This window comes from Cydia fagiglandana, chromosome 26, assembly GCF_963556715.1.
Source record: "Cydia fagiglandana chromosome 26, ilCydFagi1.1, whole genome shotgun sequence".
NCBI lineage: Eukaryota > Metazoa > Arthropoda > Insecta > Lepidoptera > Tortricidae > Cydia > Cydia fagiglandana.
This window is the reverse complement of record NC_085957.1, coordinates 5,206,781-5,278,869: the sequence shown is the minus strand read 5'-3', so window position 1 is coordinate 5,278,869 and position 72,089 is coordinate 5,206,781. Positions and strand designations below refer to the sequence as shown.

The window sequence follows — 72,089 nt, the reverse complement described above, 5'->3', positions numbered from 1 at the left end:
ACTCCGCTGTCCGTCCGTCCATCCGTCCGTCCGTCTGTCACCGGGCTGTATCTCACGAAGCGTGATAGCTAGACAGTTGAAATTTTCACAGATGATGTATTTCTGTTGCCGCTATAATAACAAATACTAAAAACAGAATAAAATAAATATTTAAGTGGGGCTCCCATACAACAAACGTGATTTTTGACCGAAGTTAAGCAACGTCGGGCGGGGTCAGTACTTGGATGGGTGACCGTTTTTTTTTGCATTATGGTACGGAACCCTTCGTGCGCGAGTCTGACTCGCACTTGCCCGGTTTTTTGAAGTTTGATGACATGCCTACACTCTGTCAGTGCAGTCTGTGCTGACTAAACTTATTCCGACTCTCAGTTGAAACTTCTTATGGTGTTGTTTTGATTGCCTCGACGCTCTATTTTGTTTTTTTACTACAATAAATCAGAAACTCATTAATGTTAATGCATATACTTGCGTGTTGTTACTTTTTACACCATCCAAAAGAAAGTGACAGCGTGTGTTATATAGGCTAGTTAATATTGAAGCTTTGTTTCCGAGAAAAAAGCTTATTTTCTAGGTCATTAAAACCATCAGACCATGGATAGATTTATAGGGCAGAATAATATTAGATGCGCATGAAGTTATGAACGTAAACTCAACAACACTTGTAATAGGGTACGGTGTTTTAATTACAAAACCATTTCTACTTGCATTAACAACAAAACAACACTTTTTACAGAGTGGCACAAAAAATCTTTGACGAAGTTACTTTGGGCTTCGGATTTTGAAATAGACATCTATTAGATATCTTTTAGACATCACCAAGATACGATAACGATATGTTTAAGATCTAACCTGTCAAATTTGACATTTGGGCGATTCTAGAGATACTCTTGAACGATTTCCTCAGGATATGACTTAGAGATCCAATTCACATCTAATAGATATCTTACTCTATCTAACGTAAAAGTGACATTGGTTGCCCGTATTGCGCTTCAAAAGAGAACTAGCTGATATCTAAACTATGACGTATCTAGTACGTGTCGTCTCTTGTGAATATCTTGAAGTTCGAATACGGCAGTTTGGCATATTGTTGATAATTATCAAACGTTTTAACGAAGCGCTGGTGGTCTAGCGGTAAGAGCGTGTGACTTTCGGCTCTATTCGGGAAATGAATTAGAAATTTACTAGATATGAAGTCAGGATAGTCAAGATATGTGACGTTCCACGGCAAAAGGTACCTTGTGGCGGCTGGGTATCGTCTTGGGTCGTCCCATTCGTTTTTCGTCAAGTTCTTAAATTGGTCCTATTCTGCTTTCGTCACTCATTCTACATGGAAAGCCACCGACGATTGTGACGAATGTAGAATGGGTGACGAAAGCAGAATAGGACTAATTTAAGAACTTGACAAAAAACGAATGGGACGACCCAAGACGATACCGGCGGCTGGTGCCGCGATTCGGGAAATGAATTAGAGATTCACTAGATATGAAATAGTAAAGATATGTGACGTTCCCCGGAAAAAGGTACCTTATGGCAGCTGGCGCTTACGTCGCATTAGTCGCATAGAGGCGCAATAAAATTGAAGCGTCGTTAATAACAGCGTAAGCGCCAACCGCCATAAGGTACATATCTTTACTAAGTATATCGTATCTAGTTAATCTCTAATTCATTTCCCGAATCGCGCCGTTTCAATCCAGAGGTTCATACCTCGCCCCGTCCCGGCATAATACCAATAAGTTTTTTCAAAAAACTTTTTTGGAACTTGTTTATGAAATATCATTTGATATTATGTTATTCAAAGTCTGCACAGAGTCAAAATGGGGCAACCTTCTATTTAATGGATCATGGATCTAAAAATAAGGTTTCTCAGGTTCAATTTAAATTGTGCAGAACCTCTATTCGACGTCTTGAAGATGCTTAACCTATTTCAGAGCGCATACCCATTGTAATGCGCATGGCATTACGCGCGGCTTTAATAGGTTAGCCACTCTATAAATACATGTGGAAAAGAAAAAGTGTTTTCTAGATACGAGTGTAAATTGGTCGTTTTTAACTCGGTCAGTCAGATTTACACTTGAATGGTCGCGTAAAAATAATCCATAAATATACCGCAAAATGGGGTGAGTAGGGTCAAAACTGAAATTCAAACCTCGATTACATTTTATTTTTACATATGAAAACTGAATGGTGCATATAATAAGTGTTCCGGACGTTTGTATTTTAGTTTTATTTTTATATTGGGTAGTTCCATTTCATAACTTTGACGATAAATAGGAAAACCCACCTCACCCCGTATTGCCTCGTATTTGGGGTGAGAGGGGTTTCCATACAAAGGTGATTTTGGAAGATTGTTGGATCGATTTTTTTTATTATGCGTATTACTATAGCTCCATTTTAAATTGGAATACATAATTTTTGTAGCAGTAGCCTTAAAATCACTGCTCATCCCCTCTCAAACCTTCTCTCCCCATTCATAACCCACCTCTCCCGCGAAACCTACTCACCCCGTTTTACGGTAGTCTGTATTTTCAGGTATTTCAATAAAAGAAATAAAAAATAAAGATTATATTTTCGGGTAGTTAACATTTATCGGTTAACCAACCAAATACAAAACCGCCTGGATCAGTCACTGAACGGCCTGACTTTAACCTACATTATTTGATCGTGTAATGTTTCCATCTACCCTCAACTGGCTCAAGGAGGCATTTTATTTAAATACATAAAGATACATATACATACTATAGTTAGTAGATACCTCTACAAAATACATAGCCCGTGCGACATATGCATACCCCGAATTTTTTGGTGAAGGAATGCTTTACACTATAATAGTCAAAAAATAGGTAAAAACTGTACTAAAAACCGGTCAAGTGCGAGTCGGACTCGCCCACCGAGGATTCCGTATATTTTTTTTATAAATTGATAGCTTTCGGATATTTTCCTGTACTTGTAGTTTAACCTCCTTATTCATAAACGCGCTACAAATCTCAATTAAATAATCGTTTGTCTTTATCTCTAATTTTGATGTATGTATTTGTAAAACATAATTTAACTAAATCAGGCCCGTAAAGTTCTAAAGTTAGTTTTTTTAGCATTAGGAAAGAACTTGCAAGAAGGTAAGCGATCTTGACACGTCTTTTAATTGAAAAACGCTTTTTAAAAATCAAAAACTATTACTTATGAAAACAGAAGAATATAAATGATCGTATTAGATTCATAATTGTTACATATTTGCCGTAACTTATTTTTAAAATGTGTTTTTCAATTAAAAGACACATCAAGATTGTTTACCTTATTTCTAATGCTAAAAAAACGAACTACCAACCAACGGGAAGTACCTATCCTATAAATTTTGATTTGCGGCCGTAACTTTTTTTACATTAACTTCGAATTTACATTTTTGTCACAGCTTTGGTTTTAATTTCAAATCGATACCACCTCCACGCGTTCCTGAGATAAAGAGTTTTGACAGACAGATAGACGGACGGACAGACAGACAACATCAACAAAGTGATCCTATAAGGGTTCGGTTTTTTTCCTTTTGAGGTACGGAACCCTAAAAAGAAATTATTTGAACATTTCTAAGCCTGTTTGGAGTTTCCACACAGTTCTTGTATCAATATTTGGGGTTAAAAATTGCGACATGCCTCACTGATTCTCATCACATAGCGTGCTACATGCTTAATAGACCAGTCACGCTCTGATACTTTAATGGTAGCGTTTTTACTTTTACAGTACCTACAGTCGCCATCATATATATCGGAGCGGCCAAGCTGCTCACAAATATCTGAGCACGCCTCTATTGTCAGGGCGTTAGAGTGCGTGTTCAGATATTGTGAACACCTTGGCCGCTCCGATATATCTGATGGCGACTGTACAGTGGTTCTAGTGGTTCTAAGACTAACACTTTATATCTTTGATTTTTTTTTTATCTTTTTATCTTTGATTGATATTATTTATGCACGTAATGTGTTTATATTGTTAGGTTCTTTATAGAGATGCACTGGATATCCGGTTACTATCCAGTATCCGGCCTATCCGGCCATGGTTTTAATATGCGGCATGATACCGGATAGTGACCTACTATCCGGCCGGATACCGGATTGTAAAATAGTTTGATTTCGGAGTAGACTAATTGGAATTAGTTAAGAAACAGTCTTTAAACATAATCGTACTTGTTTATTATTTTAATACAATTTAAACATTCCACTGACTTGCACGCGCACTCACGCGAACCTAGAAAATCTAGAAATGTGTCCGCGCGAACGTTCACTAGGAAACAGGTCAAACGTCAAACCTGCAGAATGCGCACCTGTAAAACCGAAATGTAGGTATAGTTCCGCTGGCCGAATATTCGGCGGCCGGATGCCGGATATTTGGCAGATGGTCAGGCCGAATATCCGGTATCCGGTATCCGGCCAAACAACTATCCGTTGCATCTCTAGTTCTTTATTCAACTAGGGTCTTAGGTTAGGATTTTACAATGTGAGTATAAAAGTAAAATATTAAACACTTACAAAACATTACAAAAAATATATAAACACATTATGAAAAACCTTCGTTAGGTTTATTTTAAACAATAGCTACAGTGGCCGATTACTATCTGTCGAAACGGGATACGATTCCGGATATATAATTATTAAAGTAGTCAACCTTATTTGAGTACAACTGGGTACTTTCCTCTACTTAGAATAAATTATTTAACACTGTGCACGAAATAAAACACCAGATAATTATTAGAAAAGCATAGATAGCAGTTATTTTTAACCACAATTTCAATTTAATAAATTGAGAGAGTTGACCGTGACGTCACTTTAAACATATTCATGTGTTGTATATTTTAATATCGAGACAAACCATTATGATCATAATATTATGTAATAGTGATTTATCTTTAAGAATAAATAAATAAATATAAAGTCCATATTAGCAAATCGTTTTGACAGTTCTAAAAAAGAAGCTGATTTGACTAGTAGAAAGCCAATGGACCTTACTCAAGCAGTTCTTTTTTTGTCTCCAGCCCTGGCGCTCTGCGACTGGTCGAATTTGCAACTACGCCGTCGTAACCTGGCGCGCCGACACTGCGGCCCCAAGCAGCACACGGACAACTTCGCCCGCATCGGCAGCGTCGCCACATTCGAAGCTATCGAGCTCGTCCAGACCTTGAAACACGTCACCAGGACCACAGAATCCGCCATCAACCTCAAACCACTCCTCATGTCCACAGCCATGAACATGTTCAGCCATTACATGTGCAATGTCAGATTTGATGAAGACGACGTCGAATTCCGCAAAATCGTCGACCATTTCGATGAGATCTTCTGGGAAATCAATCAAGGGTACGCTGTTGATTTCCTCCCTTGGCTATCACCGTTTTACAAGAAGCACATGGATAAGTTGTCCAACTGGTCGAAAGAGATCCGCAGCTTTATCCTATCGAGAATCGTAGAGCAGAGAGAAATGAATTTGGAAACTGATGGTCCGGAAAAGGATTTCCTCGATGGGCTCCTAAGGGTTTTACATGATGATCCGACTGTTGATAGAGACACGATTATTTTCATGCTTGAAGACTTCTTGGGCGGTCATTCGTCTGTTGGAAACCTGGTTATGCTTTGCTTAGCTGCTGTGGCGCGCGACCCTGAAGTAGGGAAGAAGATTCGTTCAGAAATCGAAGGTCTGACAAAGGGAAAGCGCGCTATCAGCCTAGTCGATAGAAGCAGCCTGCCGTATACGGAATCAACTATCTTGGAAGTTTTGAGATACGCGTCTTCTCCGATCGTTCCTCACGTAGCTACGGAGAACGCTGAAGTAGCTGGGTTTGGAGTTGAGAAAGGGACCACGATCTTTATAAACAACTACGAGTTGAACACATCGGAGAAATACTGGAATGAGCCGGAAAAATTCGATCCCTCTCGATTCTTAGAGCGCAGTAAGGTGCGCGTCAGGAGGAAGTCTCAATGTGACTCAGGTATGGAATCTGACAGCGAACGAACAGGGCCTTTGGATAAAACGACAGAGATGGAGAAGGAAGTAGTATCAGTTAAAAAGAACATACCCCACTTCTTGCCGTTTAGCATCGGTAAAAGGACATGCATCGGGCAGACGCTTGTGACGACAATGAGTTTCGTTATGTTTGCGAATATTATGCAAGAGTTTGACATCGGTGCTGAACATCTAGAAGACTTGAGACAGAAACCAGCGTGCGTAGCTCTTCCTAAAGACACATTTAATCTGTACGTAGTACCCAGAAAGCACTGAATAATTTATTATTGTAGATAATCAATCTCCTCAGCCAATATTAAGGTTTTTTCATAAATTACAGAAACAGTTCAATAGAGTAGGTTATTAGTACATGGATAGGTACTGTAGGATTCTTATAGAGAATTATCTCAAATAGAGTCTGTGCGGAAATAGAAAGTATGGGTTCTCCTTCATTCCACGATTCTGCTATTTTCGTTTGTGTTGGTTGTAAATTGTTTGAGATTTTTTTTCTGTAGTTGTTTTAGTATTGCTAGCTTCGAGTAAAGCAAAAACATAGACAATTATACCCAGACACACACACTCTATCAGTAAAAAAGGAGCGAAATTCATATTTTCCATGGGAACTCTCGCACCGATTTTTTTTAATTAGTCCCCTTTTTTACTGACAAAGTGGGTGTACAGTCAATTGTAAAAATATGGGCGTAGACAACTTACTCATAAATATGTCCCATAGTTCTTAATTCACTGATATAAGAGTTATGGGACATTTTTGAGATGATTTGTACACCCATATTTTTACAGTTGACTGTGCCAGAGTATAGTTTATTGAATTTTAAATCTTCATATTTAATATTGAAGGTGGCAATACTGTAGTTTTTTACATAACTTATAACCAAATATGGCTGTGGGGAAACGCTCAAAACATTATTTATTTCTTGAAATAATCTTTTTAGGTTACATTTGGCTTTTCTGTCATAAACTGTATGTACTCGTCCCAAATTTAGAAAATGTGTGAATGTATGCGTGCGGTAGGATTTTTATTTTAGTTAGCTTACTGGTATAGATCTAGTATTTCTAGTAAACACTAGGTCTTAACGAAACTTAGTTCTTGATCCTTGCTTAGTGATTAACCCGACGACTTTCTTCTGTTTTGTGGATTTGATATTTTAGAGTTGTTAGCATTTTTTTTTCTTGTTGCCTGAATTAAATATCTAAATAAAATAAATAAAATAAATTTTTTTTGTAGTTTCGTAGCGCGGCAATATATTTTTTATTGAAATTTAGACGCATTTATTATGTAGAAGTAGTTTTAGGTAGTTTACCTATATCAGTCATTGAGCGTTCTGTGAATCTCTCTTGTAGTAGATATTAGGACCGTAAACTTAGTGTAGTGACAAAAAATGGAACCCTGAGCCACTGTAGACACATGACTCGCTGTTTAACAGTTACAATAATCTCAAAGATAATATTAAAAATAGCTGACATGGTGTCTCAGGGTTCCAATTGGTTGACCGTTGGAACATTTCACTAAAAATGTCGCTTACATAACGCATTTCTTTACTTTAGCACATACACCTTAGGTTTACAATCACGCGTTATATATAGACAACACAATTATTTTTTTAAAGCATCAGATTAAAAATCAGCTTAGCATAAAAAATATCGATAGGTACCCTACCGTTAAGTAAGTGATACTATGGTGAAATGCTCCATACCATAGAGAAATATGATATTTTTTCTCTATGTCCATACTTAGTAATGTATCCAGGTAGACTTTGGTCAAACTCTAGTGTTTTTTTATACTTTTTGTACGTAGTTTTATATAGTTAGCACCGACATAGGTTTTTGTTCATTGAAATTAGTCAGAAATGTTGTATTAGATGTTTTTTTATTCGATTCCTTGAAAAGAATGTAGTCAAGATGATTTAAATTTTATTTTTCTATATATGAAGATATATCTTCAGATGGGTAGATACAGTCAGCACCAATAGTAGTGGATGTAACAACGCGCCAAAAGTATCTGGAATAATTTTCCAAATATGTATGTTTAAAAGTATCTGTCACACACGTCACAGTCTAATTGTTCTTCATATACCGGGTGTGGCCTGTAACACGAGCAAATAATTTAAACATAGATTGTACTCCTCAAACGGTGACACCTTTGTTCAACAACTTTTAAAAATTATAAAGTATTTAGACTCCCTATTTTTCATACAAAGTAAATATTATCTTCAATGGACGCCATCGCCATGCCATATCATTGTGTTTGACGTTACTTGTCACGCCTTAAACTTCGCCTTAAATTCGCAATATATTGCGTCTTATACTTAACTAACTTAACTTAACTTTCAAGTGTATTAAAAATCATACCACATGTTATTTTTAAAAGTCGCTGAACAAATGTTGATCAGTATGAGGAGTATAGAATTAAAATGTCGGAATCCACTTGAGAGATTACCCGGAAGGTGTAAAAATGTCGGGATCCACTTGAAAGACTAGACTATCTGACGACCCTTATCAAGTATAGTCACAGAAAAAATAATCGTACTACGTACAGAAGACTCACTCTCTAACAAAACGCGTCTGTCACGATCAGCACAGATATGGCCGCTAGGTGGCGACAGCCCCACGCGCGGCTTATGGCAAACCCCAAAATTGGAGTCGAACGGCTGTACTTTTAGCTACATGTAGCAAAGCGACGAAATCGCGGAATGAGCCTCGCCTGGTATAGTCTGATACACAACTTTTGATGCTGACACCCTTGTCCCATTAACTTTAGTGGTAACAGTAGCACAGAATATGTTTTTAAATGAACTAACTCAATAGATTTTTCTTAATTCTTTTACATGTGACAAGCAATTTTTACTTAAAGAAAAAATTATCTAGTATGACGAATGAGTAGTGTTAGTTGCCTGTAAACCAGTCTTAGTTTGTAGTGTGGTCCAAATTCACTTCAATAAGAACGATTATTGTATGATAGAAAAATTGTGATTTAGTAGAGTTTATGGTAGAATTTGAAATTATAGTACTTGCAAATTTACGCTTTGTGTTTTACTTCATACGTATGATTTCCCCTTTTAGAAAAAAAAATAATTAATATATTTATTTACATACAATATATGTACAGTGGTACAACTAAACGAAATTAATCTATATATATAAATGCAAGTGTCCTGACTGACTGACTGACTGACTGACTGATTCATCAACGCAGAGCCGAAACTACAAAAGCCAGAAAGTTGAAATTTGCACACTAGATTGCATTTATAAAGTGTACAAGAGATAAGAAGCGATTTTGAGAAATTCTACCCCTAAGGGGGTTAAAAAGGGGATGAAAGTTTGTATGGGGTTAAATTTTTCTTTTAAGCTAGGAATTTGAAAATTCGTAAAAAGATATATTATTAAAATACAAGAAAACTAATTTCAGCGTTTTTAAAAATTCATCCCCTAAGGTGGTGAAAAAGGGGTTGAAAGTTTGTATGGATATCAAAAAAATTTTCAAGTGGTGGACTTGAATCTTTGTATTTAGGGATATTATTAGAAGACAGGAAAAGTAATTTCAGCGTTTTGTAAAATTCATCCCCTAACAGGGTTAAAAAGGGGTTGAAAATTTTAATCCATTACAAATGCTTTGAAACTTCGTAGAAAGGCATAATAGCCGATTACAAAAAAGCGATTGCAACGTTTTTGGAAATTCAACCCCTAAGGGGGTTAAAAAGGGGATGAAAGTTCGTCTTCGGGTGCAAATTTTATTTTAAGTTAGGAACTTGAAACTTTGTAAAAAAGTATCAAATTCAAATACAGGAAAACCCATTTCAGCGTTTTTGAAAATTCATCCCCTAAGGTGGTGAAAAAGGGGTTGAAAGTTTGTATGGATATCAAAAAATTTTTCGAGCGCGGGACTTGAATCTTTGTATTTGGGGATGTTATTAGAAGACAATAAAAGTAATTTCAGCGTTTTGTAAAATTCATCCCCCACCAGGGTTAAAAAGGGAATGAAAGTTTGTATGGGGTTAAAGTTTTCTTTTGAGCTACGAATTTGAAACTTCGTTAAAAGATATATTATTCAAATACAAGATAACTAATTTCAGCGTTTTTGAAAATTCAACCCCTAAGGTGGTGAAAAAGGGGTTGAAAATTTGTATGGATATCAAACATTTCTTCGAGTGTGGGACTTGAATCTTTGTATTTAGGGATATTATTAGAAGACAGGAAAAGTAATTTCAGCGTTTTGTAAAATTCATCCCCTAACAGGGTTAAAAAGGGGTTGAAAATTTGAATCCATTACAAATGGTTTTGAAACTTCTTAGAAAGGCATAATAGCCGATTACAAAAAAAAGTGATTGCAACGTTTTTGGAATTTCAACCCCTAAGGGGGTTAAAAAGGGGATGGAAGTTCGTCTGCGGGTGCAAATTTTATTTTAAACAAGGAACTTGAAACTTTGTAAAAACGTTTTAAATTAAAATACAAGAAAACTCATTTCAGCGTTTTTGAAAATTCATCCCCTAAGGTGGTGAAAAAGGGGTTGAAAGTTTGTATGGATATCAAACATTTTTTCGAGCGCGGGACTTGAATCTTTGTATTTGGGTATATTATTTGAATCCATTACAAATGCTTTGAAACTTCTTAGAAAGACATAATAGCCGATTACAAAAAAAAGTAATTGCAACGTTTTTGGAAATTCAATCCCTAAGGGGGCTAAAAAGGGGATGAAAATTCGTCTTGGGGTGTAAATTTAATTTTAAGCTAGGAACTTTAACTTTTTGGAAAAAAGGTAATAAATTAAAAAACATGAAAACTAATTCAAGCATTTTTGAAAATCATCCCCCAAGGTGGTGAGAAAGGGGTTGAAAGTTTGTATGGAGATCAGATATTTTGTGAGTGCGGAATGCGGAACTTGAATCTTTGTATAAGGGCATAGGTACCTATTATGAGAATACAAGAAAAGTAATTTCAGTAATCAACATCAAAATCCACTTGACTTAAAACTTCATACAACTTGCTAAAAAAGAAAAGTACTTAATTTCAACATTGCTTGGATATGAAAAATATCGGTACTAAAGATGTAAAATGTTGAAGATAAGATTCCACGCGGACGAAGTCGCGGGCAACAGCTAGTATATATATATATTTATTTCAGAGACCGAATCCATATGCTTGTTTACAAGATTATGTTAGTAAACAAGATCTACCCTCAAATGGCTCCTTAAGCCAGATGAGGGTAGATGAGGACATTATATGATCAAATAATATAGGTTGAAGCAAAGAGAACAGAGTGTATAGAGACGGATTGTCAATGTAAATTATGTACTCCGACTTACTCCGTTGGCTCAGCGACCCAAAATGAGACTTGGCTTGGAAATTATGTAGCCACTTTAAATTTATTGCCATCTTTCGACAGATGATAAAACTGTTAGAACGCCATTTAACTTTGATCCTTATTCTTTCATAGATATGTGTTAACCTGTCAACTTATTAAATTTTAATATTAACGCCATCTGTGTAGCAACGTCATCATGTAGCTACATAATTTAGCAAGACAGTAAGTCTCCATTTCAAAATCTCTTTGGTTAAAGTCAGGCCCCAATTTGACATCGGTGACAGGTGCGACGAATTGTAAAATCACTATTGCTGACGTTACAGGCATCCATGGGCTACGATTACCACTTACCATCGGGCGGGCCGTATTCCTGCTTGCCACCATCATTGTATTATTTAAAAAAACTTTATTATATCGGAAAAAAACATATTTCTCCTGCGAAGTTTCTGACAATTGTCAAAGATTTAGAAGAATTGTAGGTAATTCTTGACAGGTAATGAGTTATATGTCGGAATTTCGTGACAATTGTAGTGTTTCTTGTGACAATTGTCATAAACTTAGCAAGAGAAATATCTGTTTTTTTCCGATATCATAAAGTTTTTTTTAATAATACAATGATGGTGGCAAACAGGAATACGGCCCGCCCGATGGTAAGCGGTAACCGTAGTTCATGAATGCCTGTGACGTCAGCAACAGTGATTTTACAATTCGTCGCACCTGTCACGTTGGTGAAACAGGGGCGTCGTTCCGTGACAGAACCAGGCGGTTTTGTATATGGTTCTTTAATCGATAAATGTCATAAGTAACTACCCGAAAATGTACATAATGATTACTTACTTACTGCTGTGACGCAACGACCCGAAGTGGATCTTGGCCTCCGACACCAAAGACCGCCATGCTACTCTGTCCAAAGCCGTTTCTGTCCAGTCGACGGCGCCGAGTCTAAGGTCTTTCTGCACTTCGTCTTTCCAGCGGAACCTAGGGTACAAAATGATTGTATACTTTTATTTAAATCATCATCATTCATCATCATTTCAGCCTATATACGTCCCACTGCTGAGCACAGGCCTCCTCTCATGCGCGAGAGGGTTTTGGGCTATAGTCCCCACGCTAGCCCAATGCGGATTGGGGACTTCACATACACCTTTGAATTTCTTCGCAGATGTATGCAGGTTTCCTCACGATGTTTTCCTTCACCGAAAAGCTAGTGGTAAATATCAAATGATATTTCGTACATAAGTTCCGAAAAACTCATTGGTACGAGCCAGGATTTGAACCCGCGACCTCCGGATTGAAAGTCGGGCGTCATATCCACTCGGCCACCACCGCTTCTTTTTATTATTTATTTAAATACCTAAAAATACCCAACATCCTCTCTGGCTAAAGATAGAGTATATAGGCACTTACTAAAATATTTTTAAATAAAACCGGGCAAGTGCGAGTCGGACTCGCGCACGAAGGGTTCCGTACTATAAAAGAAAACGGTCACCCATCCAAGTACTGACCACGCCCGACGTTGCTTAACTTTGGTCAAAAATCACGTTTGCTGTATGGGAGCCCCACTTAAATCTTTATTTTATTCTGTTTTTAGTATTTGTTGTTATAGCGGCAACAGAAATACATCATCTGTGAAAATTACAACTGTCTAGCTCTCACGGTTCGTGAGATACAGCCTGGTGACAGACGGACGGACGGACGGACGGACGGACGGACGGACGGACGGACGGACGGACGGACAGCGAAGTCTTAGTAATAGGGTCCCGTTTTACCCTTTGGGTACGGAACCCTAAAAACGCTGGAATCGTATTTTAGTTCGCCTACTACAATTCGGTACGCAAATGTTGGACATAACTGCAATTGCTCAGAAAAAAACAATAGGCGTCTTTACTTAAGTCCGTTTAATAAGCTAAAATGACCGCGATTAGAATAGAAGTAGTGTGTTTGTGCCGCTTTTGGATCAGAACTTTTCCGCCAGAGGGCGACAGTATGTATGGCGCAAGGTAGTGACAATTTAGTTCACCCTACTCCCCGCTAGATGGCGCCACTGTCTATGCGCAACGTTAGTTCCAAAGGTCTCCGCTAGATGGCGCCACTGGTTAGTTCCCCCTACTCCCCGCTAGAGGCGCCACTGTCTATGCGCAACGTTAGTTCCGAAAATATCCGCCAGCCCCGCCGGAGGGCGACAGTATGTATGCGCGGCTGGTTAGTTCACTCTACTCCCCGCTAGAGGCGCCACTGTGTATGCGTAACGTTAGTTCTAAAAATCCCCACCAGCCCTGCCTGGGGGCGACAGTATGTATGCGCAAGGTTAGTTCTAAAAATCCCCACCAGCCCTGCCTGGGGGCGACAGTATGTATGCGCAACGTTAGTTCCAAAAATCCCCGCCAGCCCTGCCTGAGGGCGACAGTATGTATGCGCAACGTTAGTTCTAAAAATCCCCACCAGCCCTGCGTGGGGGCGACAGTATGTATGCGCAACGTTAGTTCCAAAAATATCCGCCAGCCCTGCCTGGGGGCGACAGTATGTATGCGCAAGGTTAGTTCTAAAAATCCCCACCAGCCCTGCCTGGGGGCGACAGTATGTATGCGCAACGTTAGTTCCAAAAATCGCCGCCAGCCCTGCCTGGGGGCGACAGTATGTATGCGCAAGGTTAGTTCTAAAAATCCCCCGCCAGAGGGCGACAGTAAGTATGCGCAACGTTAGTTCCAAAAATCCCCACCAGCCCTGCCTGGGGGCGACAGTATGTATGCGCAACGTTAGTTCCAAAAATCCCCACCAGCCCTGCCTGGGGGCGACAGTATGTATGCGCAACGTTAGTTCTAAAATTCTCCCGCCAGAGGGCGACAGTATGTATGCGCAACGTTAGTTCTAAAAATCTCCACCAGCCCTGCCTGGGGGCGACAGTATGTATGCACAACGTTAGTTCCAAAAATCCCCGCCAGCCCTGCCTGAGGGCGACAGTATGTATGCGTAACGTTAGTTCCAAAATTATCCGCCAGCCCTGCCTGGGGGCGACAGTATGTATGCGCAACGTTAGTTCAAAAAATCCCCACCAGCCCCGCCTGGGGGCGACAGTATGTATGCGCAACGTTAGTTCCTAAAATCCCCACCAGCCCTGCCTGGGGGCGACAGTATGTATGCGCAACGTTAGTTCCTAAAATTTCCGCCAGCCCCGCTGGAGGGCGACAGTATGTATGCGCAAGTTTAGTTCTAAAAAGCCCCCGCCAGAGGGCGACAGTATGTATGCGCAACGTTAGTTCCAAAAATCCCCACCAGCCCTGCCTGAGGGCGACAGTATGTATGCGCAACGTTACTTCTAAAATTCTCCTGCCAGAGGGCGACAGTATGTATGCGCAACGTTAGTTTCAAAACCATCCGCTATGAAATGAATAGATGTCTCCACTTTGTATGTGAGTTGTTGAATCGCTTAAATGAATAGATATCCCTAGTGGCGCCTTCGTCGGTGGACACCGCTAGTTAGTTCCAAAAATCCCCGCCAGGCCCGCCAGAGGGCGACAGTATGTATGCGCAACGTTAGTTCCAAAAATCCCCGCTAGCCCCGCCTGAGGGCGACAGTATGTATGCGCAACGTTAGTTCTAAACTTTCCCCGCCAGAGGGCGACTGTATGTATGCACAACGTTAGTTCTAAAACCATCCGCTATGATATGTATAGATGAGCAGCCGTCTGAGTATTTCTAAAAAAGTCCGCAGAGTCAGAGGGGGTTCATGGTAAGTTAATTAATCTTGGTCAAGCAAATCTAGTCAGTAGAAAAAGGCGGCAAATTTGAAAAATCGTGGGCTACCAACACTACGTTTGAATAGTTCGAAAATCGTGTGGAACTGTTTTGTTTACATTTCATCGCTGTTCGATGTACATTCCTGCCTTTTGTTCGTTTCCTAGGGTTACCATACTTTAGTTTGCTTTACATTGCTTCTGACATATCCGGCTTGACAGACTATCGATTCGCTTAACAATATAGATGTCGCTAGTGGCGCCTCGTCAGTGGACACCGCTAGTTAGTTCCAAAAACATCCGCTATGAAATTGCAAAAAGGCCCATCATGTTTGTTTTAAAATATGAGACATATATCGGCGTTTTTTGTTAATACCACGTCAGTGGCAAACAAGCAGACGACCCCGCCTGGCAGTAAGCAGTCACCGTAGCCTATGAACGCCTGCGAATTCTATAGTTTACACGGATGCACTTTTATTTGCGGTTGGTTTCGTCGCTTGTGCTTATCAAATGTATGGAGTTTGTAGTTTACGAACCGTAAAGGGGTTTTTCTTTTATTATACCACATTGGTGGCAAATAAGCATACAGTCCGTCTGATGGTAAGTTGTTACCGTAGCCTTTGGACGCCTGCAACTCCAGGGTGGATACAAGCGCGCTGCCGACTGCCCAAAGATTCAATAACTTTGTTTTAAAATATGAGGCTTATATCGGCGTTTTTTTTAATACCACGTCAGTGGCAAACAAGCAGACGACCCCACCTGACAGTAAGCAGTCACCGTAGCCCATGGACGCCTGCGAATTCAATAGTTTACACGGATGCACTTTTATTTGCGGTTGGTTTTGTCGCTTGTGCTTATCAAATGTATGGAGTTTGTAGTTTACCAACCGTAAAGGGGTTTTTCTTTTATTATACCACATTGGTGGCAAATAAGCATACAGTCCGTCTGATGGTAAGTTGTTACCGTAGCCTTTGGACGCCTGCAACTCCAGGGTGGATACAAGCGCGCTGCCGACTGCCCAAAGATTCAATAACTTTGTTTTAAAATATGAGGCTTATATCGGCGTTTTTTTTAATACCACGTCAGTGGCAAACAAGCAGACGACCCCACCTGACAGTAAGCAGTCACCGTAGCCCATGGACGCCTGCGAATTCAATAGTTTACACGGATGCACTTTTATTTGCGGTTGGTTTTGTCGCTTGTGCTTATCAAATGTATGGAGTTTGTAGTTTACCAACCGTAAAGGGGTTTTTCTTTTATTATACCACATTGGTGGCAAATAAGCATAAAGTCCGTCTGATGGTAAGTTGTTACCGTAGCCTTTGGACGCCTGCAACTCCAGGGTGGATACAAGCGCGCTGCCGACTGCCCAAAGATTCAATAACTTTGTTTTAAAATATGAGGCTTATATCGGCGTTTTTTTTAATACCACGTCAGTGGCAAACAAGCAGACGACCTCGCCTGACAGTAAGCAGTCACCGTAGCCCATGGACGCCTGCGAATTCTATTGTTACCACGGATGCATTTTTATTTGCGGTTGGTTTTGTCGCTTGTGCTTATCAAATGTATGGAGTTTGTAGTTTACCGACCGCAAAAAGATCCAGATTTTTTTTTTTATATACTACGTCGGTGGCAAACAAGCATCCGGCTCACCTGATGGTAAGCAGCCACCGTAGCCTTTGGACGCTTGCAAGTTCAGACTTTTGAAACCTATACATCATCATCATCATCATTATTATCATTAGACCCTCAGGAAAACCTCGACAGGGGACACCTCCGGCCCCCCTGCTCATGTAGTATTTAGGGTTTCTAGCACACTTATTTACGGTTGATTTTGTCTCTTTTGGTTATCAAATGTAGTTTGTAGTTTGCAGACTGCAAAAAGGCCCAGACTTTTTTTTTTTTAATAATACGTCGGTGGCAAACAAGCATCCGGCTCACATGATGGTAAGCAGTCAACGTAGCCTATGGATGCCTGCAACTTTAGAGTTGTTACATGCGCGTTGCCGACTGCAAAAAGGTTCAATAAGTTTTTTTCTTTTTTTATATACCACGTCGGTGGCAAACAAGCACACGGCCCGTCTGGTAGTGAGCAGTCACCGTAGCCTATGGACGCCTGCAATTTCGAGATGTTACATGCGCGTTGCCGATCGTTGAGATGTAGACCGTGACGTTCGAAAACAAAAAGTCGTATGTGACTGTAAACTTCCATTCACCGTAGAATTTGACAGATAGAGAGAGTTTGAATTAAGTATTGTAACCTTAGTCAGATAATGAAGCTTATTTGAAAGATTATTAACTCTAAGTACTAGAAATAAAGTAGATTTTACTAATGCTGTAATTCTGTAATGCGACATGGTCATGAAACTCATGCGATGTTGGGGGTATACTCTTCAATCTTTTCAATCGGAATGGTCAGAGGTCAGAGTTCAGAGGTCAGAAAGTCCGTGAGGGACAGAACATACGCAAAGTGAAGAAATTGAAAACACGTTTTAATATACCTGACAACATATCAAGCATAACCTACGTAACTTGGTCGGGTTATTTGTTACCTAACATAAACCATACTAAATTCACTGCGGGGAATTAAAAAAAAATGTGAGTGTGTGACAAGGACAAACAATAATAACGCTTTCTCTGCTACTCCTACTGAAAGATTACATAAGACTATCTCGTTTGGTCATTTCCCCCTCCCAGTCCCTCCCCCCACCAGTTCCAATTATAATATCATAAATGAGATCACAATACCTGCAACCTGTAACTGACGCATACGCTTTCTAAAATTAATTAAAAAATCAGAAAATAACAATGGAGTACGTCATTGAACTCGTTGCGAGGCTGTGGTTTAGTAACAAGGGGTTAGGGTACAATTATAAATGTGGAGATAGCGACGAAACAAATATTGCATTCATCTCATCAATCGAGGCGCTGGCACCTGACGTGGACATTTACAAGTGGGAGGCGGCCCGGATCGATCTCAAGAAGCTGATCAAAGAACTTCTGGAGGAGAGGAGCATCCTTCAGTTACACTCGGGATACCATGCGGAGGGGCTTTTGCTGGAGGTGCTAAGAAAACACAACATTAGATCATTCCTCTCCGTGCCTCTTAAACAGAAAACTTTAATCTGGAAAGACGCGGGGGTGTGGTTCGTAGAGGTGACCAACCCGAAAATCATCAAGAGAACTTATGTGTTTTTTGACTTTGAATAAGTGTACGTCTGTGTATGTCTGAAATAAAAAAAGTTTAAAAGTGAATGACTATTTATTTATTTACCAATCATTTAGGTATTTTATAATGTTCCCAATGCGAGTACAAAAAAAATGCAAAAGCTGGTTTTTCAAAATTCGTTGTTAAGGGGCTCCTTGGCGCTAATGACATTCGATCTGAATCCTTTAGTTTTCTAATGTTTTTAAAGTGAGAACTTCTTTAGCGGCGTTGGGCACTTTCTGAGACAGCGATCACGTGATCGTAACGTTTAGATGGCCACTCAAATAGATGGCAATTAAATCAATAAAGAAAAACTCAATGACATTACATGAAAAAGGTTCTAATCTTGTACGGGTTGAAATACGAGGATCTCACAGTTACATTCAAACTTTATATCACTCAAATATAATTCAATAAAGCTACATCTTGATGAAATCGCTAATAAAAGTGAACTCTAGTAATGGTGAATAAAACTCAAAATATCATGATCAAATATATTTAGATGCGAGATCTGCAAGGTAACTTTACAATTTCTATTCGAATTTTAAACAAGCTCACTGACCAGCAATTTCGGACTAAAGTTTTTCAATAGAAAGGAGGATACATAGTGCTGCAGACATTTTAGCCTAGTCATTGAGTTTTCACTTCTGTCGGCACTCCCGGAGTGCAATCCGTTGTTTTTTTGTAGCTATAATAGCAACGACTTTTAGCAATATAGTATGCCATATTTACTTCAAAGTTCATTGTCTTCGAGATATTCGACATCAAGTTGAACAATTTTAGGCCAACAACCTGGTTTTCAGGCCATAGCTTTTGTGTTAATTATTTTAAAATTTACATCTCTGACCAGTTTTTAGAGACGTCAAAGACAAACCCAAATATGCAGATTTCGTACATGTAAGATCCTTCACAGCAATCCAGCTACGAAAAAAGTGTTATTTTTAGACAATGTTTAAAAAAATCATAAAAAAATAAGTATTCATTAGTTTCAAAATCCGGTAGACAAGAATGGAGATTAAAGATTGAAGAATCGGTAGCCATTTGTCTTATAATTCTATCTGAAGTGTAAATGTAGAAGTAACGGCTCAAACCTTGTCAAATATCGATGAAAACCGCGGGGAGCCCCTTAAGGTGAGGTTGTGTAGAGCAATGTTTCAGAGTTACTAAGCGTGTGTCATCATCGTCGTTAAAAATATATCAAGTTCGATTTCAAACAAAAACAAGACCTAACCTAATCAAAGCAAGTGCTATACCATCTACATATTATGCATAGTAGGTTCTGCCATCTTGTGGGTCCCATTGGAAGTATAAACGTCACATTTACGTCTCGCGCCAAAAATCAGATGGCTCCTATGCTGTATAGTTCATGCATGCTCCCTATTGTCAGTTCAGTACGGTGGCGCTTAAGCAATGTCAATGTGAAAACAAATCCGTTTAAAATTACAAGGAGGGATTTCATATCATCGCTAAGTAGGCGAAAGTGTGTCTGTCTGTCTGTTTGTCTGTTACCTCTTCACGCTTAAGCCGCTGAACCGATTTAGTTGAAATTTGGTATAGAGATAGTTCGAGTCCTGGGGGAAAATCAGGGATATCATTCCTGAAGAGAGTGCAAAGGCGGGTGGAATTGAAAGGGTTAATGGCATTGCCTAATAATTGAAGTAAGCAATGAGCATATTGAATGATTGCTATTAGCATTATCCAGGCGCTATACCTACTTTAGCTGCTGTCACTAATTCCACGCAGACGAAGTCGCGGGCAAAAGCTAGTATTTCAATATTTTCGCTAGGATTTTTTGATTGTTTAGTACAAAAATCAACTTTACTTAAATGTAATAAGGTTGACATCTGTTGCGGGGTAGCAGAACTTCTGTGATTGTAGCTCAACTATGCGACGCTACATTGGGCTACTCGTATCTTCAAAAATGAAAATCGTAGATGCAATTTCGACATAATTTCCTTTACTGTAAAGTTCAAATTATTGTAATGGGCTAGGGCTCATAGGATAATCTCTTTCGAAATAAGAAAATATGGTCAATCATCCTTTAGATAGCGTTGCGTTTGTAGTAGTGTGCATGTTGACGACATAGGTTTCCAGACCGCAGGGAAGCATCATATATTTGTTAATGCCTGGAAGATTGAGGCCTGTCTGCCCATGCTGATGCTAGCTCTGAGCTTATTGAATTGCCTTTCTTGGAACTCTTCAACGTACTTTCGGTCATTGGTTCATTTGTCTTAGAGTTTGGTAAAATGACATTCGGTGTATATGTTCAGTGGGCATGCTAAGGGTTATATTTGCAAAAACCCAGGTGTTGAGTTTGGTTAATGCTTGAGAGCTCCATGTGCATTTGGCCTGTTTAGTGTCCATATTATGCAGACGCACTGCTTGCCACCATTTGAATATTGTCTTTAGAGCTCTTTGCATTAGGTTGGATATCGTGTGGAAGAAGAAGTTTTGGGTAGAAACGATGTTAGACTAATAATGGACTGACGGATATAGGCTGTCAGTAGTCCTTTTTCCCTGCTTTTGCTATGAAGTTTACCTTGACCCGAGTCCAATTATCTGGTACGATTCACCACGCGAAACTTGCTCTGAATATTATGGCCAGATGCAGATTGCTGTAAAAGCGCCGCTGATTTAAATCAAAAAGTTTGGTCTAAAGATGTTTCTTGCTATATTCCAGTCGATATTGCGTGCCACTGTGGATTCGAGGATTCCTATGGGCGCAAAGCTGTGTTTATTACTGGTTGAGTATGAACCGGGGAAGTGGGTGTCTCTGAGCAAGTTCCTCTTCCGTGTTCATAAATGTGCCATCTAGTGTTTAAGGAGACCGAGATAGTTGGTTGGTGTCTTGGAGAGTATTATGTAAGTTCATGCTCCTTTATGAGTTTGGGCAATATCAGGAGGCACCCCGTACGATTGCCCTGTCTAGACGGAACCTTCTCCATTATCTTATTTTTGCCTCCCATATTTGTTTATTATATTCAGTCAATGCTCTATGATACGCGTAGTACCATACCCATTCTGTTAACAATTAAAACAGATCAATTCCAAAACCTGTTCTGTTGTGATCTGTTCTGTTCTATCTTGTTCTGTTCTGTTCTATCTTGTTCTGTTCTGTTCTATCTTTTTCTGTTCTAACCTGTTCTGTTGAGAGCTGTTCTGTTGTGATCTGTTCTGTTCTAACCTGATCTGTTATGATCTGTTCTGTTGTGACCTGTTCTGTTGTGACTTGTTCTGTTGCCGCGCGCACCCGAGTTGCATACATTGCCATTGTTAGTAGCTCGGTACCACTTACAGGGCTAGCGGGTCTTATTTGAAATGTTCTTTGTCTTATGGGCAGTTGTGTTAAAGTCTGTCACAACCCTACTGTGTTCTTATGCGGTGTCTGCATTAACGCATATATCAAAGGCGTCGGTTCACTGTTACTTTTTATACTGTGGTTCCGTCTAGACAGGGCAATCGTACGGGGTGCCTCCTGATATTGCCCAAACTCATAAAGGAGCATGAACTTACATAATACTCTCCAAGACACCAACCAACTATCTCGGTCTCCTTAAACACTAGATGGCACATTTATGAACACGGAAGAGGAACTTGCTCAGAGACACCCACTTCCCCGGTTCATACTCAACCAGTAATAAACACAGCTTTGCGCCCATAGGAATCCTCGAATCCACAGTGGCACGCAATATCGACTGGAATATAGCAAGAAACATCTTTAGACCAAACTTTTTGATTTAAATCAGCGGCGCTTTTACAGCAATCTGCATCTGGCCATAATATTCAGAGCAAGTTTCGCGTGGTGAATCGTACCAGATAATTGGACTCGGGTCAAGGTAAACTTCATAGCAAAAGCAGGGAAAAAGGACTACTGACAGCCTATATCCGTCAGTCCATTATTAGTCTAACATCGTTTCTACCCAAAACTTCTTCTTCCACACGATATCCAACCTAATGCAAAGAGCTCTAAAGACAATATTCAAATGGTGGCAAGCAGTGCGTCTGCATAATATGGACACTAAACAGGCCAAATGCACATGGAGCTCTCAAGCATTAACCAAACTCAACACCTGGGTTTTTGCAAATATAACCCTTAGCATGCCCACTGAACATATACACCGAATGTCATTTTACCAAACTCTAAGACAAATGAACCAATGACCGAAAGTACGTTGAAGAGTTCCAAGAAAGGCAATTCAATAAGCTCAGAGCTAGCATCAGCATGGGCAGACAGGCCTCAATCTTCCAGGCATTAACAAATATATGATGCTTCCCTGCGGTCTGGAAACCTATGTCGTCAACATGCACACTACTACAAACGCAACGCTATCTAAAGGATGATTGACCATATTTTCTTATTTCGAAAGAGATTATCCTATGAGCCCTAGCCCATTACAATAATTTGAACTTTACAGTAAAGGAAATTATGTCGAAATTGCATCTACGATTTTCATTTTTGAAGATACGAGTAGCCCAATGTAGCGTCGCATAGTTGAGCTACAATCACAGAAGTTCTGCTACCCCGCAACAGATGTCAACCTTATTACATTTAAGTAAAGTTGATTTTTGTACTAAACAATCAAAAAATCCTAGCGAAAATATTGAAATACTAGCTTTTGCCCGCGACTTCGTCTGCGTGGAATTAGTGACAGCAGCTAAAGTAGGTATAGCGCCTGGATAATGCTAATAGCAATCATTCAATATGCTCATTGCTTACTTCAATTATTAGGCAATGCCATTAACCCTTTCAATTCCACCCGCCTTTGCACTCTCTTCAGGAATGATATCCCTGATTTTCCCCCAGGACTCGAACTATCTCTACCAAATTTCAACTAAATCGGTTCAGCGGCTTAAGCGTGAAGAGGTAACAGACAAACAGACAGACAGACACACTTTCGCCTACTTAGCGATGATATGAAATCCCTCCTTGTAATTTTAAACGGATTTGTTTTCACATTGACATTGCTTAAGCGCCACCGTACTGAACTGACAATAGGGAGCATGCATGAACTATACAGCATAGGAGCCATCTGATTTTTGGCGCGAGACGTAAATGTGACGTTTATACTTCCAATGGGACCCACAAGATGGCAGAACCTACTATGCATAATATGTAGATGGTATAGCACTTGCTTTGATTAGGTTAGGTCTTGTTTTTGTTTGAAATCGAACTTGATATATTTTTAACGACGATGATGACACACGCTTAGTAACTCTGAAACATTGCTCTACACAACCTCACCTTAAGGGGCTCCCCGCGGTTTTCATCGATATTTGACAAGGTTTGAGCCGTTACTTCTACATTTACACTTCAGATAGAATTATAAGACAAATGGCTACCGATTCTTCAATCTTTAATCTCCATTCTTGTCTACCGGATTTTGAAACTAATGAATACTTATTTTTTTATGATTTTTTTAAACATTGTCTAAAAATAACACTTTTTTCGTAGCTGGATTGCTGTGAAGGATCTTACATGTACGAAATCTGCATATTTGGGTTTGTCTTTGACGTCTCTAAAAACTGGTCAGAGATGTAAATTTTAAAATAATTAACACAAAAGCTATGGCCTGAAAACCAGGTTGTTGGCCTGAAATTGTTCAACTTGATGTCGAATATCTCGAAGACAATGAACTTTGAAGTAAATATGGCATACTATATTGCTAAAAGTCGTTGCTATTATAGCTACAAAAAAACAACGGATTGCACTCCGGGAGTGCCGACAGAAGTGAAAACTCAATGACTAGGCTAAAATGTCTGCAGCACTATGTATCCTCCTTTCTATTGAAAAACTTTAGTCCGAAATTGCTGGTCAGTGAGCTTGTTTAAAATTCGAATAGAAATTGTAAAGTTACCTTGCAGATCTCGCATCTAAATATATTTGATCATGATATTTTGAGTTTTATTCACCATTACTAGAGTTCACTTTTATTAGCGATTTCATCAAGATGTAGCTTTATTGAATTATATTTGAGTGATATAAAGTTTGAATGTAACTGTGAGATCCTCGTATTTCAACCCGTACAAGATTAGAACTTTTTTCATGTAATGTCATTGAGTTTTTCTTTATTGATTTAATTGCCATCTATTTGAGTGGCCATCTAAACGTTACGATCACGTGATCGCTGTCTCAGAAAGTGCCCAACGCCGCTAAAGAAGTTCTCACTTTAAAAACATTAGAAAACTAAAGGATTCAGATCGAATGTCATTAGCGCCAAGGAGCCCCTTAACAACGAATTTTGAAAAACCAGCTTTTGCATTTTTTTTGTACTCGCATTGGGAACATTATAAAATACCTAAATGATTGGTAAATAAATAAATATTATCAAACTGCACAACGGGACTTAATCGCGTATTTAAGTTTTAAGATTTAAGTTTTAAGATACGCGATTAAGTCCCGTTGTGCAATTTGATAATGTTTAATAATCGTGAAAGTTTAAATCAGAATAAATAAATAGTCATTCACTTTTAAACTTTTTTTATTTCAGACATACACAGACGTACACTTATTCAAAGTCAAAAAACACATAAGTTCTCTTGATGATTTTCGGGTTGGTCACCTCTACGAACCACACCCCCGCGTCTTTCCAGATTAAAGTTTTCTGTTTAAGAGGCACGGAGAGGAATGATCTAATGTTGTGTTTTCTTAGCACCTCCAGCAAAAGCCCCTCCGCATGGTATCCCGAGTGTAACTGAAGGATGCTCCTCTCCTCCAGAAGTTCTTTGATCAGCTTCTTGAGATCGATCCGGGCCGCCTCCCACTTGTAAATGTCCACGTCAGGTGCCAGCGCCTCGATTGATGAGATGAATGCAATATTTGTTTCGTCGCTATCTCCACATTTATAATTGTACCCTAACCCCTTGTTACTAAACCACAGCCTCGCAACGAGTTCAATGACGTACTCCATTGTTATTTTCTGATTTTTTAATTAATTTTAGAAAGCGTATGCGTCAGTTACAGGTTGCAGGTATTGTGATCTCATTTATGATATTATAATTGGAACTGGTGGGGGGAGGGACTGGGAGGGGGAAATGACCAAACGAGATAGTCTTATGTAATCTTTCAGTAGGAGTAGCAGAGAAAGCGTTATTATTGTTTGTCCTTGTCACACACTCACATTTTTTTTTAATTCCCCGCAGTGAATTTAGTATGGTTTATGTTAGGTAACAAATAACCCGACCAAGTTACGTAGGTTATGCTTGATATGTTGTCAGGTATATTAAAACGTGTTTTCAATTTCTTCACTTTGCGTATGTTCTGTCCCTCACGGACTTTCTGACCTCTGAACTCTGACCTCTGACCATTCCGATTGAAAAGATTGAAGAGTATACCCCCAACATCGCATGAGTTTCATGACCATGTCGCATTACAGAATTACAGCATTAGTAAAATCTACTTTATTTCTAGTACTTAGAGTTAATAATCTTTCAAATAAGCTTCATTATCTGACTAAGGTTACAATACTTAATTCAAACTCTCTCTATCTGTCAAATTCTACGGTGAATGGAAGTTTACAGTCACATACGACTTTTTGTTTTCGAACGTCACGGTCTACATCTCAACGATCGGCAACGCGCATGTAACATCTCGAAATTGCAGGCGTCCATAGGCTACGGTGACTGCTCACTACCAGACGGGCCGTGTGCTTGTTTGCCACCGACGTGGTATATAAAAAAAGAAAAAAACTTATTGAACCTTTTTGCAGTCGGCAACGCGCATGTAACAACTCTAAAGTTGCAGGCATCCATAGGCTACGTTGACTGCTTACCATCATGTGAGCCGGATGCTTGTTTGCCACCGACGTATTATTAAAAAAAAAAAAGTCTGGGCCTTTTTGCAGTCTGCAAACTACAAACTACATTTGATAACCAAAAGAGACAAAATCAACCGTAAATAAGTGTGCTAGAAACCCTAAATACTACATGAGCAGGGGGGCCGGAGGTGTCCCCTGTCGAGGTTTTCCTGAGGGTCTAATGATAATAATGATGATGATGATGATGTATAGGTTTCAAAAGTCTGAACTTGCAAGCGTCCAAAGGCTACGGTGGCTGCTTACCATCAGGTGAGCCGGATGCTTGTTTGCCACCGACGTAGTACATAAAAAAAAAAAATCTGGATCTTTTTGCGGTCGGTAAACTACAAACTCCATACATTTGATAAGCACAAGCGACAAAACCAACCGCAAATAAAAATGCATCCGTGGTAACAATAGAATTCGCAGGCGTCCATGGGCTACGGTGACTGCTTACTGTCAGGCGAGGTCGTCTGCTTGTTTGCCACTGACGTGGTATTAAAAAAAACGCCGATATAAGCCTCATATTTTAAAACAAAGTTATTGAATCTTTGGGCAGTCGGCAGCGCGCTTGTATCCACCCTGGAGTTGCAGGCGTCCAAAGGCTACGGTAACAACTTACCATCAGACGGACTGTATGCTTATTTGCCACCAATGTGGTATAATAAAAGAAAAACCCCTTTACGGTTGGTAAACTACAAACTCCATACATTTGATAAGCACAAGCGACAAAACCAACCGCAAATAAAAGTGCATCCGTGTAAACTATTGAATTCGCAGGCGTCCATGGGCTACGGTGACTGCTTACTGTCAGGTGGGGTCGTCTGCTTGTTTGCCACTGACGTGGTATTAAAAAAAACGCCGATATAAGCCTCATATTTTAAAACAAAGTTATTGAATCTTTGGGCAGTCGGCAGCGCGCTTGTATCCACCCTGGAGTTGCAGGCGTCCAAAGGCTACGGTAACAACTTACCATCAGACGGACTGTATGCTTATTTGCCACCAATGTGGTATAATAAAAGAAAAACCCCTTTACGGTTGGTAAACTACAAACTCCATACATTTGATAAGCACAAGCGACGAAACCAACCGCAAATAAAAGTGCATCCGTGTAAACTATAGAATTCGCAGGCGTTCATAGGCTACGGTGACTGCTTACTGCCAGGCGGGGTCGTCTGCTTGTTTGCCACTGACGTGGTATTAACAAAAAACGCCGATATATGTCTCATATTTTAAAACAAACATGATGGGCCTTTTTGCAATTTCATAGCGGATGTTTTTGGAACTAACTAGCGGTGTCCACTGACGAGGCGCCACTAGCGACATCTATATTGTTAAGCGAATCGATAGTCTGTCAAGCCGGATATGTCAGAAGCAATGTAAAGCAAACTAAAGTATGGTAACCCTAGGAAACGAACAAAAGGCAGGAATGTACATCGAACAGCGATGAAATGTAAACAAAACAGTTCCACAGATAAGATATAAATGACACACGATTTTCGAACTATTCAAACGTAGTGTTGGTAGCCCACGATTTTTCAAATTTGCCGCCTTTTTCTACTGACTAGATTTGCTTGACCAAGATTAATTAACTTACCATGAACCCCCTCTGACTCTGCGGACTTTTTTAGAAATACTCAGACGGCTGCTCATCTATACATATCATAGCGGATGGTTTTAGAACTAACGTTGTGCATACATACAGTCGCCCTCTGGCGGGGAAAGTTTAGAACTAACGTTGCGCATACATACTGTCGCCCTTGGGCGGGGCTGGCGGGGATTTTTGGAACTAACGTTGCGCATACATACTGTCGCCCTCTGGCGGGGCTGGCGGGGATTTTTGGAATTAACTAGCGGTGTCCACCGACGAAGGCGCCACTAGCGATATCTATTCATTTAAGCGATTCAACAACTCACATACAAAGTGGAGACATCTATTCATTTCATAGCGGATGGTTTTGAAACTAACGTTGCGCATACATACTGTCGCCCTCTGGCGGGGGATTTTTAGAACTAACGTTGCGCATACATACTGTCGCCCCCAGGCAGGGCTGGCGGATAATTTTGGAACTAACGTTACGCATACATACTGTCGCCCTCTGGCCGGGCTGGCGGAAATTTTAGGAACTAACGTTGCGCATACATACTGTCGCCCCCAGGCAGGGCTGGTGGGGATTTTTAGAACTAACGTTGCGCATACATACTGTCGCCCCCAGGCAGGGCTGGCGGATAATTTTGGAACTAACGTTGCGCATACATACTGTCGCCCCCAGGCAGGGCTGGCGGGGATTTTTGGAACTAACGTTGCGCATACATACTGTCGCCCCCAGGCAGGGCTGGCGGGGATTTTTGGAACTAACCTTGCGCATACATACTGTCGCCCCCAGGCAGGGCTGGTGAGGATTTTCGGAACTAACGTTGCGCATACATACTGTCGCCCTCTGGCGGGAGAATTTTAGAACTAACGTTGCGCATACATACTGTCGCCCCCAGGCAGGGCTGGTGGGGATTTTTAGAACTAACGTTACGCATACACAGTGGCGCCTCTAGCGGGGAGTAGAGTGAACTAACCAGCCGCGCATACATACTGTCGCCCTCCGGCGGGGCTGGCGGATATTTTCGGAACTAACGTTGCGCATAGACAGTGGCGCCTCTAGCGGGGAGTAGGGTGAACTAACCAGTGGCGCCATCTAGCGGAGACCTTTGGAACTAACGTTGCGCATAGACAGTGGCGCCATCTAGCGGGGAGTAGGGTGAACTAAATTGTCACTACCTTGCGCATACATACTGTCGCCCTCTGGCGGAAAAGTTCTGATCCAAAAGCGGCACAAGCCGCGCATACATACTGTCGCCCTCCGGCGGGGCTGGCGGATATTTTCGGAACTAACGTTGCGCATAGACAGTGGCGCCTCTAGCGGGGAGTAGGGTGAACTAACCAGTGGCGCCATCTAGCGGAGACCTTTGGAACTAACGTTGCGCATAGACAGTGGCGCCATCTAGCGGGGAGTAGGGTGAACTAAATTGTCACTACCTTGCGCATACATACTGTCGCCCTCTGGCGGAAAAGTTCTGATCCAAAAGCGGCACAAACACACTACTAATAGAAGCAAATCAGGTAGTGTCAATATAAGCGTCATATTTTCATAGAAATTTGGCATGGCCACACTTTGCTATTGAAAAAAAAAATTGCGTACAGGAGTATGTTGGTCCGACATCATCTATTAGGTAACAGACCTGCGAAATCAACGCGCCGCAACGCGCGCCTATTCGCGCCGCGATTCGCGCACCATTGTGGAAGGGCCTTTAGGTACTGCTGTGAGTCACTGTAAGCAGGGGGGTGTCACTACGCAGTTTAGGTACATTTGGCCGGCGCGCCGCGTTGCGCGGCGTATGGCAGTGGGCTGCCGCGTGCCGCTCGGCTCGCACGATAGTCGTGTTACGTGGCGCTCGCGCAAATTTGAAAATACACAATGGCTTCGAAACCTATATCTCGATATAATCCCTATAAAAGATATTGTTCTGTTTACGGATGTCTAAAGAACAAGGTTGCAGAAATAACATTTTATTAAATTCCGGACGATATTGAAAGGTGAATTTAAACTTTAAAACATAACATAAATACTAAGTAATCAAATTCGACAACTAATTCGTTTTGTTTGCATAAATGATTATTGGTGGCCCAGAAACAATATTAGGAACTGACCGACATATTTTCAAAGGAATACGGATGTGGCATATCTACCTACTTCCGTAAGAATCAGACATACTATGTCCGGATAAAAAAAATATGTTTACAGAATCAACGTTAGTAATTCCTACATATTAATCTTAAAAATAATAAATCGGTAGGTATAGGTACAAAAATTTGTCAAGTTTCAACCCTGTGCCGACGCTCACAGCTCGGTCATAAAACTGCGGCGCGCAAGGAAGATTCACGGTTCGTGCGCGGTTACGTAGGTATATAAGTTTCAATTTTGCGTGCAGGTGGCGAGTATAGGTATAATTTTATACCTAAATGTGACTTTTGTGAACGAGTGAATTTTCTGTACGGTAGTACTATTAGTTATTCTGTGCTGTAAGCCCCTTTACAACGCGCGTTAAAAAAGCGTTTGAATCTGTCCGCACTCTAAATTCAATTTAACGACCAAGGCTTAAAGTCGAAAATCCAACAGCGCTTGATAAAAAGCGCCACCGCTGTCGTGTAAATAAATACACAAGGATCCATTTGTGTCATTCAAACGCTTTTTTAACGCGCGTTGTAAAAGCGCCCGTAGAAATTGGGTTTACCACTGCTCTGTCAATGTCCTTGTTAAAATGAGTGACGTGAACGTCATAATCACGGCGAACGTCATTACGTCACTCATCTTATCAAGGAAATCGATAGACACATCGCCAGCTGCCTTCGAGCAACACCGGCTTCCGACACGTCGGAAGGGAGGGGAGGGGCCCAAGCTTCGAGCAACACGGAAGGGAGGCGGCATTCCCACTATTTCCCCTCTGCCGAGGTACAAGATTAGCACGTCAATCTAATCTAGCGCGGGTAATAAAACTAGTTGCACTTGGATTTTTCACTAGACCGAGTCCAGACGCGCGCGTGAACACTGCTGCACAAAAATGCCTGTTTGCTCGGTTTTTTGTTATAAAAAGAGGTCGGGGACATCAAATTTACAAAATGAAAGTGTTACATTTCACATGTAATATTTTTTTTTACATATCATACGTTTAATTACATTTAAATACAATTATTATATTTTAGTCTCAAGTAATTGTTGGATTTATCGATTTTGCTCGCTCAGTACAAATTGCGGATCGGTCGAGCGACAAATCCGACTTCTCATCTCTCAGAATACAATGACATACTCCAACGAAAATGTGTTAGTGTGCGTGTTGTGACACTAGTCACTCGTCCGTACACAAAAAGAGATCGAGGTTTGCAAGATTTGTCTTTGACGTGTGTCATTTTCTATGTATTTGTGTCGTCATTACAGAGGGCCTACCGCGAACCACGTTCGACGTGTTGCCTCCCTGTCACACTTACGTATGAATTTACAAGTGCCATAGAGAGGCAACACGTCGAACGTGGTTCGCGGTAGGGCCTTTGATTGGATTTTAGCGATATCTCGCCGTACAAATCTTTCTGCCATTTTTCGCGGGGGGAAAGGTGCACACAGTCGCATTTCTCACACACTTACATACAAAATCCAATCTGTAATGACGACACAAATACATAGAAAATGACACACGTCAAAGACAAATCTTGCAAACCTCGATCTCTTTTTGTGTACGGACGAGTGACTAGTGTCACAACACGCACACTAACACATTTTCGTTGAAGTATGTCATTGTATTCTGAGAGATGAGAAGTCGGATTTGTCGCTCGACCGAACCGCAATTTGTACTGAGCGAGCAAAATCGATAAATCCAACAATTACTCGAGACTAAAATATAATAATTGTATTTAAATGTAATTTAACGTAAGATATGTAAAAAAAGTATTACATGTGAAATGTAACACTTTCTTTTTGTAAATTTGATGTCCCCGACCTCTTTTTATAACAAAAACCGAGCAAATAGGCATTTTTGTGCAGCAGTACGTGTTCACGCGCGCGTCTGGACTCGGTCTAGTGAAAAATCCAAGTGCAACTAGTTTTATTACCCGCGCTAGATTAGATTGACGCGCTAATCTTGTACCTCGGCAGAGGGGAAATAGTGCGAATGCCGCCTCCCTTCCGTGTTGCTCGAAGCCAGCTGCAGTTGACATCCGAAATCTGAACGTCACCTTTAGTATTATTAACGTTCCATATTTGAAGTGATAAACACGTTGCACATAATAACATAATAGGTCATATTAAATAAGTAAACACTCCTTATCGTTGCATATGTTGTTATGTATGTCTATATTGTAATGGCACCTACTCACACTGATTGTAAATAAATATTGAGGTACTTGCCTATTATGCCGTATTTTTATTTTATTTGTCAGCCTGTTGTGTCCCACTGCTGGGCAAAGGCCTCCCTCTCTTTCTTCCACGCGTCTCGTTCTATAGATATCCCGTATGGATATCCGCCGTATGGTTTTATGCCGTATAGATTACTATAAACTAGTGATGTACCGACTATTGATTTGGCCGACTAGCCGACTAATCGGCACTCGGATGGCCGATTAGTCGGCTAGTCGCCGGATCATAAGTTTTGTCTAAGTTCGGTTAAGATGCTCTTAAAAACAACCGTTTTACCCCTTTCGTCGCCCTATTCGTCATATTATAAATAGTACAGCTGAAAAACAAAATAATAAAAAATCCTAAGGCTATATTTCATACGACAACCGGACAATTCGATAACAAAGTGACCAAGCGGTCAATAATTCAAACAAAAGTTTTTGTAAGCACCCTAAATAGGAATTTGGGTAAAATCAGGAAAAGCGTATGGTAGATGTTTGCTGTTTATTTCTTTATGCCCCGCTTTTCTGTCACTTATAAAGTGCCGACTAATCGGCCATTTTTGCCGACTAGTCGCCGACTAATCGCCGACTACGAATGAGGCCGAATAGTCGGCTTTCCCGACTAGTCGGTACATCCCTACTATAAACTCATTGGTTCGAACCCGCTACGTTCTGTTTTACGGCCCCGACACTATCATGGATACTGACATTACTTTGACGGAATGACGTTTTTAGTGATAGTGTAGGGAGTGTCATGAAGGAATGACGGCAAGTAATGAAGTTTATTTTAATAATTTCCGTCAGTATTGGAGTTATGTCAAAGTAATGATACTAGAAATGACATTATACTGACAGTGAATTGATTAGAATTATGAAATCAGAAATGACAGAAAGAATGATGGACGATAATGAAGTTATTAAACATTTTTAATATTTTTGAAGAAATGTCAAAATAATGACATTATACTGATAGTGAGTGGAGCGCATCACTCTAATCCCTCATTCCGTCATTTAAAGTACTTTAGAAGAAGGTTTTATACTAACAAGAGTCATTACTGGCATTTAAATCAATAAGTGAAGTATACCTACTCTATTATCATTATAATATTTTAAACTTTCGCGTTTTGAATACATATTAACTCACATTATAGACGGGTCTAACGCGAATTATATTCAATTACCTTTATTTAATATAATTCGCGTTAGACCCGTCTATAATGTGAGTTAATATCTATTATCATTGCTCTAAAGTTTATTTTCACTTGACTTTTAAGAAAAAAGGAAAACATGCAGAATACGATGCACAAAGAAAATCTCTGTCCCTTTCTAAAAGTTTCCATACATGAAATAAAAATTAAAAACCTTTTATTTTATGTTGTTTACAACAATTTAATTATATTTTTACCGGGAAACGCGAAAATCTAAATTTAGTTATCTGCCTCTTTATCGTTCGAATATGCAAAAGTGAGGATGAAGATGATGAAAAGTGATAGAGAGGTTAGATAACGAAACTTCGTGTTTCGCGGTAGACCCCCAGATTGTGATGGATTGTGGTAGTGGCGCCCCCTACGCAGAGTTTCGAGTAATATTCCCTATTCCGGGAAATAGAATAATATTACGCAATACTCTGCGTAGGGGGCGCCTCTAGCACATACTGAGGGCTTACCGCGTAATTTCGTTTTCTGCCTCTTTATCACTCTTGCGTATTCGAGCGTTAGAGACTGATAACGAAATTTCGATTTTCGCATTTCGAAGTAGACCCTCTGAATTTGCTAGTGGACCCTACGCCGACTTTAGCGTAATATTCCCTTTTGCGTTTTATTTCGTGCATAGAGTTCAATATATTTTTTTAAATATGGTCAACATCCCTATTTTGTATATTCTGTATATGGCCTTATATAATAACATGTTGTAAGTATGCATCTATCCTATAAGTAAACTCTCTGGTTTATGGCATTATTTATAAACGCGTTACTGACCTGAATTAGCTATGAATAGTTTTGATCTTCTCGTTTTGGTCTTTATCTCTCATTTTGACTTATGTATTTGTAAGAAAGGGATAAAACATATTAACTAAATCAGGCCTGTAAAGCTTAAAAAGTTTTATGACTAATTGAGAATGAATAGTTAGTGTTTATGGTTGAATGTTCCATATAAGACTATCCCGTTCGAACTTGCTTTATGACGGACTCTTTTTTTATACCTCCTTACTTCGAACCTCCACAGATATTGTTTTTGCTAAACGTCAGGTCAACCGCAGAAACCCCGACTAGTTTTAATCAGCAAAATCCTAACCACTTTTTTAATAATTAATATAATTATGTACAAGTATTAGTATTTCGGATACCCCTGTGTCTTAAAGTGGACTATAATGGTTTGTACAAAATAAAACGAAAGAACATGTACATTAAATTACAATGAAACTACACAATAAATTGAATATAAACCAATCCAGTACTTACGGTGCACGGAAATCTCAACGCTACGACTACACATATTTCGTCGGCTAGAAGACTGGCGTCAACTAACAAACAAGTTGTTGTGTTGCTGTTTGCGAGCGAGAAAATTCGAATATTGGCGAGAACTTTTAAATTTTAGCAGTGTTTTAAGCTGTTATTTTATATTTTAGCGCTTTGATTCACTTTACCGGATCCGAGACCGAATTCGCTGAATTTTGCCGGATCCGGTATTTTGAAAAATGTGCCGGATCCGGCCGGATTACCGGATCCGCCGGACCGGATTGTAATCCCTACATATCAGGTACCTTTTTTCTTAACCAAATTATACATTCTTACATAACAGAAGAATCCAGTAGGTACAGTCAGCGTCGTATAGTAGGTAGCATCCAAAGTATTCAAATAGTTCGGTACACCATATAATAGCATACCTATTATATGGTGTACCGAACTATTTGAATACTTTGGATGCTACCTACTATATGGCGTACCGAACTATTTGAATAGGTACTTTGGATCCTACCTACTATATGATGCTGATTGTACTTTAAGAATAGTTTGATTCCCGGTTCGTGGTAACAATAAAAAAAATATTTGGATACATTTTTAACTACCAATCTTTCACACAGTCATGGCGCACGCACGCACGAAAAGGTTGAAACAAATAAATATTCTTATTAATTAACTATTTCTTTTTCTAAATTTTTCTGGCTCATCGGGCATAGAGTTGCCACAGTACATAGTATAATTACGACAGGTTAGAAATATTTGTATCGATGATTGAATAATGTCTTGGTTTTGTGTTCTTAAAAACGTACACTACAACATAACTAAGAACGGTTAGGAAAATAATAACTTAAAATTCCCCGTGAAAGGTAATGATGAAAATACTGATAGAAATACTGATAAGTGTGTGGGGAGATTTAGGAATGTCATGACCTGACTGGACCAAACGCTGGAGCGTCATGAAATTTCATGTCATTGCTAATGATAGTGTCGGGGCCGTATTTGGATATCGCATGCTTTACAAGGCCGCAACACCTCTTCTTTGGAGTTTGGATCGGGTAATAAGGTAAACGTACTGCTCGATATGCTACTGCCCAATAGATGACACCTTGCTGTCACCTCTTTTGACAATTACTTTAGTTTCAAGACTTTCAAGATGCCATGTTCTGGGACCGCGTCGAGCACCAGTACGTTATTACCTTAGTACTTAGTAGATTGTTAACCAAAGGATGAAAATGATGCCTCACCCGACTTAAGCACTCGACTTTTCATTTAGAATACGACGAAAATTAAATACCTACATGTGTTTTTTTTTAATCAGGACTAAGAAGTATATTTTTATAGCATTTCTTGAGGGTACTTTCAATTAACCATTTAAGTAAAAATATCGTTATTTATGGAATGGGGAGTTAAATATCAGAATGGAAATTGTATAACAAAGCCATTTAAAACCAAATTAGAATTGCTTAATATCTTAAAAAAAGTATAAAAATCGTATAAAATAAAATGCATGCACTAGAGTGCAGAAACGTGTCACTTTCTGTGCACTTTTTAGAACAACAGACCCTCATTCAGAGCATAACTCATAAGAAACGAAAAGAAGTAGCTTTGTTAAAAAAAACCGCCATTAGCTACTAAGAAACTGACGCGGTAAACAAACATACAAGTATGTTATGTTTACAATATGAGGGTCAGACTAAACAAATCAGTTGCGTGTGACCCCTACGGGAGAGCGTACGTGTTTGGACGATTATAATGTGATTATGTGATAACTATATAGTTCTAAAAATAAAGACTATTTATACAAGAAAAGCCATTAAAATATCATTATAAAATCATAATCTAAATTGACTTTATCATTGTGTTTCACTCGAGTTTAACTGGAAAACGTAAGTACCTTCGTTTGTTTTGTTTCAATTTGATATTAGTTATTTTATTTGGTTATAAAAATAAAACCTGGGGCTTTTATGTAGTTAGACATAAGGTGTGCAAGATTGCACAACCTTTTTATACAAATTTACCTTTTTTTTACGTATTTTTGTCTATGTTTTTGATACCTTTTGTCTATTTATTTTTGGCAGATTACATTTTGTTTTACTCGCAAATCCAGTGCCTTATTTTACAGTTGTCCATAAAATAAGGTCTGTAGAATTATAGATATTTGATTGGTTTTGTTAGATTTTTTACACTTTTGAATATTGGTAATTTTCAATTGACAATAATTAGGCGATACCTACCTAACGACGTTTGAAAAAGATTTAAGATGAAAAATTCTAAATGTATTCAAAAAAATAAATAAAATTAAAAGCTTGTAATGTTTTCACATTTATTACTTAATATTATATCTTAATTATGTAGGAAACGGTTCCTTTAATAAATCCATGTCTACCCCCAGCATACTGAAAAAATAAACCTAAAACCTTCACAAAGAAAATAAATTCCTGTCCGTAACTTCGTCTGCGTAGAATGATGATGATTATTGATAAAAACTGGACAAGTGCAAGTCGGACTCGCCCACCGAGGGTTCCGTACTTTTTATAGTAAACCCAAACCAAACGGACGACTAGGATCATATCTCTATCTCTCTCATCCCACCTTCAGCCATGCGAGCGTGAATGAGAAGTTTTACGACCCCGGTCGTCCGTTTGGTTTGAGTCTACTATAATTGTTGTGGTTATTGTTATAGCGGCAACAGAAATACATCAATTGTGAAAATTTCAACTGTCTAGCTATCACGGTTCGTGAGATACAGCCTGGTGACAGACGGACGGACAGCGGAGTCTTAGTAATAGGGTCCCGTTTTACTTTTTGGGCACGGAACCCTAAAAACTATCCTTTTTCCTTCACCGGACCTCAAACTATCTCCACGCCAAATTTCATCTAAATCGGTTCAGTGATGTAAACGTGAAGAGGTAAACAGACAGACAAAGTTACTTTAGCATTTGATTTTTTTAGTAGCGATGGTTTATCGTCTGTTTTACATACTCGATAAGCTGCTTTAACATGTTATGTGTTGCACACTGCTTATACCTATATTATTGAATCATGTCTATTTTAAGAATGCATCATATCATTAGGGTAAAGGTCATCTTCCTCGCGTTATCCCGGCATTTTGCCACGGCTCATGCGAGGGATGCGCTTGGCAATCCCGAAAATTGTCGTAGGCACCTTCCAAACCCAGAGGGTAGGCCTTATTGGGATTTAAAGATGCTCTAAACGCTTCACACTATTTACAAACATACATACAACACATAAAACATGTATAACACCATATAACATGTGTAACATGTATAAAACATGTACATGTTCGTACATGTTTTGTGATCGTCACGAATAAAAATCTTTTATCTTTTATCTTTTTTAGGGTTCCGTACCCAAAGGGTAAAACGGGACCCTATTACTAAGACTTCGCTGTCCGTCCGTCCATCCGTCCGTCCGTCTGTCACCAGGCTGTATCTCACGAACCGTGATAGCTAGACAGTTGAAATTTTCACAGATGATGTATTTCTGTTGCCGCTATAACAACAAATACTAAAAACAGAATAAAATAAAGATTTAAATGGGGCTCCCATACAACAAACGTGATTTTTGACCAAAGTTAAGCAACGTCGGGAGGGGTCAGTACTTGGATGGGTGACCGTTTTTTTTTGCTTTTTTTTTTGTTTTTTTTTTTGCATTATGGTACGGTACTGAACCCTTCGTGCGCGAGTCCGACTCGCACTTGCCCGGTTTTTTTTTATTAATCTGTGGCTTCACTGAGTTGAAAAGATTGATTCAATTATTCATATCTTTCGCTCGCGGTGAGACATATGTAGTTAGGTAGGTACAGTCACCTGCAATATTATGTTACACAACGAAGGCAGCAAAAAGATCTGACACGATCTTATTTGTAGAGCCATAAGTGCGTGTCACATATTTTTGCGGCCTTCGAAGAGTAACATATTATTGCAGGTGACTGTACACCCTTTAAACTTTTGACATACGCACGAAAAGTGCTATTTCACGCACTAGTGCGGGAAAATAGGACCATATGTAGTTATGTACCGTAAAAATCTTTTCTTTTCCAGATTCAGCCATAAAACATGCACGCGGCATTATTGCTTGCGTGCGCGGCGCTCGCGGCGCATGGTGCGCACGCGCAAGTCGAACGCCGGCTAGGCAACTTCAGAGAAGTATTCGCTTGGAAGCAGATGACATTTAACATTAACGGACAGACACGTGAGTTTTACACGATACCTTACTCACCGTCAGGCTTTCTTCTAAACTTCTTGACGACCGGTCTGGCCTAGTGGATAGTGACCCTGCCTGCGAAGCCGATGGTCCTGGGTTCGAATCCCAGTAAGGGCATTTATTTGTGTGATGAACACTAATATTTGTTCCTAAGTCATGGATGTTTTCTATATATATTAGTATGTATTTTTCTATATAGGTATGTATATCGTCGCCCAGCACCCATAGTACAAGCTTTGCTTAGTCTGGGGCTAGGTTGATCTGCGTGAGATGCCCCCTGATATTTATTTATTTATTGATTTAGCGGTATAGATGAAATTTAGTAAGTATTTATATTTGACACAGAGCAACAGACAGAGGTATATTTACATTAAGTAGGGATTTTAAATACTTGATTCGGATCCCGAAGAAACTGGCATTTTCAAAACGCTACCGGTTTCAAATATATTGGCCATACCTATATCAGCCTAGGGGCCCGATTCGGATTTTGCAATAGACATCTATTAGACATCTTTTAGACATCACCAAGATACGATAACGATATGTTTAAGATCTAACCTGTCACATTTGACATTTGCGCGATTCTGGAGATACTCTTGAACGATTTCCACAGGATATGACTTAGAGATCCAATTCACATCTAATAGTATCTTAATTAATCTATCTAACGTAAAAGTGACATTGGTTGCCCGAATTGCGCTGCAAAAGAGAACTACTAGTTGATATCTAAACTATAACGTATCTAGAATGGATCTAGTACGTGTCGTCTCTTGTGAATATCTTGAAGTTCGAATACGGCAGTATATCAAACGGTAAAACCAGACGGGTCCTTTAAATGCATTACTGGGGGCACTGGGGCTTTGACCTTTGTTCAAACTTGATTATTTGAAGGCTGTTGTCAACTCGTGTTTTACTGTTTTCCTCACATAGGTACGTCACAATTTCATAGAAGTTTGACGTTTAAAATAACACTTGCACTGCGTGTCGTATCAAAACCATAGCTGACTTATTTTGGTCTAATTCTATAAATGGTTTTGTTTTGCTGCATTGTGAATGTATTTATGTAGGTATTAAGTATAACAGAAAACAAGTAGGTACCTAATCGTTTCTATGACATTTAACACCATTTAACTGATAAAAATTAAGGTAAAAAAGTTTTAAGTTAAACGGTTTTATTTTAATCAGAAAGTGTACCAAAAACTAGAAAATAAAAATTATTATACTTATCGGAGTTCTACATATGTACTATCTATGTTTCTTTTCTGGGCAGTAATCATGCAAGACGTGTAGCAAAATGTAGTTTTCTCGAGTCTGATTCTAAACGCCACTTTTCGACACCATGTCAGTGGATTAAGTATTAATCGGATTTTTTTCTGAGACTAAAATAAAAACGTGGGGCGTTAGAATAAAAATACGTTGAGAAATATAATACATTCATATATTTGGAAAAGAAATATTAGAAAACATAACTAGAAATCATTATCCCATCAAAAACATAAATGTAAAAAAGGAGAGCCAAGTTCAATACAAAAATTATGCTTGGCTGCGGGGTTCGCCGCAAAAAGAATGGAGGATTTAGAATGAGTGCCAAGTTCTATGCAAAATCCAAATATGTATTTATAGGAACAAAATAACATTATAAACAAGTATTAAACTCTATTTCTTTGCTTAATTGGATACCTATAACAATTGCTGTTATTAAAAAAAAATGCGAGATCTTAAAGCAGGTTAGATTTGACTTGGCCAGTTTTCATTACATCAGTCATTTTATAAAGTTATTTAACATATATATTTTGTAATTCTGATAAAAACTGGCCAAGCCAAATCTAACCTACTTTAAGATCTCACATTTTTTTTAAATAACAGCAATTGTTATAGGTATCCAATAAAGCAAAGAAATAGAGTTTAATACTTGTTTATAATGTTATTTTGTTCCTATAAATACATATTTGGATTTTGCATAGAACTTGGCACTCATTTAGATCTCCATTCTTTTTGCGGCGAACCCCGCAGCCAAGCATAATTTTTGTATTGAACTTGGCTCTCCTTTTTTACATTTATGTTTTTGATGGGATATCAATACTTTTTGTAAAGAAAACTAGGCAGGTATTGAGATTTAATGTTTTTTCTTGTGTTTCCGCTGCATGTTTTTTACTTCTGTTCTTTGTATTAATTATGTGGTGCCGCGCGCCGCCAACGACATACCGTTGGCCGGTTGTTTAGCGTGTATTACAGGTTATTTGAATGGGGGCCCCCCCTATTTTTTAACTTTTTTATTTTTAGATTTTTTCCTACGCTTACACACAATTACCGAGCTGGATTCCAAATTTCATCCTTCTAGGTCATCTGGAAGTAGGTTAGGTTTAGGTACTATATGTCAGAAACAATTAAAAAGAAATTTGTATGGGGACCGCCCCTATTTATTAACTTTTTTTTGTTTTTAGATTTTTTCCTACGCTTACACACAATAACCGAGCTGGATTCCAAATTTCATCCTTCTAGGTCATCTGGAAGTAGGTTAGGTTTAGGTACTTATATGTCAGTCACAATAAAAAATGGTTTTTTTGTATGGGGACCCCCCCTATTTTATAACTTTTTTTTATTTTTAGATTTTTTCCAACGCTTTCACACAATAACTGAGCTGGATTCCAAATTTCATCCTTCTAGGTCATCTGGAAGTAGGTTAGGTTTAGGTACTATAAGTCTGTCAGTCAGTCTTAAAATTTACGACTTTTTGAGCTTCATATCTTTATAACCGTTTGAGCTAGCTTCATGAAATTCGGGCTTCTAGATATCCTTATGGATATAATTAAACACACGTAGTTTTATGTGTTTACGTTAAAGATGTTTTGAGTTATAGAAGGGTCAAAAGTGGCACCAAGTGGTTCGTGTAATATTACACTTGGCGCTGGCTAGCCAGTTCCTTTGCTTGAACTTGGCTTGACACGCTGCCGCGTGTCTAGATTCATTGAATCTCATGTATGTACTTTTATACTGTTACTGGTTTAGGCACGAAGAACGTTTGTGGTTATAGTATAATGACAATCATTTAATTCATCGTTGAGAAAGAAGCAGGATGAACATAAAATCGGTATTCATAAGCGGTGCCTATGTTTATGTGTTGTTCAGGAGCGCTTTTATGTAGATTTACTTCTGTTCTGTGTATAATTATGTGGTGCCGCGCGCCGCCAACGACACACCGTTGGCCGGTTGTTTAGCGCGTATTACAAGTTTTTTGTATGGGGACCCCCCCTATGTTTTAACTTTTTTTTAATTTTAGATTTTTTCCTACGCTTACACATAATTACCGAGCTGGATTCCAAATTTCATCCTTCTAGGTCATCTGGAAGTAGGTTAGGTTTAGGTACTTATATGTCAGTCCCAATAAAAAATGGTTTTTTTGTATGGGGACCCACCCTATTTTTTAACTTTTTTTTATTTTTAGATTTTTTCCTACGGTTACACACAATAACTGAGCTGGATTCCAAATTTCATCCTTCTAGGTCATCTGGAAGTAGGTTAGGTTTAGGTACTTATATGTCAGTCACAATAAAAAATGGTTTTTTTGTATGGGGACCCCCCTTATTTTATAACTTTTTTTTATTTTTAGATTTTTTCCTACGCTTTCACACAATAACTGAGCTGGATTCCAAATTTCATCCTTCTAGGTCATCTGGAAGTAGGTTAGGTTTAGGTACTATAGGTATGTCAGTCAGTCTTAAAATTTACGACTTTTTGACCTTCATATAACCGTTTGAGCTAGCTTCATGAAATTTGGGCTTCTAGATGTCCTTATGGATATAATTAAACACACGTAGTTTTATGTGTTTATGTTAAAGATGTTTTGAGTTATAGAAGGGTCAAAAGTGGCACCAAGTGGTTCGTGTAATATTACACTTGGCGCTGGCTAGCCAGTTCCTTTGCTTGAACTTGGCTTGACACGCTGCCGCGTGTCTAGATAACACAATTTTACCTATGTCATACCTACCTCGGAAAGCTCCACATTTCATTGTATATTTTTACTTTTTTAGATCTTACTCAACATTTTTAAATACTAACGCCCCACGTTTTTATTTTAGTCTCAGAAAAAATTCCGATTAATACTTAATCCACTGACATGGTGTCGAAAAGTGGCGTTTAGAATCAGACTCGAGAAAACTACATTTTGCTACACGTCTTGCATGATTACTGACCAGAAAAGAAACATAGGTAGTACATATGTAGAACTCCGATAAGTATAATAATTTTTATTTTCTAGTTTTTGGTACACTTTCTGATTAAAATAAAACCGTTTAACTTAAAACTTTTTTACCTTAATTTTATTTTTAAGTTTTTAGTTGAGAGCCCGAAGCGTCCGGCAGGTTAGTGCTCGAACAGAGAACAATGGTTCAAGTGTCTTAATTGCGAAGGCCGAAGGCCGAGCTATGCGTAGGGCCGAAGGCCCGAAGCGTCCGGCCCGTTAGTGCTCAAATAGAGAACAATGGTTCAAGTATCTTAATTGCGAAGGCCGAAGGCCGAGCTCCGCGTAGGGCCGAAGGCCCGAAGCGTCCGGCAGGTTAGTGCTCGAACAGAGAACAATGGTTCAAGTGTCTTAATTGCGAAGGCCGAAGGCCGGGCTCCGCGTAGGGCCGTAGGTCCGAAGCGTCCGGCAGGTTCGAACAGAGAACAATGCTTCAAGTGTCTTAATTGCGAAGGCCGAAGGCCGAGCTCCGCGTAGGGCCGTAGGTCCGAAGCGTCCGGCAGGTTCGAGCAGAGAACAATGGTTCAAGTGTCTTAATTGCGAAGGCCGAAGGCCGAGCTCCGCGTAGGGCCGTAGGTCCGAAGCGTCCGGCAGGTTCGAGCAGAAAACAATGGTTCAAGTGTCTTAATTGCGAAGGCCGAAGGCCGAGCTCCGCGTAGGGCCGTAGGTCCGAAGCGTCCGGCAGGTTCGAGCAGAGAACAATGGTTCAAGTATCTTAATCGCGAAGGCCGAAGGCCGAGCTCCGCGTAGGGCCATAGGTCCGAAGCGTCCGGCAGGTTCGAGCAGAGGACAATGGTTCAAGTGTCTTAATTGCGAAGGCCGAAGGCCGAGCTCCGCGTAGGGCCGTAGGTCCGAAGCGTCCGGCAGGTTCGAACAGAGAACAATGGTTCAAGTGTCTTAATCGCGAGGGCCGAAGGCCGAGCTCCGCGTAGGGCCGAAGACCCGAAGCGTTCGGCAGGTTAGTGCTCAAACAGAGAACAATAGTACAAGTGTCTGGAGGCTTGAAGCGTCTGGGAGGTTAATACACAGAACTATAGTATAAGTGACAAACACGTTACAGAACTATAGTATTATGTATAAGTGTCTGAATGCGAAGGCCGAAAGCCGAGCACCGCGTAACGTCGAAGGCGAAGCGTCTAGAAGGTTAGTCCTAAAACACGGAACTTAATTTTCTTCGGCGCCCTCATACTAAAATGATTATTACTTGGGACTTCGCATATTTATACCTATACCTATAGTTATATCTATAGTGTGGGCAGGCCACACCTTGCATCATCACGACTGAGGAGTTGGAGGTAATTTTTAAATGCTAATGCCCTTACTGCCTAATACTGGAAATCCTCCTTTGAAATCAGGACTTAATTAATCTTGGTGGTTAAGGCAGGCAGTAACCCTGCAGCATTAGAAGGAACTGATGAGTTGGGAGGACAATATGAAACGTAAATGCCTCTACTTAAAACAATGAGCACTACTTTAAAATTGGCACATTCGCCAACCGGTCGATTACGATAGGCAGTATCCTTGCATCATCACGATTGAGGAGTTGGTGGTATTATTAAATGCAAGTGCTCCTGTCCAATACTTTAAATCCTACTTTGAAATCAGAACTTTATTAATCTAGGTGGTTAAGGCAGGCAGTAACCCTGCAGCATCAGAACTGATGACTTGGGAGGACAATATTATACGTAAATACCTCTACCTAAAACATAGAGCACTACTTTAAAATTGACACATTCTCCAACCGGTCGGTTATGGCAGGCAATAACCTTGCATCATCACGATTGAGGAGTTGGAGTTCATTTTTAAATGCAAGTGCCCCTGCTCAATACTTTCAATCCTACTTTAAAATTAGAATTTTCGCAATCCCTGCCGGTAAAGCAGGCAGTAACCCTGCAGCATCAGGACTGATAAATTGAGGTCATTATGAAACGTAAACACCTCTACTTAAAACTTAGAGCACTACTTTAATAGTGGCATATACTCTAACCTGTCGGTTACGGCAGCCAGGTACCTTCCATCATCACGACTGAGGAGTTGGAGGTCATTATGAAATGCAAGTGCCCCTGCCCAATACTTAAAATCCTATTCTAGAATCAGAACTGTATCAATCCTGGTGGTTAAGGCAGGCGGTAACCGTGCAGCATCAGAACTGAAGAGTTGGAGGTCACTAATAAGTCACTAAGAATTTGTTTTATAGCAACAATAATATAGTTAAACTAGCAAGTCTGTAATACTCTCGGTTAAGGTAAGCAGTATCTCTGCAGCATCAGGATTTGAAGATCCAAGGTTGAAAATATTATAAAAAGTCATTGTCACGGGGACCTGAAACGGATGCCAAATTTCATCGAAATCGGTTAAGTAGAAGTGGTCGAAAATTCGATTGCAAGATTTGAAGCACATATATGTACAAAGAAGATACGGGGTCAAGCTAAATAAAACCGTTTAATAATTAATAATTAATAAATAATAAATAGACTTGGTCAAGCTTGTCAGTAGAAAAAGGCGGCAAATTTGAAAAATGTAGGCTCGAAGGGATATCGTCCCATAGAAAATTTGAATTTCGCGCCTTTTTTTACTGACAAGGTTTGCTTGACCAGCTATAGGTAGGTAGGTAAACCGTTTGCAGTATCATAGTTCGCATTTTTGATGTTTTAATAGGTGACGGTAACAAAATATACTGAATTTGCTGATTCACCATACCGTCTTTACCATAAGGGGCCCGCGCCCAGGGCCCCCATCCTCAGGGGGCCCCGAAGGACAGACGGTAACAGTATATTTGATTACCCATGATAAATAGAAGATCTTCTTCTTCTTCTTCTTCCTCGCGTTATCCCGGCATTCTGCCACGGCTCATGGGAGCCTGGGGTCCGCTTGACAACTAATCCCATGATTTGACGTAGGCACTAGTTTTACGAAAGCGACTGCCATCTGACCTTCCAACCCAGAGGGTAAACTAGGCCTTATTGGGATTAGTCCGGTCTCCTCACGATGTTTTCCTTCACCGAAAAGCGACTGGCAAATATCAAATGATATTTCGTACATAAGTTCCGAAAAACTCATTGGTACGAGCCGGGGTTTTAACCCGCGACCTCCAGATTGCAAGTCGCACGCTCTTACCGCTAGATAAATAGAAGATCTTAGTAGAAAAATGTTTGTTTAATTCGCTTTCCTTACTTTCGAAAAGGGTCCCAAATTCGTATGTGATGTGCCCAAGGGCCGCAGCATAGTTTAAGACGGCCCTGAATCATAGGTTCACAAGCGCTTTTGTATGTATTAAATAGGTTCGTGGTAACCATACAATTATAACCAAGGTCACGGTCAGTCACGAGTGCATCTCGGAAATGTTTACGATCTTTTTAGTTTTCCTCATACTATAGACAAGTATGTACAAGTATTGCACAGTGGCATACAGAAATAAGTAAACTTAAAGTGGTACATTCCATACTATATAGTCCATATAATATTTATAATAGTTATAGTTATAATAATAATAGTAGTTATAGTTTTAATAGTAATATAATAGGTATAATAGTTATAATAGTGGTGTAATAGTATATATATAGTTTATATTTCTTGTGAAATAAATGTTCTACCCTGACGATCCTTTTTGGGAGATAAAATATTAAATCATATAATTTTTTATGGAATTCTTGCATGTTAGTTTTTAGTTTTTGACGATTGTGATGTAAATTCTTATAATTTTGGCTTAGGCAAAGTTGTACTGTAATTTATTTCATGAAATAAATAATCTATTCTAATCTAATCATACATAAGTTGTATGAGAGGCAGTGGAGCGACACTGCTCCTTTCGGGTATTCTCGGCTCCTTTCGCCTCAACATTGCTCCGAGCTATTATTAGGGTTGGCACCACTTGACGTCCCTTTGCGTGCAGAACACACAAAAGAATAGATATGGCAATTTAATCAGATTGACGAAAAATTGACTAGTCTGGATGCGGCTTTATATAAAGTGTAACTTTGTATTTCAGTTCTCCGGGACCGTTTCGGCAGCGACGGGCTAGAAGAGGACAGCAGACAAAAGAGACAGACTGATGAGGTCGTCTTTAACAACCACGAAGAAGAACCTGAGAGGAACTGGAACCAGAGTGAGTTTAAGTAGTCTGGCAAACCAATTTTGTCAGTAGGTGTTCGCACCTGGCTGTGTCCGCACTTAAACATTGCACTTTAAGGTTCACTTTCTTATCTCGAAAGTACTGTTACTTTCACTACCCTTCACGTTCTACGTCACTTCACTGTATCACTGTCACTTTATTTTTGGTTACTGACTGATTTTTGGTCACTTTATTTTTGGTCACTTTATTTTTGGTTACCATGGAACCTGACTCCATGGTTTTTAGAAAACACACCTTTAGCTATTAGTGTGCATTTTAAAAAGAGACATCTAGCGATCAATTCAGCAATTAATTTAGAGTATATACATTTATGCGGCAATTTTAAAATTTAAATCTCAACAGTAGGAGATATTAGAATAAAAACAAGTTACTGAAGAAAAATGTAACACACTTTTATTGCTTCGTAAAATCAGGTAACTAATTTAGTCCACAATTTACAACTATGGTCCAAATTAAGTTCCATTAAAAATGTATTCTATCTATAGTTAATGTGTGGGCATTTTGTGACTAACTTATTAATACTATTTCAGTGGTATACTGCCAATTCAATTTGTGCTTATTATGAAGTAACTGCAATTTAAAACTATCCTCTGTAACTAACCTACTGATTAGTGATTACATTTTAAATCTATATTTAATTTCCTTATATTACCTACATTTATTCCTTAATTACCTATACTTATATTATTTGTTTTCATTATTTCTTATTCTTCCTTTGTTTCATATTCTCTAGATTCAGGGTCATCTTGGATTCGGCCACAAAGACAAATGACTTACTTAAACCGATTCACTTCAAGTAAGTAATGCTTAGTTAACACAATGGACGCCGGTCAGGACATTTATTTATGTGATCTTCACAAACATTTGTTCCGGTTTTGTGAATAAGGGGCTTTTCATAAATTACGTCATTTCAAATTAGGGGGGGGTCTGGACATCGGATGACGGTAGCATGAAGTAGGAGGAAATGGGGTTTGAAGCATGAATTTTGGATGATTATACGGGGAGGGTCAAAAATCGTCAAAAATCGATGACGTAATTTATGGACAGCCCCTAACACAAATAAAAGATGACTTACGCTAGACCGAGCCGGGGCCGGGCCGGAGCTACGAGCGCATCGTTTTCTATGGAAAGCACGTGATCACCGATCAGCCGTCATCCGTCCGTCTTAGAAAATGAGGTGTCGGCGCCTCGGCCCTGTCCGGACCGGTCTAGCGTGAGTTATTCTATTCTTTCCTTCGTATTTATTTATGTTATTTGTTGTGTGCTCACGTAGAATACTAATTATATGCTAATTATGTTTGCTAACATGTTTCACCTCTTAGTAACATAATTTTTAGGGTTCCGTACCCAAAGGGTAAAACGGGACCCTATAACTAAGACTTCGCTGTCCGTCCGTCCGTCCGTCCGTCCGTCCGTCTGTCCGTCTGTCTGTCACCAGGCTGTATCTCACGAACCGTGATAGCTAGACAGTTGAAATTTTCACAGATGATGTATTTCTGTTGCCGCTATAACAACAAATACTAAAAACAGAATAAAATAAAGATTTAAGTGGGGCTCCCATACAGCAAACGTGATTTTTGACCAAAGTTAAGCAACGTCGGGCGTGGTCAGTACTTGGATGGGCGACCGTTTTCTTTTTGCATTTTTTTCCTTTTTTATTTTTTGCTTTATGGTACGGAACCCTTCGTGCGCGAGTCCGACTCGCACTTGCCCGGTTTTTATAATAAGTGTTAAATTGGTAGGTATAAAAAGGGACCTTAGGGTAATTAGCACTTACGTAATTAATCGAAATGAGACGTTTCATAATCACTCTAGTCCGTATTTTTAAGTAACAACACCTTTCCAAACAGTTTATTTTTCCAGGGCCCGATTCGAACACGGGACCAATATCTACATCTACAACGACCAGACCAACTTCGCCAAATGGTACGTTATAGTATGTTGAACAACGACATAAAGGATGATTTACGCTAGACCGGGCCGGGCCCGGGCCGGAGCTTCCGGCGCTTCGTTTTCTATGGAAAGCACCACGTGATCACCGATCAGCCGTCATAGAAAATTACATGTCGGACGCCTCGGCTCGGGCACGGTCTGGTATAGCGTGAGTCAACCTTAATATTATATAGAAGTTAGTCTCTACTCTTAGTACATTTTTTATTTCAAAAACCGGTTAACATTACTGTCAGTGTCACTTATCTTGATCCTAGCCACACTTAAGACCTGTCTTACAGAATGCGTGTGCGTAACGTATACGTGCACATTTGCGTTGTATTACACATATCCTTATAAGAGACGGCACACCACTTGCGTGACGTGTGCGTGCACGGCTCTAACATAGCGCACGCGCACGTGCACGTCTACGCAAACGCAGCCGGTGTGCTCTGTCCTTTACCCATAAACCCATATTGAAGTTAATAAAAAAAACCTATATAAGGTGCAGCGGGGCAATTTCGACTGCCGGTTAATTTCAACTAATCGAAATTAGCTATTTTTCGCTATTTTTCCTAGTAAGTCTGATTTTTTGCAGACTTATTTATGATGTTAGCCCAATGAATAATCCAAGTTTGTGACATCGAGGGCCGAACGCAACTTTGTCAATAATCGACAAATCCGCGAAAATTTCGGTTTTCTTTTAGATTTGGGCGATTATAAGCCAAATAATTACTGTGCAATGGCACTCTATAGATGGTCAAGCAAATCTTGTCAGTAGAAAAAGGCGCGAAATTCAAATTTTCTATGAGACGCTATCCCTTCGCGCCTACATTTTTCAAATTTGCCGCCTTTTTCTACTGACAAGATCTGCTTGACCAAGTATAGTTAATAATGTAAAACATGGAAGATATTTCGATTAGTCGAAATTATCCCGCAGTGGAAATTGCCCCGCTGCACCTTAACCTATATTTAATTTTAATATGTACCAATATTTTTCCTCAGATGAAGCCGGTCGATTCTTTATTCAATACAACAATGTGCCCATGGGGATGGAGAGGGTTGGCAACAGACTCTTCGTTTCCTTGCCTAGAAGGAGACATGGTAAGTACCTACCTAATATTTGGTCGTCAGACGTCTTCATCGGCATCGAACCAGATTCCAGCATGGGGCGTAACTTCTGAGAATGTTCTCGAGAACGAGAATTTATTTATTTATCGTAGTTTATACCATGAATATTCACGATTGTTTAGATGTGTAGTCCTTACCCCCAGAAAATTCCGACTTTTGGTCTACCACTTCCGGTCAGAAAAATGTATGACGGCCCGGCCAAACGGTCAGACCTAGGTGGGGGGTGCTCGACCAAATGTCATAGAGGGACCCTGGCAGTTTTTGACGCCGCCATTTTTTTTTTCAATATGGCCGACTTTTTTATATTTTTCAAGTTTGTCCTAGCGCGCTGAAATTTTGGTCACGTAATCTCGGGGTTCCCTAGAAACCTACGAAAAATATTTTTTTGTAAAATGCTACAATTGCGGGAAAACTGGCCACTTTTATTTTGTATGGCAACTTTTAAACGGTGCGTGATAGGTGCTCGACCAAGTGTCATAGAGGGCCCCGAGACAAAACAAAGTGCAATAAAAAAAATCAAAATAGCAGACTTTTTTTTTATTTTTTCGTTAAGTTGGTCCGAGCGCGCTGAGATTTGGCATGGCGGGAGATAGAGGCCTCTAGATTCCTATGCAAAAAAAATTGTTGGAAAAAACCCAAGATGGCGGAACAATAATTTCCATGTTGCAGGAATGTTCTGAGAATATTCTCGAGAACGTTTCCGCTTTTTGGGAATGTTCTGCAATTTGTACATTGCTAGTTTGAACCCGCGACCTCCGGATTGAAAGTCGCAAGCACAACAAATTAAAATATCTTCCGTAAATAATTTAATTTGTTGTAGTACTAACCTTATAATACAATTTCGTACTTTTTCAGGAATCCCAACAACACTGAACTACATAAACCTGGACCGGGAATCGAACACGCGCTCCCCCGCTCTGACCCCCTATCCAGACCTCAGGCAAGGCAGGCGCCTGACCTCTGTGTACCGGACCCGCGCCGACCAGTGCGGGCGGCTGTGGATGGTTGATACCGGACTAATGGAAATACCTAGTTAGTTATGTCACCTTACGATTGTGAACTGGTTAAGTATCCAGACGGGATGATCAAATCGACCGATTTGATCAGAAATGAAATTGGCGGCAATCTCCAATTTCTAAATTGGTGATTAAATTTTTGATCTCGAGAGACTTTAACTTCACCGGGCGCAATACGTGTCCGCCCAGGATTAAGTCACGAGTACGCATTAAGGGGCCCATTGATTAACAGTCCGCCGGACGGTATCGGCCTGTCAGTTAGAACAATATTTTGACAGTTCCGAACAACTGACAGGCCGATACCGTCCGGCGGACTGTTAATCAGTGGGCCCCTTTAGGCAAGGGCACTCTGTGAGGATGTGCAAGGGCGTCTCCTCTGCCTCCATGCAGAGTCTGCATCGCCACGTTACTCAACGCAGTGGTTTATCCAAGCATGCCCAAAGAACATGAGACTACATCCAATTTTTTTTTTCAGATAACCCTCAACAGGCCCAGCCCCCGGCGATAGTCGTATTCGATCTGGCCACAGACACCGAGATCCTAAGATATCCGTTCAAAAGTACGGATGTGCCAGCCGCCAACACTCCTACTGGTAAGAACTAAAAAATGTTTTAAGGTAAGGTGAGTTAAGAGTAACATAATTTATTTTGCTCGGGGCAAAACAAACAGTATGAGGACTACATACAAGTGATAGTCTTAAGAGCCAACAGGAGTGGTCATTTTTCCATACAAACATACTCGACTGTTTCCTCCGTGGGTTTTGATGCTAGAGCAATGATTTTTTCAACACAGATTAATATTGTCAATATCTGTGTCGGACCGTTTTGCTTTTTTGATATTTTTATTTTTTAAGGCGCTAGAGCCCTTCAAAAATGGCCAAAATAGTCTAATGACTATGCCGCAATGAGAGGCGTAGTATTCAAAACTGATATCAATTAGCCAAAAAAGCTGTTGAGATTTTTACGCGGAATTTTTCGCCTTGTCCTTATCGCACTAGTTTTAGGAGCCGCTTCCGTTATATTTCCGTTATGATTCCGTAAATATTTAAATATCAAGAAACCTGTTCCTCAAAAAGGAGAGTTTAAACAAATATAAGGTTGATTGAAATTATTGAAAGAGTGCCGGGGGGGGGGGGGGGGGCAAAGTATAATGTCCGAGTAAGAGTGTGGTCTTACAACTCCAACCCTACTGCTCTGCCTCGAGAAGATTTAAGTCCCCCCTCAACTGAAGGAGGGTATCCCAATATGGGACCGACAACAAACTCCACGGGACACATCTTTTCAAAACATTACATCTTATAATTGTATTTTTTCTTATAAACAGCACATCAGCAGCAGTAAATAAGAAAAAATACAATTTAAATTACGATTACGAATTATTCCGAGTATCCACTTATCCTTCCTGTTTTGTGTTTTTATTAGTGATGTACCGACTATTGATTTGGCCGACTAGCCGACTAATCGGCGCTCGGATGGCCGATTAGTCAGCCGACTAGTCGGCTAGTCGGCCAGATCATTAGTTTGGTCTAAGTTTGGTTCAAATGCACTAAAAAACAATAGTTTTACCCCTTTCGTCGCGCATTTTATCATATAGTAACGCTAAAAAATTAAATAAAAAAATCCTAAGGTTATATTTTATACGGCGACCGGACAATCGGACATAAAAAAAGCGACCACAAAGTCAATAATTTCGAACAAAAGTTTTCGTAAGCACCCTAACTAAAAGTTTGGGTAAAATAGGTAAAAAGCTTATGAAAAGATGTGCTGTTTATTTCTTTTTGCCCTGTTTTTCTGTCACTCATGAAGTGCCTAGTCGCCGACTAATCGCCGACTACAAATGAGACCGGATAGTCGGCTTTCCCGACTAGTCGGCGACTAGTCGGTACATCCCTAGTTTTTATAAGTGATTTAGATTATTGAGTGCACCCTGGATGCCCTGGATTTAGATCAACTTGTTAAAATTTTATTCAGTTTATTATTTATATATTTCAGGTCTTGCTTCCATCACAGTGGACGTCATAAACGGAGACTGCTCCAACACATTCGCCTATGTACCAGATCTGACCACGTTCGGCATTATTGTGTTCTCCCTGCGAGAAAGAGACAGCTGGAGGCTGCAGCACAACTATTTCAGCTTCAATCCTACTGCTGGGAATTTGAATATTGCTGGTATAGTCTATCGATTTGTAACAGGCCTGAGCCGCTAATCCTTTGCTACTAGTTTTTGAAGTGCAAAGTAATTAAGCCTTTCCGACGAGCTAGTGTGGTGAAAATAGTTATTTGTTTTTTACAAGGGGGCAAAGTTGTTGTTTAACCGCTCGTGTTGATACCCGAGCAAGCGAAAAATTCCAAAATTGAACCACTCGCTACGCTCGTGGTTCGTAAAATGGAATCTCGAGCGTTGCGAGGGTTTCAAAGCATGAGGGTTAAAAAACAAAATTTGCCCCTGAGTGAAACACAATTTTTTTTACCACACCAACCCGAAGCAAATATTAAATGTAAAATATCAAACAAAATGCCCGCATGTAAAATATCCGCATTGGGCTAGCGTGGGGACTATAGCCCAAGCCCTCTCGCGCATGAGAGGAGGCCTGTGCTCAGCAGTGGGACGTATATAGGCTGAAATGATGATGATGATGATGATCAAACAAAATCAAATCAAATCCAAATTAATGTTATTAAATATTTATTATCCAAAATCATCATTTAAAAGTCAATTCTACCAGCAAACATAAGAAAACAAGTCAAAATTTGCATTTGATTACTTTGCCTCACATGTGAATAAAATGCAACTTTGCTATCAGTGTTTGAAGTGCAAAGTAAGCCTTTCCGAGCTGGTGTGGTGAAAAAAATATATACTGACCTGTCCGGTACGCCCTTCAGTCTTAATTACGGATTACGGTGCTGTCAGATAATGATGATCAGTGCATATGGTTCTACTTTACCCCTCTAGTGCGGTAACTATAGTCTGTATCTTTAGGTATTTAAATAAAAGTAAATAAAATCTACCCTCAAATAGCTCCTAAAGCCAGTTGAGGGTAGATGAAAACATTACACGATCAAATAATGTAGGTTAAACGCAGGTCGTTCAATGACAGATCCAGGCGGTTTTTTATATGATTGGTTCTTCTTCCTCGCGTTTTCCGGCATTTCGCCACGGCTCATGAGGGCCTGGGGTCCGCTTGACAACTAATCCCATGATTTGACGTAGGCACTAGTTTTTACGAAAGCGACTGCCATCTGACCTTCCAACCCAGAGGGTAAACTAGGCCTTATTGGGATTAGTCCGGTTTCCTCACGATGTTTTCCTTCACCGAAAAGCGACTGGTAAATATCAAATGATATTTCGTACATAAGTTCCGAAAAACTCATTGGTACGAGCCGGGGTTTGAACCCCCGACCTCCAGATTGCAAGTCGCACGCTCTCATCGCTAGGCCACCAGCGCTTTTTTATTTGATTAGTTAACCAATAAATTTTATAACTACCCGAAAATGTACATATTATTTGTTTGCTTTTATTTAAATACCTAAAGGTACAGAGTATAGCACTATACGTCGGAAAATTAAAGGGAAATATGAATTTCCTTTTTTCGCACTTGTATCGTATTGTGCCTATTATTACGCAGGGCACCGGTTCCAATGGAGCGACGGCATCTTCAGCATCACCCTGAACGACCCTGACCCCAGCGGCTGCAGAACTGCTTACTTTCACCCCCTCATAAGCACAGAGGTATAATAATGTTGACTATAGATAGAATAGACCGACCGCGTAACTGAGTCCTCGCCTGCGCGGTACGGGGGCGACGGGGTAGGACGACTAAGGGCGGCGGGGAAGGTGAGAGCGCTATACGCCTGCCGCCCGCACCTTCCCCGCTACCCCTAAGGTGACAGTCCATTTCCAACGACAGCTGCATTACTGTTCATTTTACTATGGAAATTGATAATGACAGCGACGCGTTCAGTACCGGTAGTGCAGCTGCGGTTAGAAATGGAATGTTACCATAATAATGTTGACTATAGACCGACCGCGTAACTGAGTCCTCGCCTGCGCGGTACGGGGGCGACGGGGTAGGACGACTAAGGGCGGCGGGGAAGGTGAGAGCGCTATACGCCTGCCGCCCGCACCTTCCCCGCTACCCCTAAGGTGACAGTCCATTTCCAACGACAGCTGCATTACTGTTCATTTTACTATGGAAATTGATAATGACAGCGACTCGTTCAGTACCAGTAGTGCAGCTGCGGTTAGAAATGGAATGTTACCATAATAATGTTGACTATAGACCGACCGCGTAACTGAGTCCTCGCCTGCGCGGTATGGGGGCGACGGGGTAGGACGACTAAGGGCGGGGGGGAAGGTGAGAGCGCCGTACGCCTGCCGCCCGCACCTTCCCCACCACCCTTAGTCGTCCTACCCTTCGCCCCCGTACCGAGCAGGCGAGGACTCAGTTAAGCGGTCGGTCTATAGCTTTCTTTTTGATAGTGTAAAGGTTATCCTGGGAGCGCTGGTGGCCTAGCGGTAAGAGCGTGTGACTTTCTATCCGGAGGTCGCGGGCTCAAACCCTGGCTCGCACGCTCTTACCGCTGGGCTACCAGCGCTCTTTTAGTATTTTACAAAATATTAAACAATTATTGTACATGATTTACAGGAGTTTTCTGTAAACACGTGCGTGTTGAGGAACAGAACAGCCAGCAGCGATAGCGACTACTTCCAGAGGTATTCGGTGAGTACTATTGGAAATTGTGCCTGGCAGAGCGCAGCGGAGTGGTTGATAATATGAAATGAAAGTACTGACGGATTTTGGAGAACTCACATTTTACTAATTATTTGACTACATGATACGTGCTTACAGACGGACGGCTTGAGTTGAGATAGAGAGACTGACAGATATTATATCACAGACTAAACAACTGTATTTTTTTAACAAAAGGGTGTAGGTACATACATTCCAACTTTCCAACAAGTACTTGGGTATGGGTAGCCCAACTTATTACAAGCTACTTAACTGTAACTTGCAATGCTTCTATATTCGCGTCAAATCTTGCAAGCTAATTAGGCCCAGTTCCAGAGGAATTTGGCATAGGTACATATGTAAAACGAATGACAATGCAATATTATCATGACATGGAGCTGATCTGATGATGGAGACAGATGATCATGGGAACTCTGTGATAAAGCAACGAAAACTAATTGTGTTTCTTGTTGTTAGAATTGTCTCGATGAGTATTAACAGGCGTGGCTCACTCCGCGATTTCGTCGCTTTGCAACAGGTAGCTACAAGTACATCCGTCCCACACCAATTTTAGTGGCTAGCCATATTAGGCCGCGCGTAGCGCTGTCGCCACCTAGCGGCCATATCTCGTCGGCTGACAAGCAAAATTCACTAACTAACACCATTGAAATTATTGGACAATAAACCGAGTTACAAGTTTAATAAAGTCCATTGTTACTTTAATTTTTTGATAGTACTTAGTGACTTTTGCTTCTCACCCGAGGATCTGTCCTGTTCGTAACAGACGCGTTGTGTTAGTCTTCTGTGCCTAGTACTATTATTTATTCTGTGGTATTAGTTGGAGAGAAAAGTACAGTCAACGATAAAAGCTTGTATCAAAAATTTTAGCCTAAAACTTATTTTTCTACAGGTGGTAGGCAACCGCGGCGAGAACTCCCAATGCACGATGCACGGCTACCACTCCGCTTCCAGCGTCATCTTCTTTGCCGACATCGGTCGTAATGCTGTGTCCTGCTGGAAGACCTCCAACATCCTAAACCCTGGCAACGTGGCTGTGCTGGCGCAGGACAGTACTCGAATGAGCTACCCTTCTGGTCAGTACATTGTTAACTTGCACAACGGGACTTAACCAATCCTTATCTTATCTTATTGTTTTCGGGGGCCCTTGCTTGGGCTTGGATCAGTGTTGCCAACTTGGCATAAATGATACCAGATCTGGCATATTTTCATTCGCTTTGGCACCAAAAATTCCATTTAGCATCTGGCATATTTTTTAGCACAATTTAGTCTAAGCCAAATTTGCACTAACTTGGCAGTAACCAATATGCGCCATCGCCTTATGTGGTTCATATTTTCATATGGTTTTTGACTTTTGTGGACGGATGGACGTCGACGGTCTATATAAAGTTGGTGAAGCAAATCTTGTCAATAGAAAAAGGCGGCAAATTTGAAAAATGTATGTGTTTTAAGTGTCTAATTTTAAGTGACATATTAGCATATTTTGTAGCATATTTCAAAAATCTTTGGCATAATTTTGGCATAATCTAGACATTAGTCTAGCATTTTTTCAAAATCCCAGTTGGCAACACTGGCTTGGATACACTTCGACCCATAGGGATCTTTTGTGCAAAGAAGAGAAGAACCGTCGACTACTCAAGAGCTTTTCCCACCATATCCATGTGTCGGATGATGGAGCTCATGGGTAGTGTTTTAAAGTCCTTTGGTTCCAGGTATCCTGCTCCAAAGTCCTTGATTCTTTGTCTGGCGAGGGCGTGACATAAAGTGTTTTATTGTCTCTTCCTCTTCAATCCTTAAGGCTGGTTTTAGCGTCACGCGGACCGTCCGTACGGATCGCTCTGCACCGGACCAATATGTATTAGGCTGGTTTTAGTATCACGCGGACCGTCCGTACGGATCGCTCCGCACCGGACCAATATGTATTAAGTGCAGTGGGGCTACCGCGAAAACCGAAATTCGCTCTCTTTTACTCCAATGAAGTCGTAATTAGAGTGACAGAGAAAAATGCCCGCAATTTGCGAACTTCGATTTTCGCGGTTATAGTCCAGGGAGCTTTTAGAGTAAAGCTGACGGACAGCTTTCTCATACAATTTGGCGGTGCGATGCGATCCGAATTATATTGAAGGATTACAATATTTATTGACGTGTAGGGTAATGTATTGACGGATCACAATATTTCGCTGGATTTCTGGAAATGCTTGTGATCTGATCATACATCCTGGATCGTGATATTTATAACTATTGCGTGTAGTGTCGCGTATGATATTTATCGCGTCAGTAATTTTTCTCTGTCTAGAGTCCATCACGTCTGCCTCGTACAAAGAACGCTTCGTACTGACGCGATCCGTATTGATGGTGGGGTGTGCTGTGATCCGGCCCAAGACACATAATAAATATCATGATATAATAATCACAACATTAAGATTTTTTTTTGTAATTATCACAATATTTATTGACGTGTAGGGTTCGCCTAAAACCAGCGTAACTTTGTATGCTTTCAGATCTTCACGTGACAGACGACGAAGTGTGGGTGATGGCGAACACTCTGCCCCGCTTCGGCTACTCGCGCCTCGACCCCAACCAATACAACTTCTACATCTACAGGTTGTAACAGTTCTGAGATTTTAGCCAATCCCGTGTTCGTTTGCCTGTTTGCCTCATATCATAATAAAAAGCTAGCAAAATGCTAGTGGGGAGACACTCTTTTTTTTTTATTATTATGCATGGGTTTACTCATGGCCACAGACTAGCCGAGGCGTAGACGTGGCCTACGATGGAGCGAGCTCGCCCAGAAGGTGCCTGTTCACTCTTGATTTGAAGGTGAACTCGGCTCCGTTCGGTTCAGCATTGCTCCGAGCAATTATTAGGGTTGACACCGCTTGACTTCCTTGTGCGTGCACGACCACAGATAAGATAATCACTTGAATTTTGACAACCCTAAATAGCCGAAAGGGATAGCGCCCTATTAGAAAGGGCATGATTCGACCCTGAACTGCTGTCAAACTCCGGGTTTGTCGTTGTACAGTCGCCATCAGATATATCGGAGCGGCCAAGGTGCTCACAAATATCTGAACACGCCTCTATTGTCAGGGAGTTAGAGCGCGTGCTCAGATATTGTGAACACCTTGGCCGCTCCGATATATCTGATGGCTACTGTACTGAGAAAGTTCTCTCGAGCCGATTTTTATTTTGAAGTCGGTTTTTTTTCGTTGCAGTAGGATAAAAGATCATTTTTAATACTTATTTAACATTTTATTTAAATTATGTAAATGGGTAGATCAACTATTTCTTGTTATTCTGTCCCATCAGCCAGGAGACAATAGTAGCATAGTTTCTTAGAAGAGCTGCTGTACCATGTTGTACAAACGTGCTTAGTAGATGTCCCAATATGGAAAGGCCATATAACTACCAAAAAATTCAAGTTTGGTGCATGTAAATGCGAAATTAATAGTATTAAGAGTGACCCAGGAGACCGAAACTATGGCAACTAATGACAAGAAAAAGTATTTATAATAAAAATAGTTAAAAACTAACATAATTTTTTGACTAATATTCCTGTTTCAGGGGAAATGTAAACGACCTGATCACGGGAACAGTATGTGATGGACGCACTTCCTTCGCTGGCTGAAGATAAGATAAAAAAGATCAAGATAAGATAAGATAAGATAATTTTACATTTTTAATACAGTACAACAATTTTGATTCAATTGTTTCTTTTTAATACGTTCTTTATTTAATAGCATACAAAAGTAAATTTACAAGTAAAGATTAAAAACCTAAAGTTGCCTTTTAATTGTGTATCACTAATAATTAAATTAAATCTAGGTCTCGACTAAGGATTAGCGGAACAACACAGAGCTGGATCCAAATACAACATAATATCCTCTATACCATAAACTTTCTTAGCAATATCATTATAATTTAGAGCTTCACAAAGTCTACACAAAGCTAAAGACCTAGTACCCATATAACCATGCTCTTCCACAGTCTCAAAGTGCATTCGCCACTCGTGATAAGATAGTAATTTACTTGTATTATCACGTATAGCGTATATTTCTCTAGCCAAATCACTAACAGAGGCAAAATTATCCATATGTAGGAAAGAATTAGGGGGCAAAATATTAATACAGTCTACTAATGGTGTTCCCATGATAATAGGTATGGCGCCTTTTGCGTATGCGTTACGAAAAATCTTTTCTGATATGTATTGGCGGCATATGGTGTTTTCCATTACAAGATAGAATAGATATTTGTAGATTATTGGGCAGTCTTTTGCGAAGTGACCGGGGCACCTGTGGACAAGAATATTAAATAATTACTGTCCAGGTTGAAAATGCAGGCATTTGCTGACTAGAGCGTTAATTTCAAACGGAGGACCATCAATCCTTTAGGTTATTAAATAATAAACAATACATATTAGGTAACGTTAAACAGAAAGACCTTAGCGAACTCGGCGCCATCGACAGAAACAGCTTTGGACAGAGTAGCATGGCGGTCTTTGGTATCGGAGGCCGAGATCCACTTCGGGTCGTTACGCCACAGCAGTAAGTAAGTAACGTTAAACAGAAAACTTACTGGACTAAGTAGGCCCGAATAAAGGGTAGAATTGGATCTAGATATCAGTGGCGGCGCGTCCATAAAAGCTAATTCCCACCGGCTTGCCTGATTTTGGACGTTTGAACAGAGATGTAAAGGAAAAGAGCATGTAAGGCAAATTAGCCCCGGCTTACCTATGGAATTATGAAAATAATTGACGCGCTGCAAATAGGTATGTCTTTAAACTTAGGTATATTTCTTAAATAAACTTATATCACAGAATAACTAATAGTACTACCGTACAGAAAATTCACTCGTTCACAAAAGTCACATTTAGGTATAAAATTATACCTATACTCGCCACCTGCACGCAAAATTGAAACTTATATACCTACGTAACCGCGCACGAACCGTGAATCTTCCTTGCGCGCCGCAGTTTTATGACCGAGCTGTGAGCGTCGGCACAGGGTTGAAACTTGACAAATTTTTGTACCTATACCTACCGATTTATTATTTTTAAGATTAATATGTAGGAATTACTAACGTTGATTCTGTAAACATATTTTTTTTATCCGGACATAGTATGTCTGATTCTTACGGAAGTAGGTAGATATGCCACATCCGTATTCCTTTGAAAATATGTCGGTCAGTTCCTAATATTGTTTCTGGGCCACCAATAATCATTTATGCAAACAAAACGAATTAGTTGTCGAATTTGATTACTTAGTATTTATGTTATGTTTTAAAGTTTAAATTCACCTTTCAATATCGTCCGGAATTTAATAAAATGTTATTTCTGCAACCTTGTTCTTTAGACATCCGTAAACAGAACAATATCTTTTATGGGGATTATATCGAGATATAGGTTTCGAAGCCATTGTGTATTTTCAAATTTGCGCGAGCGCCACGTAACACGACTATCGTGCGAGCCGAGCAGCACGCGGCAGCCCACTGCCATACGCCGCGCAACGCGGCGCGCCGGCCAAATGTACCTAAACTGCGTAGTGACACCCCCCTGCTTATATTATTATGCTTAATAAACACGGTGTAATAGAGGTGCAAAAATCACTCACGCGTCATTGTCCGTGTACGTTTGATTTACAAGACCCGAGCAATATCCGAACATGTCGACATTCAGGAACCTCTGCAGCAGCTCCACAAATCTCACCCGATACTCGACACAATGCGACAGGTAAGTTCGTTTAATTTCCAAATATGTGTACAAAATGCGAGAGTTTAAAGTGTTAAATTTTATGATGCCAAAATAAAATACTTTCTTTGCGATACATAACTGATTCCAGTATTAGCAGATTCGCAGATCCAACATGTAAACGTGGATTACTATTTTCAAAACATACGGTTAAAGCTAAACGTCCACAGCCACGCATTTGCTCTGGAGTGAAGATTTGCGATAGTAACGAAATAGTTATTTGTACAACAAGAGATCAAAGTTTGATATTTCTTCGAGTGCTTATTTTGAGTCCCGTGCAAGCGAAAGATTCTATAATAGATTCACGAGCGTAGCGATTGAATCTAACTTAGAATCTTGAGCGTAGTAAGGGATTTAAAAGCGCACGAGATGTAAATAACTTTGTTCTCGTGTAGTACACAAAATTTTTCACCCTAAGCAGTGAGAACATACCTAGAGGGACAGAGATAATAGAACCCAGGTATATCGAACTTGTATTAGACCCCGCATGTTAAAAATGACATTTGACTATAAAGGTCACTTGAATGACATTTTGTCTCACTCAGTGAGCAATTTTGCTCACTGTTTTTAAGAAGCAAAGTACCCTTGTTCGAGCTGCTGAGGTGAAAAATATATTGTACAGTCACCTGCAATAATATGTTACACAACGAAGGCCGCAAAAATAGCTGACACAGTCTTATTTGTAGAGCCATAAGAGCGTGTCACATATTTTTGCGGCCTTCGAAGAGTAACATATTATTGCAGGTGGCTGTACATACATGTACAATCGCCTGCGCTCGCGGTTTTCTACCCTTAGGCACAGAATAAATAATATGTACTGCCGTACAAAAAGGAAACTTCCCACAAAACCGACGTTTGACAGCGGTTCAGGGTCGAATCATTCTATCCCTTTCTAATATATGGCACTATCCCTTTCGGCTATTTAGGGCTGTCAAAATTCAAGTGATTATCTTATCTGTGGTCGTGCACGCAAAAGGAAGTCAAGTGGTGCCAACCCTAATAATTGCTCGGAGCAATGCTGAGCCGAGCGGAGCCGAGTTTTGCCGAAGTCATGAGTTTCGCACTCCTGCCTTAGGGCGATACTCGTTTGAACGCCTTACAGGTAGCAAGTAGTAAGGATTAAGGAACAATTTTCTTAACTGGAACACCGCTAGCACAGATGATTGTACTTGTTAATTTTTCTCTTTATTTATTTTTCGTCTTAAGTTAGGTTAATTATAATATGAATATAAAAGTAAAATATAAAAACACTTACAAAACAATAAAAAATACATATAAACACATTTTAAAAAACCGCCGGCTTGTTAATTTTATTATTACGTAAATATAGTCTAATGATAGAAAACCGGCCAAGTGCGAGTCGGACTCGCGTTTCAAGGGTTCCACACACATTACTAAATTTTTAACAATATATTTTTTATATATATGTGAAACGCGAGTGAATTGTCTTTAAAAAACCCCGTAGGGGTCGAATCAAAAACTAAGTAATTGGTCCGACTCACGCTTGACTACATATTTCTAATAGGTTTTCCTCTATAGGTAAAGACCTATTTTATGTATTTTTTTCAAAATGTTAGACCCAGTAGTTTCGGAGATAAAGGTCATTTTTTGCATATTTTCTTGAATTACTTCTAAACTGTTTATTCTAAAATTATAAAAAAAATATGTTTGATATTCTCACATTGAGCTGTTTCATTTGATATGTAACACGATATAGTTTGCAAAACTTATTTTTTGATTTTCTCATTTACCCCCCAAAAGTGGCCCCTATGTTTAAAACTCATTTGTTTACGTTACATGTCCGTCTTTGGGTCACAAATTTACATAAGTGTACCAAATTTCAACTTAATTGGTCCAGTAGTTTCGGAGAAAATAGGCTGTGACAGACGGACAGACAGACACACGAGTGATCCTATAAGGGTTCCGTTTTTTTCCTTTTGAGGTACGGAACCCTAAAAATAACAATCTTTAGAAATAACTGAAATGAAAGTAATACCTAAGTTTGTATATGTTATGTTTTATATTATATGTATGTTTAAATATCAGGCGTTTGAGGTTTAATTTTTTTGGTTCCGTACCCAAAGGGTACCCAACTGTCTGTCACAGGAATGTATCTCAAAACAAAAAAAAAACTATAATAAAAAATATCACAAGTAGAGGAACCTATCCATACAAAAAAATTTAATTGTGTAAACAAAAACTTTAAACTCGCTATAATTAAAAAGAAAATTATAATCCATAACAGTAAAAAACCGGGCAAGTGCGAGTCAGACTCGCGCACGAACTGCGCACGAAGGGTTCCGTACCACAATGCAAAAAAAAAACGGTCACCCATCCAAGTACTGACCACTCCCGACGTTGCTTAACTTTGGTATAAAATCACGTTTGTGGTATGGGAGCCCCATTTAAATCTTTATTTTATTCTGTTTTTAGTATTTGTTGTTATAGCGGCAACAGAAATACATAATCTGTGAAAATTTCAACTGTCTAGCTATCACGGTTCGTGAGATACAGCCTGGTGACAGACGGACGGACGGACGGACAGCGAAGTCTTAGTAATAGGGTCCCGTTTTACCCTTTGGGTACGGAACCCTAAAAAATACTCAGACACATTCACTTTGTCAGTAGAAAAATTCAAATTTTCAATGGAAAGTCAAACTAAATTTTTTTTTATTTGCCGCCTTTTTCTACTGATGTGCGAGACCATTTAAAGGGGCCCTGGTCCTGACCGTGTCTCCACATGAAAACAACTTACTGCAACTACAAAATTTAATTTTTCTCCACCAAAACTTACATTTTTATTAATATAAATATACTTAACTTGTGTTCGGTTATGTTATGAAAAAGTGAATGTGCCAGAGTATATTATCAGAGCTCGGCGGGGGTGAACTGTTTTCAGAGTTTGCACAACATGGACATGCCTTGTCATTCGATGATATATATATATATATATATGTGGTTGTGGTGTAATTTAATAACTAAATAAATTATTTTATTTACGCTGCCTTTCCGCTACGATCTTTACGTCGCCATTAAAACAAATGAATTTATAGCAAGCTTTTTTAGTAAACCTCTTCAAATAATATGTATATCCATCCATACGCTACTATTAAAGTTTATTTGTACATAAGGCATTGTCATTTTAGTTTAATTATAATTAATAAAGTTTTATTCTAATATTTCTTTCTAAAGTGTATCTGTATTAATATCTACACTTGACATAAGTGACGTCAAAATGGCTCACCCCTGCCGAGGTCTGTATATTAAGAAGGCAATGTGTGAGTAACTGAGTACTTACCAAAGAAAATATAACCACTACGTTTTACAGTGCAGATGGACTGGATGCAATATCGATAAATCGTTCCACTGTACGTTGACCTTTATAGAGCGCTAAGATTTCATGTTTTAAAGGTAAGACATTGATTTTAATACTCAGATTCAAGCTCGATATCGCTAGAATGGCATTTCTAGAACAATCGTTTAATAATATTGCGTTTTATATTTAATATTTAACGGACTACTTTAAAACAATACATGATACATGATACAATTTGCTTTAAAATTCTGCATCAGAATACAATAAAAACGATGATTTTAGAGTGGTTATTTTTGGCGTATAGTAATATTTAAGTGGGCCCTAATGGAATTATGAAGCGTTTCTAATAGTCTAAGTCCTAATCTTACATTTAAAATGAAGGTTTCCAAGTGTATTTCAAGTTTTATTAAATATTTTTCCGTTTTTATGACATGTTTCATATCTGTATTTCACCTTTCGTATTTGAAACGAATCACTCTGAGGGACCACGAGAGAATTGTTGAAAAGTACTACGAGAATCGAAAGGTACCGTAAAATGGGGTGAGTCGGGTGAAATTTGACTTTCAAACCTCGATAAAATTTTATTTTTACATGTGAAAACTGAATGGTGTATATAATAAGTGGTTCGGACGTTTGTATTTTAGTTTGTATTTTATTTTGGGTAGTTCCATTTCATAACTTTGACGATAAAGAGGAAAACCCACCTCACCCCGTAGTGCCTCGTATTTGGGGTGAGAGGGTTTTTCATACAAAGGTGATTTTGGAAGATTGTTGGATCGATTTTTTTTTATTATGCGTATTACTATAGCCCCATTTTAAATTCGGATACATTATTTTTGTAGCAGTAGCCTTAAAAGTGAATGGTGTCAATGTAATACCATAAATAAAAGGCTTGCTACACGGTCGCCGACAAGCCTTCTAACCGTCTGACCTTAGTCTGTCCTTGGTCAGTTTTGGTCAAATTTTGTTGGTAACAACTGTCTACACGGTCCTGGACCGGCCAAGGCCACGCGGTCTGGGAGCTTGTCGGCGACCGTGTAGCAAGCCTTTAGGTCGGAAGGTAATAACCATATCTATTATTTGACGTATCGAATATGGCTGTTTGTTTAAATTTTGAATCGTTGCTATTTAAAAAAAAATACGTTTATTACCAGAACACAAAAACAGTACAGTAGTGGAAGGAACAGAACAGAGGGGCTACCGCGAAAACCGAAATCCGCAGATTGCAGGGGATCTTTCTTTTTTACTCCAACGAAGGCGTAATTAGAGTGACAGAGAAAAATCCCCGCAATTTGCGAACTTCGATTTTCGCGGTTATACGCCAGTATGGTAACTTAAAACTAAAGTATGGTAAATTTTTAGTGTTTGGTAAAAGGATACATTTCAAGAGAAATTTCTGATGTCACCATTAAATACCAATATTTATTAAATAAGATTGTGCATGAACTTAAGCAAAGTCAAGGTGCCTACCATGGACCTAGAATATACAGGGTTATTTTTTTACCGGTACAATAAATTTTACCACATCATTGGTATCGATCACATTGCACAATTTTTTTTTTTTCGCATCAATTAATTTATCCTTCACCAATTTAGTAACTTCTGGTTGCACTAATTACAAGGTGTCAACGGTATGAAATCGCGCGCGATGACGTAAACAAATAGTTGCCAGTTCGTGCGTTTGCTAATTGATGCGTAAGGCATCCACATTTTCTAGTACTTTAGCGGATAAGTTCGGGCATTGGTATTTTTGTTTTTTTGTTCCCAAATAGTAGTAACAAAGAATGCTGGTATTTTTTATTTTTGGCAACAATTACGTATGTTGATTTATTGTACTGGTAAAAAAGTAACCCTGTATAACTCTTTGGTGCCTACAATGTACAATCATGCTTGTTGATCGTAAATATTTGTAAAATTTGAGGTTATGATAACTACACGATAATTACATGTTTTGTTCGATGTACATTGCAGCTTTCTTAGCGCAATACTGCTCTTTGAGTGTTGCCCTACTTCACTTTGCTGTACATTGCTACTGACATATTTTGTTTGACAGACTATACCTATAGTCTGACAAAAAAGAGTAGAAATTAAAGGCAATACTGTAGTGTCGTCCTGTTTTCTTAGATTGATTTGAAAGGGACGATACTACAGTATTAGCACTTTTTAATTACTACTCTTTTTTGTCACACCTCGATTTTTACTATTTTTTACAGTAAAAAATAAGTTCAAAGTTAGTCCTCTGGTCCCCAGTTAATAATCAACAATATTATAAATAAACATTAGATGAAAGTTATAAAATTAATATTCTTTATACTGTAACATGGCAAACCTGCATGTACAGTCACCGCGCACACTGGCCGGTTGTAAATAAAAAAACTAAGGGTATCGCCGTCTTTTGTTTTTCTTCGTAAAATTTTCCTTTGGAAATGTTGTCTGATATGGCACAATTCTGTAATTATTATTTTAATGCGACTGTATGATTATAATTACTGATAAAGTTTAATACTAGGGCTGCCACTAATGCAGGTAAAGTTTGTATAATTGTATATATAGCATTAAGTTTAGGTTTATGTTGAAATTAAACCTAATCCAAGTCTTATATTTTGTACGTAATGCACGTCACTGGTTCTTGTAACGGAATAAGGTTTGGGTTAGGTTTCGACTACAAGTCTAAGAACGTACGATTGTTCCAGCCCTTTCTTCTACTTTTAAATTGAAGAGCTACTACTGTTGCTGCTTATTATTTGAATAATTGCTGCTGAAGCTTTCCTCTCTGTGGACCTTGCTGCGTGGAGCCTACATTGTTAAAGCTGATTCCTGCACCCGCAGCCACAGTTGATCGTACGGCTCGACTAAGAATGCATGGGATTCAACAACGTTAAGGCCAGTGACGATATTTATTTGGTTTAGGTTCAAGTACTGACAGAAATTAGTTTATTTTATTGTACATATTTTCATATTATATTGTTTACTGTAAAGAACCTGGTTTTCTTTTACCGCACTATCTAGCCGGTTACAATACCTACAGAAATGGACGACATCAAATCTAGGGGAATATATGTTTAAATACTCCAAAGCACATACGCCATCTTATAAAGTGATCAACCACCCGGCACGCGGTTATTTCAATGTTCTGATCTGGCAACACTGGCCTAAGGTCAAAGAACGACATGTCGAAAGTTATGGTACATACAGGTAAATTTTAAGTACATAACTACTATATATATACTTAAAATTAATAATTTTTAGCAATAATACAGTAATTTTATACATTTAGCGTTTGCGTTAAATCCGGTAGTTCTGATTTTTTGCAGACTTGTTTATGATGTTGGCCCAATGATAATCCAATCCATAAAATAATAAAAAGAAAATGTCAATAGCTAGTGTGGAAGTCAAAATATTCTTTAATATTGTAAAAATTTTATATAGTATCCAGTTATACAATGTCCATTGAAATCAGTTATACAATTTGAATGAAAGATTCAAATGGACATTCATTTGAATCTTTTTATGTCAGAAATTTTAATAGGGTATTATACTGTATTTAAAATAAATTATTTTACACCATGCATGAAATAAAGCACCAGATAATTATTAGAAAAACATAGATAGGAGTTATTTTTAAACACAAGTTGTATTTAATAAATCGGATAGAAATATAAAAAGTAGGAGAGTTGGCCGTGATGTCACGATGTAATGTTTCATATAAATTTCATATTAGCAAATCGTTTTGATAGTTCTAATTTGACTAGTAGGAAAATACCCTATTGACATTATGTGACAGTTATTTTTAAATAATGCCGACATGATAATGCGACACGGGTTTACAGTGTAACACCATCAAACCATCATTTTAACGACCAAAATTTTATTTAGCGCAAAGCTAGCTCGTACCGGATTTCAAGCGTGGGTCATTATTATAGTTTGTATCTTTTGGTATTTAAATAAAAGTAAACAAACTATTTACTATTTTCGGGTAGTTATAACATTTATTGGTTAACCGACCAATTACAAAACCACCTGGATTAGTCGCTGAACGACCTGACTTTAACCTACATTATTTGATCGTGTAAAGTCATCTACCCTCAACTGGCTTAAGGATTCATTTGAGGGTAGATTTTGTTTATTTTTATTTAAATACCTAAAGATACAGAGTATAGGTAAATCTAATCTTCATTCATTTTTCAGTGATGACCCGTTACACGGCTGCAGCGTCACAAATTGCAAGTTTGTAGAACACTATTCTTCCGTTTCTGCCATCGATGCAGTTGTTGTGAACCTACCACTGGGTACGTCATCCTCCTCCTTGCTTCGTTCTCCTCAGTGCTGAGGGTCGTGACCTCCTAGTGGAGAACATGATTCCGGATTGCCGATTTCCAGTCTATCCGATCCCTTGCGACTTCTAAAGCAGCGGTTCTCAAACTTTTCTGGTGACGGAACCCTTTCGGCAAGCGAAATATTTGACGGAACCCCGAATTAAAAATTTTCGTTCTTCACTGTGGACCAGATGTACCTATAGAAGAGCTGGTTTTTTTTAGGGTTCCGTACCCAAAGGGTAAAACGGGACCCTATTACTAAGACTTCGCTGTCCGTCCGTCCGTCCGTCCGTCCGTCCGTCCGTCCGTCTGTCACCGGGCTGTATCTCACGAACCGTGATAGCTAGACAGTTGAAATTTTCACAGATGATGTATTTCTGTTGCCGCTATAACAACAAATACTAAAAACAGAATAAAATAAAGATTTAAATGGGGCTCCCATACAACAAATGTGATTTTTGACCAAAGTTAAGCAACGTCGGGAGTGGTCAGTACTTGGATGGGTGACCGTTTTTTTTTTGCTTTTTTTTTGTTTTTTTTTTGCATTATGATACGGAACCCTTCGTGCGCGAGTCCGACTCGCACTTGCCCGGTTTTTTTCTTATTATTACAAGTATATTTTCGCGGAACCCCAACAGAGGCTTTACGGAACCCTAGGGTTCCGCAGAACACACTTTGAGAATGGCTGTTCTAAAGCATCATGGAACTTCATGGATAGCGATTTGCTAACCTGGTCGGACCATCGCGTTGGACTGCGGCCCCTTCTCTTTCCTTCCACCGAACCTGTGACCATTAACTTTATTTTTTATTTTTTTTTAGATACGTCATCCGGGTAGGTAAAGTAACCCTAAATATGGCCATTTGGCGGCAAAATATGTACATCAATTAAATGTTGTTTATGACCTTTGTTTATCTTTAAATTTTGTTTATCTTGGCACTAGAAATGAGGATCTGCCGAGTCCTATCAAAATTTAGGCGTCCTAACCCCTTTTCGGGGGGTATGTGCACGGGGTTCATTTAAAAACAATCAGATTTGATAAACTAGGCAAGTGAGGTGTCATTTTCGTGTAATTTTTTGCGCTGAATCGAATGAGACCACGGTCATAGTTATAGGATCAATATTTTGCAAGATATTTAATGGCTTTTGTTGAAAAAATGGAAAATACAGGTTTGAGTTCTATTATTTTGAGTAAGTATTTTTTTTTATGTTTCATGCTCTGAAATTTAGTTAATTGTTGATCTGAGGGTATGAGGATAGTGACAGCACAGCACCAAACGTAGCGAATAACTTCGCCGGTACCGATATTTGGTCCTCAATTAAAAATTGCTAATACCACTAATTGCTAAAATCCGAGTTCATTCTGCGAGTTAACGGACTCTTGGTAAAATGAAAACAAAGTAAAAAGGTAATTGAGACTGGATGTAGGATACGGGTACCTTTCAATAACCTGAGAAAATTTCATTTGAATTTGAAAGGATTTGCTTCAGTTCAACATCACTTTACTATTCACCCGATTAATTAGCATTCTAATGATCCAAATTAAAAATATGCGTAATCGCAACTGTTTTAAAATCAGGTTTAATTCAGCGGTGCTAATTTTTAGGATTCCGTACCCAAAGGGTAAAACGGGACCCTATTACTAAGACTTCGCTGTCCGTCCATCCGTCTGTCACCAGGCTGTATCTCACGAACCGTGATAGATAGATAGATGTATTTCTGTTGCCGCTATAACAACAAATACTAAAAACAGAATAAAATAAAGATTTAAATGGGGCTCCCATACAACAAACGTGATTTTTGACCAAAGTTAAGCAACGTCGGGAGTGGTCAGTACTTGGATGGGTGACCGTTATTTATTTTTATTTTTTTTTGCATTATGGTACGGAACCCTACGTGCGCGAGTCCGACTCGCACTTACTCGGTTTTTTGAGAAACGGCCCCCAGAATAGAGGAACGCCATGAAAAAGGTTGAAAATCACTAATGATTGTTGCAGGCCGAGTTTTACCAGATTTCTCCAAACGCAAGCCGCACCAGCGCTGGATATTCTGGTCCGACGAATCTCCGTTTAACACAATCTCGTGGGATTTTATAGAGGACAGATACAATTTTTATAAGCTGGCTAATGTTTTTAACTGGTCTATGACGTACAGGTACAGATGTACAGTATGTACAGCTTGTATAATATCTCCGAAAAGTTGAATAATTTCTCGGAATACATCGGGAAACAAAAGCAACTTTAATTTTAGAAAGGAATAAAAATCGATTTCAATATTACATACCTAAATATGGCTTGGATGTTTTCGAATTTTTCCCATTAGTTAGCAATTTTGGAAACTTTCGGACGGCACAGTCAGATTGGAGCCTTTCGGATCCTCAGATGTCAAGTTTCATCATGTTTAGACCAAACATGAAGAACTTCAAAATGGTGACCGTATTTTAGAATAGAAATAGAGAATGGAAAGCGTTTATTCGTGATAAAAAATAAAAGAAAACAAGTAACACAACAACATAATAGTCACGAATTTTAGAATTTTGACTATGCATGTGGAAGCCTATATGTAGACCGACCGCTTGACCTTTTCGACGCCGTGTCAAACACAAAAGCTGTCACTGTCACTCAGACGCCACGTCACCGAAGTGTCAAAACTGAAATTGAACTTTATGCATACACACGTAGGTCTATGTTGCTCTGTGGTCTGTGACCGATTAATCGGTCTTTGGCGTTGAAACTGCCGTGCGGATATATCGGTCATTGGCGTCCAAAAGGTTAAATGAGTCCTCGCCTGCGCGGTACGGGGGCGACGGGGTAGGACGACTAAGGGTGGCGGGGAAGGTGCGGGCGGCAG

At 39.5% G+C, this 72,089-nt stretch overlaps 2 protein-coding genes across 3 annotated transcripts in view; both read left to right on the top strand.

Annotated features, from left to right (window-relative positions):
* Positions 1–6,301, top strand: part of LOC134677701 (cytochrome P450 307a1-like) — a 14,477-nt gene extending 8,176 nt beyond the window's left edge. Inside the window, exon 2 of the mRNA XM_063536164.1 lies at positions 5,018–6,301. Within this exon, the coding sequence (XP_063392234.1) occupies positions 5,018–6,255 (1,238 nt within the window). The 3' untranslated portion in view covers positions 6,256–6,301. The remainder of the gene's footprint in view (positions 1–5,017) is intronic.
* A 29,874-nt stretch (positions 6,302–36,175) lies between these two features.
* On the top strand, positions 36,176–59,656 carry LOC134677410 (L-dopachrome tautomerase yellow-f2-like). Of its 2 annotated transcripts, XM_063535865.1 has the most exons (14): positions 36,176–36,331; positions 38,506–38,656; positions 46,897–47,013; positions 47,774–47,836; positions 48,904–48,966; positions 49,975–50,073; positions 50,956–51,132; positions 51,592–51,708; positions 53,108–53,284; positions 54,742–54,845; positions 55,762–55,836; positions 56,756–56,939; positions 58,365–58,467; positions 59,428–59,656. In XM_063535865.1, the coding sequence occupies exons 2-14, from the start codon at positions 38,521–38,523 to the stop codon at positions 59,489–59,491; spliced, it is 1,479 nt and encodes a 492-aa protein (XP_063391935.1). In that variant the 5' UTR covers positions 36,176–36,331; positions 38,506–38,520; the 3' UTR covers positions 59,492–59,656. The 2 variants fall into 2 exon arrangements, with proteins under 2 accessions (XP_063391935.1, XP_063391936.1); XM_063535866.1 differs by lacking the exons at positions 36,176–36,331; positions 47,774–47,836.
* The last annotated feature ends 12,433 nt before the right edge of the window (positions 59,657–72,089 follow it).

What these genes read in the sequence shown, in the direction of transcription:
- LOC134677410 (XM_063535865.1), top strand. Translation starts at nt 38,521, where the DNA reads ATGCACGCGGCATTATTGCTTGCGTGCGCGGCGCTCGCGGCGCATGGT. An exon ending in ACTACTTCCAGAGGTATTCG is followed by an intron (nt 55,837 to 56,755) that starts GTGAGTACTATT and finishes ATTTTTCTACAG; the next exon opens with GTGGTAGGCAACCGCGGCGA. An exon ending in TCGAATGAGCTACCCTTCTG is followed by an intron (nt 56,940 to 58,364) that starts GTCAGTACATTG and finishes GTATGCTTTCAG; the next exon opens with ATCTTCACGTGACAGACGAC.